The sequence below is a fragment of the Brassica rapa genome, chromosome A10 (assembly GCF_000309985.2).
Source record: "Brassica rapa cultivar Chiifu-401-42 chromosome A10, CAAS_Brap_v3.01, whole genome shotgun sequence".
NCBI lineage: Eukaryota > Viridiplantae > Streptophyta > Magnoliopsida > Brassicales > Brassicaceae > Brassica > Brassica rapa.
The window spans coordinates 13,823,615-13,881,140 of NC_024804.2; the positions used below are offsets into that span (position 1 = coordinate 13,823,615).

A 57,526-nucleotide genomic window follows, 5' to 3' on the forward strand; every position below is an offset into this window, starting at 1 on the left:
TACGAGAAGATTGTGGTCTATCTACAGGAAAAGAATTCCCAACAGTCATGTATGAGGATAATGCTGCATGTATCGCTCAACTCAAAGATGGTTACATCAAAGGAGACAGGACAAAGCACATTCTACCGAAATTCTTTTTCACCCATGATCTACAGAAGAATGGCGATGTTCGTGTCGTTCAAGTTCGTTCAAGTGACAACTTAGCTGACTTATTCACCAAGGCGCTACCCACTTCTACTTTCAAGAAGTTGGTTCATCTTATTGGATTACGTCGTCTCAAGGATCTTGACGTTAGTATACATGAGGGGAAGTAATTGCGTGCTGCACTCTTTTTCCCTTAACCATGGTTTTTCCCACTGGGTTTTCCTGGTAAGGTTTTTAACGAGGCAGTATCATACGCGCATAATAGACATCAAGGGGAAGTGTTATATTTATTGTGATGTCAATTATAGAAAGTCTTGTTCACCAAGATTTACTTGTACTTGGTCTCCAAGCTAAACCCTCATATTGTATCCCTATATAAAGAGTTCATTATTCATGGAATAAGACACACCAATTCCTCTCTTCTCTTGTCTTCTCTTCTTTATTCAAAACACATTCCGTTTTTTAAGTCATTTTAGAATTATGCACATATATAAAAAAAAATATTAATTTTTTATATTTTTTTAAATAAACCAACATTAATTATTTATCTAACCACAAATCAGTCATAATAAAATAGAAGGTATATTATCACTGGTCATATAATATTAAGTGTTGATAAATTTTACATAAAAAACCAAAAACGTCATATAATTTGAAATATAAAAATTTATCTAAAACGATTTATATTAAAAAATGGATGGAGTATATACATAGAAATTTCAACCGAAACGTTATTAATCAACCGTTTTTGTCACCGGTCCAGTCACTTTAATATCCAAGATAAAGCTGAATTCTCATCCATGTGGTTGTGAAGGTAGATTTTGTTTGCGCCGTTACAATGGCAAGATTCAAAACTTTGTATTGTGAATTCACTTAACCAATCACGTTATTTACGCATAAGTTATTTTAGACAACATCACGTCGATAAATTTGGCCACTGAGACCAGGAATAGAAGCAAAAGATAATTATTTGTTTTATCAAGTGGCCATTATTGTTTATGCCTAAAGAGAGAAAAAGATTTCGAGCTTTCACCGTCTCAGGCTTCGTCCGTGTTCTTAACCACTTTTCTTACGTCTTAACCACTTGTCTTCTTCGCAACAAAACTGATTGGTGTGATGATTAATTGACCACTAATGAAAATATGATTAATCAGTAATCCTTCCGTTTCCCCATCTTAGACCATCTCCAATGGTACACATAAAATTACTCTATATTTCACTTTAAAATAGAGTAACTCTATTATAATGTTGAATTTGCTCCAATAGTTCACTCTATAATAGAGGTACTCTATTTTAATGTAAAATATAGAGGAAATTTTTGTGTCTCATTGGAGATGCTCTTAGTAAAGCGTTTTCATACGTATACGTCGTATATCATTCAAAGTAATTTGTTACTCCACTGAAAGGGAATAACAAAGAGTATACAAAAATTTCACTGCATGTATGTATGGCCATACTGAACATTCTGATAATAAGCATACAATTTCGATTTTCCATAGGCTGTAAAAAAAGCGAATCAATACAACCTTACAAAGAAAATGGATTGTTTGTTGTCTGTAAATATATTGCACATCTGCACTCATTCTCCCCACACCCAGTGGCCAGTGGGGCAAGTGCTCTTGTAAGCTTTTTAGATACCCTTTGCGCTTCTTTTCAAGCCCCATACTATAATGTATAAAATGTAGAGTATTTGCACTCCCTACCAAAGCTTTTTAGTGTATTTAGTTATATACCCTAAAATACTGTGTGGCACTGTTTGATAAATGTTTTGGACTCTTCTACCCCTATGTTATTATGCTACCAAAATACTAATAATCTTTGTAATTTTTTATAGCTTTAGCAAAAATTTATTTTCACAACATATCTCGAACGAAATCATTTTTCTTATTCCAATGTCAAAGATATTAATTACTTTTTGTATTACACTCACCTCTTTCCTCTACTAAACTTGTTTTAATACCCTCTATCTCTGCAAATTCGTACTCTCTCTTCCTTATACCCAGCTTGATACTTTGTAATTGTTGTGTCATATTACTGATTTTCAAAAGGTTTAATGGATTTTTCTGAATAAGAAACCCCCACCTTCTCCCTCCTCTTCGTCGAGCTCGCGGTGGCGCGTGTATTCACGCTCCTCAATCTCTGCCCCAACGTGCATGCTCGACTCCATTTGTTGACCGAGAAGCTCGTAGGGAGGAAGAAGCGTGAAGAGATGGTAGAAGAATAAGCATCATGGAGGCAAGAGAGAAAGACCAACAATTTTTATCTTGAAGATTGGTAATGTCCACTGAAAAGAACGCTATGGATTGTATTCTTTTTTGCCTAGTCTTTAATTTTTTTTTGGTCAAAACCCACTCTTTAATTTTTTTCCAACTATTTTCTTTGATTGCTCTGTGTTTTCGTACTTGATTGTTTTCTTGCTTTAGTAGATTTTCGATGAAAGTTTTGATGTAGTGGTGTGGTGTCTATCGTTCCAATAAATGTTTTTTTCTTTGTTATATCAATTGGTATCTGCCCCTTGATATTAACTCAAGCTGACCCGCCAACTGTATCGGATGCTGATTCTACAACAGAGAAACATGATGAGGAATTCAAAATTCTATAAGCCTCAATCTTAGTTTCCCATTCTTCTGTTGGCAAAGATTTTTTTTATTATGTTGGTAATCTTTTCAGTCTCCTCTAACAGATAACTCAAAACTTAACCATCTAATTAACCTATTTTCAAGAACGATCTATAGTTATTTTGTCTAGTGACTATGGCTTGTGTTGTGATGCGTTTTTCGGGATCTGATGTAGTCTATTCTCAGCCAAATGAAAATGGTCAAGCATGTGCTACGATTTTTGGAAGGTTTAATTTTTTAGCTTTTGTTCATGCAAGTTCATTGTTTGACATTCTACCACATCTCACACTGGTTCATTTTTGCAGGCAAGTTCAGTGATTGGTTTGATAGTGTTTGCTCTTGTTGGATAGACATTTACATTTTTTCGAGACAATACAAATTTTAGCCGGATATTATTTTATATGCCAAGACCAGTTGACAAAACTGATACATATATGGTTTCATTTATACGGATTATAAATAAAGAGATTGTAATGTAAATTGAGTTAGCCGGCTACAATAATTTTTTGGTGTGTCGTAACAAACCATAAATAACAAACAGTAATAAATATTTGAATTAGATGCTAAGATTAAATGTTACACGGCTAAAATATCTAATAAAATATAGCAATATATTTATCCAACATATCTAAATATACATAATAATTTATCTTTTGAATTATTGATATCTTGCATATTTGCATTGTTTTATCCATTCATCCATTAGCATTTTCATCATATAGATTAGGATTTAGCCATGTCTAGGTTGCATTTTGCATTCATTGTCCTCATTAGGTGTTGGAGTGCCACATGGAGTTCTTGGGGACATTTGGATGCATTTGGAGCTTAAAGGACGTGAAACAGGTGATCATTGGACGAGCAGAGCATGGGAGCGAGGTTCCGCAGCGACGTCATGAGGTCGCTCCAAAGCACCTCTCAGAGCGACCTAGCTAGAGCGACCCCGTGAAGTCGCTCGCCATATTCATCCCGTAGGAAGCTAGAGCGACTTGCCCAGAGCGACGCACCGAGGTCGCTCGCATCTCACACCCTTCTCGGAGCGACCTCCCAAAGCGACACCCCGAGGTCGCTCGCGTCTCTATGGCGAGACGACACGAAGCGAAGCCTGGAGCGACCTCTCAGAGCGACCTACCAAGGTCGCTCCCGATCCAGAGCGACCCGTTGGAGCGACACACCAAAGTCGCTCGCGACCTCTCGCCCGGACACACCAAAAATCGGCCCTGGAGCGACTTCCCGGAGCGACACCTGCAAGTCGCTCCGCGTTATTTTGCTGCCGAAAATCATGATTTCTTAAGGCCCTTTTTGCAATTTATTTTGGACGTTTTGCACTTGGAAAAACCTATGTTTTAAACATCTTTTGTAGCCACCAGTGGCAGATTATCTTTTATCTTTTGATCTATTGAGAAAGACACAAGAACTCTCTTGAGAAGTTCATCTCTTGGATTTTGATTGTTATGTTCTTGTGTTCTTGTTGATTTCTTATCTATTTCTTTACATGATTAATCTGAAATCCAATATGGGTTTAAGAGGAATCATGGAGATTAGTGAGTAATCACCTTTTGAATTCATGGGTTAGGGAGATTAAGGGTGATTAGGTTAGAGCTAGGATGTTTTAGTGTAGATCATTCATATTTCCTTGCTAGTAGAGTAATCATAATGCATCTTCTGAGTTGGCCACTCAGTTGTTGATCCTTAGGCATTTCTCACCCGAAAGGTGTTCGATGAAATGCCCGAGACAACTCTCATAGGCTTTTAGTATACTTTGCCAAAGACATTTGTTGTTAAAGGTACTAAGATAGCTAATAGACTTGTTAGTAATGATTGCTTTCATATTATTCAACCAAAGACATTTGATGTTTGAGATATGTTAGCAAATGAGCATTCATCTAGACATAGAGCTTGCTTAGAATTGTGTCTAGGCTTAAGGTTGATAGTTTGATTGATCATCTGCCATCCTTAGTTCGATACTTGATCACCCAAGGTCTAATCCCTATACCCATGAGTTCTCTTTTCCTTTAGTCAAGAAAGTATCATTCTGTTATTGCTTTCTAGTTTTAGTCATAGTTTAAAACCCTTCTAAATCATTGGTTGCACTTAGATTAAGTGAGTACTTGCATTCTCAGTGCTTTGATATCCCTCAGAACTGGTTCGACAATCATTTATACTACAACATTTGTCTTAGGAGCCTTGAAAACTCCTAACATCAATTATTCATTCAAATTCATTGGTAGACAACTAATATATTTATTGTTAGCCGGCTAACATATCTAATTATGTATAACAATTAAGTTATCCGTCAAATCTAGTGCAAAATATTGTAAAACTAAATATTTATATATAATCTATTATTTAACTTTTAATAAATTATTTTAGCCAGCTAATTATTATAATATCAGGACATTGCATTTTGATATAGAAATAGAAGTGGTTGTAACTCTCAAGCACATTTCAAAACCGTATTATAAGATTAGTTCACTTCGAATAAAACAAACGCAAGACAACTAATATGAGCTACAATTATTCTGCATTTCAAATGAACAAAAAACTATTATACGAACATTATATCTCATGTCCAACAAACAAAAGTCACGAAACATTTAATAAAGTATAACAATTTATTAAAATTGCTAACATATTTAATACCACAAACACCTATTGTTAAACGGCTAACAATTTTGTTTTCTCTCGATTCAGTATCACTTGGTCCGCCAAAAAGATATCCAAGAAAAATCCTTTTCCGGGGACAGCAAGAAGTTTAGTAGATGGCTTCTTCTGTTCTAATCATCATCCAATCAACCAACACAATCAACCAACAACAACAACACACAATTATTTATGTTTCATAAGGTTTGAAGCTTTTGTCTTTTGCTAGAACCAGTAGGTCGTCCTCTCATCTTCTTAACAGTAGGCAAGGTTCCCCTCCGCCGGAGCCACGATTGTCTCTACTAGATTGACTAACAGTGAAAAAAGGAGGTTCAGGAACAAAACACAGTGATGTCGTTCTTGTTCATCGTTCTTCTCCCACTTACCACGATACAGCCAGACTATTCAAAGACAAAAACAAAAACACAAAGGCACCACAATTTGGTCGGGATTCTGTAAAAAAAAAAAAGAAACAGAGGAGGAAGATAAAGAAGAAGATAAGGACCATGAGAGAGAAAAATGAAATTTTTGTTTAATCGTAATCTTACCAAAATTTTATAATATTTTTAAACTTACGGGGCACCTAATGTGACTTACAAACTCAATATATCAAAGGGCTCTAAATGTAATTTTACATACACTTTATCTACAGTAACTGCCATACTTTTACTGTATTAGGTATATTCCTAATTTCCCACTTCTTTATGGGTTTTGAGCTAATTGACTCAAAATAATATGATATATCATTTTTATTTCCTATTTTGTTGTTTTTAAAAAAATCCTATTTTGTTTGATTTATTAAATTTCACGTACATGTTATAGCTTTTAGTGTAACCGAGTATATACGGATATGCGCATTTTTATAAGCATATGTACAGGTGCAGGTCTAATATAAATTCACATAGAACAGTATGAAAATTTATCAATTCATATAATAAAAACTATCTCATTTTAGTTCTAGAAAACAATGCGCCACCTTTTAGCTTCATCCATTCGTTAGCCCAAACGTAACAAAAGCTGGTCAAAGGGGCGCCGACGGTTTAGAAACAACGATTGCTCAAAGAAACTGTTACGTTGTTAAATCTTTTTTCATTTTTTGTTAATTTAACATTTGACCAATTTTTTTTTGTTGAGAAGAAACAAAAAACAGATAGAGAAAACCAAATCTTCAGCGAAACAAATAAAAGCAAAGTTGATATGAAAAGTTTTGAGAACAGATCATTCCCTTTCATAACTTATACTTATCATCATCCTCATGAACGAATCTCTAGCACTAACTCCTGCGCCTTGGCCAGCGCTTAGCAACGTCGAAGTTTGTAACCGAGCTTTCTTCAACATCTCTTCTTACGGAATCTTGGAAAACTATGAAGCTCCGAGTGTCATCTTCGGATACGCATTGCCTCTTCTTGAGTTGCAGATCCTTATCATCTTCGTTTTAATCGTGTTATCTCATATGTTCCTTAGATTTATTGGCGTACCACAGTTCGTTTCTTACATGTTTGTAAGTGACAACACACCAATTCTTGATTTCAAAAGTTATAATCTCGTCATTTCTTGTGTTGCAAGTAACATGTTTTTGGTGTTTTTAATCAGACGGGGTTGCTTCTGGGACGTCACCTATTTGATCTTCAGGACTTTTCTTCCCACCGTTTATCGTTAGACGTGGCGTTAGATGGTAACATAGCGTTAGAAGGTGTGGCCAACTTGGGTTTAATAATGTTCACGTTCTTGATGGGCGTGAAGACCAATAAAAGAGCCATGTTTCATATCGGTAAAGGCACGGTTGCGATCGCGGTTTTGTCCTTTGTGGTGACTATGACCGCCGGATTAGCCTTTAGAAACTTTCAGCTAGACAAGGCCGACCCTCTCTATATGCCTCTGAAACTGGCTCCAACAGAACGCACCGTGATTGTATCAGTTCAAGCGTTAACGCTGTTACCCGTAATAACGCACCTGGTATATGAGCTTAAGATTCCAAACTCGGAGCTCGGCCGCCTCGCCATATCTATTGCAACGATTAATGATCTCCTAGGATTTATCACTCTGCAATGCGTTTCATATGTAGCATCATACAGGTATGCAAGACATCCTCGATTTTTTTATTTTTATTTTGCTAAGAGACATCCTCGATTTAGGGTTTAATTGTTGCATTTCTCATCACTTTTTCATATCAGGTTAAAAAAAAATTAGATATATATATATTCATGATTTTTATTTTTACCTCCTAAAAATAGGTTGTAGGTGAAGTCTAAGATTTTGGTTTTCTTCCCGAAGATTCTAAGGGGAATATAAGAAACCCGCCCCAAAAAACTCTGGATAATGATGTTCTAATTTTGTTAATTGAAGACTTTTGACATACATGCTATTTTTTCATTGGCTAATAATTTTGAGAAACTCTTTTGAATTTCTTAGCGTGTGCATGCTCTAAAGTGATATAACTTGCTCAACAATTGAAAACATTCATCATATTTTCTATTTCATCGATTCGAGAGATAATCATAAAGTTCTTTCTGCTATAAAGTTATAAGAACAATATCTTTTTTAATCAATTAACATTAATTCAAAACAAAAATTGCTCAAAAGATTAACCATATTTTTTTACTATCTGGCCGATGTCATGGTATAATTTTCTTTTAGAAGATATGGTTTTTGAACACATTACAATAGTTTAAAACCGTGATGCAGGTATGTATCGCCTAGAATAGCCAACCGCGATGCATTGGCAATGACCATCTTAATCCTTGTGATCCTATTCATCATCAAGCCTACGGCTCAATGGATAGTCGACACAAGTCCAGAAGGCAAACCCGTACGGGAACTCTATGTATACGGAACAATTATGAGCGCAATCGCTGCGAGTATTTGCACAACTTATTTCCACCAAGTCCACGTTTTAGGAGCTATATTGGTCGGGATGGCCATCCCAGACGGTCCACCTCTTGGGTCTGCGTTAGAAGCCAAGTTTGAGGGATTGGTTACAAACATATTTTTACCGATTTCAATAGTGGTAATGACCATGAAAGCTGACATTTCAAAGGTATTGTACGCGTTCGATGACATAGCCATTAACATATTTTTGGTGGGTTTCACATTGGTCGTCAAATGGACTGCTACTTTTGGGTCTTGCTTGATCTTCAAGTTACCTACTAACGAATCTATTATCCTCGCCATTATGATGAACTATAAGGGTTTTGTCGACTTATGCTTCTTTGAAGGAGCCGCGAATCATCGGGTAATATAACTTTATATTAAAAACCTGAACACACTTTACATGCATGCATATATATATATATATCATTATTTCGAATTAATGGGTTTATTTTATTTTTATTTTGTAATGTAGAATCTATCGCAAGCCACTCACACGTTCATGATAATATACGTTCTTTTGATCGCGGGAGTTTTACCTACTACTGTGAAAGCACTGTACGATCCAAAGAGGAAGTATATAGGATACGTCAAGAGAGACATCATGCATCTGAAACCAAACTCAGATCTCAAGATCCTAACATGTTTGCATAAACCGGACAACATCTCTGGCGTGCTCTCGCTGCTACAACTGCTCTCTTTCACTCCTGACGGCGAGAGTAATAAAGACAGAGGAGTCATCGCTGTCACAGCATTACACCTCGTGAAACTCGCTGGAAGTTCGTTTCCAATCTTGATACCACACGACAAGCGGACAAAACCACAGTTGCATCAAAACTCTTACATTCAAACAATGATGCTCGTGTTCTCCGAGTTCCAACAAGAGAATTGGGCATCTACGGCTGTTAGCTTCTTCACAGCTTACTCTCAAGAGGATCTAATGGATCATGACATTTGCAATCTTGCTCTAGACCACCACACATCGATGATCATCGTCCCTTCTGGACGAAAATGGTCACCTGATGGATTATATGAATCGGATGATAATGTGATCAGAAGTGTGAACGCTTCTCTCCTCGACCGCGCTCCCTGTTCTGTAGGTGTACTCAATGACCGAAGCTACCGTACCAAGAAAAAGAGTAACGGTACCGTTAACATCGGTGTGATCTTCATTGGAGGTAAAGATGATCGCGAGGCCATCTCGCTTGCGAAATGGATGAGACAGAATCCGAGAGTGAGTCTCACAGTGATTCGGTTTTTATCTGGTCAAGAACCAGACAAGAATAAGAATTGGGATTACCTTGTTGATAATGGGGTCTTAAACGATTTGAAAGAAACATATGCATCCTCTGGGAATTTCGTTTATGCGGAGAAGATAGTCAACGGTGGTCCCGCGATGGCCACCGCCGTAAGATTGGCGGCGGAAGATTATGACTTGATGATTGTAGGGAGAGGTCGCGACGATGATTTGCTGGATGTCTCGGGTTTGGCGGAATGGATGGAGCTTCCGGAGTTAGGAGTCATAGGAGATTTGCTTGCATGTAAAGATCTAAAAACTAGGGTTTCTGTTTTAGTAGTTCAACAACAGCAGCAACATGAGTGAGTGTAGTTGTGTAACCTGTCAATGATATGCTTGGATGTAAAGATCTAAATTACATGAACAAATTCATTTCTTCTCATCTTGTTTTGAATTAGAAGTCCATGATTCCTAACTAAAAGTTATAGTATACGTACTAATAACAACAAAACTGTAATTTTCACCATAATAATTTGCGCAAATGATTTCTCCCACTCCGATAAAGACTTAGTGACCACTGCGAATAATTTTTACCTGTCACTGCCAGAGTCATTGCTTCTCTTTCGTCTTTACCGCTACGTAAGATCATACAGATTGCAGACTTTGTAGGATAACAAATTTAAAACCGTACGGTTCTTGCTACTCATTGTTTTTTTTTTAACTCTTGAAATTCATAAATAAGTGACTGTACGAACACATAAGAGATGGTTTGGGATGTTGTGGACAAAAACAAGTATGATGAAAAGTAGAAACTCTCCTTTCATGTACATGAGAAAAGGGGAAATTTTAAAGTGTGACATTACAGACCATTATGAATATATTTTTTCTATGTTTTCAAATATGTTGAAACCATCAATCCATAGTTCGAGATAGACATTTATGCTTTATGATGCAAATACCTCATAAACTGGATTGAAAGTGCTTTTATGTCTATACATCCGAAGGATGCTCAATTTCCTTCATTTGAGTGTTTTTATGTCATCTCATAGCATTTGATGTGCTTCAAATTGATACAGCCTTCTAAGCCTATCTACAAATGGCAAATACACATACATTTATTGTAATACCCAAACTTTCCAAAATAAAATAATAAATAATAATCGTGAAATCTATATTTATTAATCCTCATAAATCGTCTGCAAATATCATAAATCCGACAAATAGTCATAAATCCAAATAATGGAATAAATCTAGAAAATACGATAAAACCATAAAACCCGCAAGTCTGAAATGAAAAGAAGTAAACGCCCAAAAGCACCAATCCGATAGCAATCACTCATGCTCGACAGTCTCACCTGAAAGGGGGAGAAAAGAGGGGTGAGCAACAGGGGAGTTACTCAGTGAGGTATGGGATGTTAAACCGCAAACCACTGACTCAGTACATAGCACTACGACTATGTAGGCGTAGCTCTAGCATGAACAAACACGACACCTATTGTGCCACACATAACAACCAATGCGTTTATAGTACATAGCTATTCTTTGCACCCTGCATTCTCCTTGTACGGATATAAATATATAAATATTCATGTATACCAAAAGTATGTGTAGTACAGAAGTACTTCCCTATACTCCCACATTCTCCTCATACACAATGCTACGTAGTATAGAAGTGCTTCCCTATACTCCCGCAGCTCATACGTGGTACAGAAGTGCTTCCCTGTACGCCCCGCAATCTCAACTCAAACAATTAGCACGTAGTACAGAAGTGCTTCCCTGTACTCCCGCAGCTCATACGTGGTACAGAAGTGCTTCCCTGTACGCCCCGTAATCTCCACACAAACAGGCCAATACAGAAGTACTTCCCTGTATCCGGCTAACCAATCCATACTATATGTATACTTATATATAACTGTCTTAACATCAAACAAATCAATCAACAGTTGAATCATCTAATTTCCTATCTCCGGTTTAGACAAAGAATAAAATAAAAACAAGCAAGACTCCAGTTAGACTCGATTCACAGAGACGGAACATGTTTCGAAACTAAACTTTCCATAATGGTAGTACTAAACTAGCACGGGATTAAACGGAATAACCCTCACCTTAGCCACTGGATGAAATGGACAACGGAGGATACAGTCAACTGCAACACGAGAATTAATGGCTTAGGTCCATAAGAAACTTTCCTATAAAAATAGATTTAGGGTTTCCAAATTAGAAGACTAGGTTTATGATTTTCGGATTTGAACTGAGTTGATACACGAAATTAAAATGGGCATAACTTCCTAACTGTACCTCGGTTTGCCAATGATCTGGAAAGCTGACAACGAGACCTTTCCAACAGTATCTCGCTCGTTTTCTAAGTCAGTCGGAATAAACAGGAAAACGCTTATGAAGTTGGCTGTTCGTGGACTCGCTCTGCAGACATCAGTCCCAAATAAACAACCATAACATTTAAACCGAAATTCCAAATGATGATCCGCTTTCTGCTATAGGTAGATCTGTGAGCTTAGAATTTACCATGAAAATTTGACGTCAAAATTCTATGATTTGATAATCCGTTCCTGCTTTTCTTCAATACTGGTCTCAGATGTGTTATGCAGAAATATCCCTTGGTAAAACACACATAACTTTTAGAATACAAATCCGATTGGAGATCCGCTTTCTGTAACACGTAGAGAAAGGAGTTGGCTACTTACTCCCAGAAGATGACGGTCAATGATGGTCGTTGAGCCAACTAATGGAGGAAGAAACGTGGAGATGGCTTGAGGTGGCTAATGAAGAAGATGATGGTGATGAAAGATGGCTGCGGTACAGTTCACGTTTTAGGTTTTAAGAATAAAGAAATACTTATAATTAATATATAAGCATGTCTGGTTTACTAAACCATTAAAGAGAAATTATTTTTCAGATTGGTTTAGTTTAAATAAATAATCAAACCAAATTTTAATTATGGTTTGTTAAAACCGGGTCGTTACAATTCTTCCCTACTTAAATAGAATTCGTCCCGAATTCAGATCTTGACTTCGCTTCTCTGTGTTGACGGTAAGAATATGATTAACCGTTGGCTCATAAAAACCTTAGGATAACTACCACTTGACCAAACTCAAACTCACAAAGCAATAAATAATCTTAGTACCAACTAGGACGAAAGTTGTCATGAACCAAAACCGATTAATACGAATTTAGTAATTAAGAAAGATTTGTTATAGAAAAACAACGTATTAAACCACAAGAATTAAAAATAACAAAAGGTACATAGTGGATCCCGGCTCAACCTCCTCTTAATCTCGTGTAGCAAAAAGTCATGGATCGATGGCTTGGCGCTTAGGCGGGGGTGAATCCTCTGCATGTTCCCTCCTCGGACAATCCCTGAAAATATGACCTGGCTGGCCACAGTTAAAGCAATCCATAGTAGCCGCTCTAGGTTCAACAATCTGTCTAACTGAATCTGCATTCAATGGTTTAAACCGGCAGTTTCTCGCCATGTGGCCTGTCCGTCCACATGAATGACACCTAATGCACTCTCCATAATGATTGCGCTTGCAACTGGTGCAGCTAGGTGGTTCTAACTCGTCCAGTGTTCTCTTTTGTGACTCTAAAGTCTTCCCAACTTTAGGCTGAGTTGATTTAAAGAGTTTCTGCTCCTCTGCCAAACCTGCTTCCTGCTCAGCAGCTTTCTCCACCAAATCCCCCAATCTGTAGTAAGTGACGACACGACATCTGTTCCGAATTTCGACTCGCATCCCACTCAAAAACTTTCTAATCAGGTCTTCTTCAGTAATACCACCTCCTGCAAACCTGCGAAGTCGGTTGAACTCAAGCTCATACTCCCTGATTGTCATGTCACCCTGGCTCACATGCTCGAAGTCACTCTTCTTCTTATCCATAGCTTCTTTTGGAAAATACTTCCTATCAAACTCCCGGATAAAATCTGCAAAGGTAAGCCTGTCAGGCCCAGGGTGGCCCAATCGCACTCCCTCCCACCACACAAGTGCATCTCCACGTAGATACTGCATAGCCAACCTAAGCGAAGCCTCTGGTGGACACTCAATAATCTCCAATTTCCGTTGCAGACTAAGCTTCCAATCATGTGCAACTGTAGCATCCACTGTTCCCCCAAAATGCTCCATATCCATGTTTCGCATCTGACTCGTGAGTCTGTAAAACCTCTCATCATAAGCACGGTAAACCGGTAAAGGTTGCTGTAAACCCTGAGGGAGCTGCTGTCCTGGAACCCCCTGCACAGGAACCTGAGGAATATGCATCTGCGGCGGTGGATCCTGTTGTGGTGGGATCTGCTGCGGTGGAATCTCCTGCGGTGGAATCTGTTGACCAGCAGCCAACTGACGGGCAACTTCCTGTGCTGCTACACGAGTAGCTTCTTGTGCAGCTACACGAGCAGCTTCCTGGGTAACCTGTTGAATAGCAGTCTGAGCAGCCTGGGTAGCTGCCTGCTGAACCATCTGCATGAGCGCAGCCTGGTCGAACTGTGGGGATGCATGCTGCACACCCTCTGCCTGAACACCCCCTGCAGCACCCTGCTCATCCACAACTTCACGAGCATCAGCTCTGACCCTAACGGTGCGAGTACGCTTACCTCCTCTTTTTGGCGGCATCTGAATAGAGAATGGACGACACTATTAATTTATGTTAAATCGGAACACTATCGATTACTGAAAAATAACCAAACAGAAAGGTGCTATATTTTTATTTTTCTTGTAAAATTGCCAACCCCATAAATATTTCAAAATCGTCCAAAAACCGATTAAAACAAAATCCCACAAATCGCCATCCCGGGTCGGAGCCGGGACAGAATCCCGCTCTGATACCAAATTGTAATACCCAAACTTTCCAAAATAAAATAATAAATAATAATCGTGAAATCTATATTTATTAATCCTCATAAATCGTCTGCAAATATCATAAATCCGACAAATAGTCATAAATCCAAATAATGGAATAAATCTAGAAAATACGATAAAACCATAAAACCCGCAAGTCTGAAATGAAAAGAAGTAAACGCCCAAAAGCACCAATCCGATAGCAATCACTCATGCTCGACAGTCTCACCTGAAAGGGGGAGAAAAGAGGGGTGAGCAACAGGGGAGTTACTCAGTGAGGTATGGGATGTTAAACCGCAAACCACTGACTCAGTACATAGCACTACGACTATGTAGGCGTAGCTCTAGCATGAACAAACACGACACCTATTGTGCCACACATAACAACCAATGCGTTTATAGTACATAGCTATTCTTTGCACCCTGCATTCTCCTTGTACGGATATAAATATATAAATATTCATGTATACCAAAAGTATGTGTAGTACAGAAGTACTTCCCTATACTCCCACATTCTCCTCATACACAATGCTACGTAGTATAGAAGTGCTTCCCTATACTCCCGCAGCTCATACGTGGTACAGAAGTGCTTCCCTGTACGCCCCGCAATCTCAACTCAAACAATTAGCACGTAGTACAGAAGTGCTTCCCTGTACTCCCGCAGCTCATACGTGGTACAGAAGTGCTTCCCTGTACGCCCCGTAATCTCCACACAAACAGGCCAATACAGAAGTACTTCCCTGTATCCGGCTAACCAATCCATACTATATGTATACTTATATATAACTGTCTTAACATCAAACAAATCAATCAACAGTTGAATCATCTAATTTCCTATCTCCGGTTTAGACAAAGAATAAAATAAAAACAAGCAAGACTCCAGTTAGACTCGATTCACAGAGACGGAACATGTTTCGAAACTAAACTTTCCATAATGGTAGTACTAAACTAGCACGGGATTAAACGGAATAACCCTCACCTTAGCCACTGGATGAAATGGACAACGGAGGATACAGTCAACTGCAACACGAGAATTAATGGCTTAGGTCCATAAGAAACTTTCCTATAAAAATAGATTTAGGGTTTCCAAATTAGAAGACTAGGTTTATGATTTTCGGATTTGAACTGAGTTGATACACGAAATTAAAATGGGCATAACTTCCTAACTGTACCTCGGTTTGCCAATGATCTGGAAAGCTGACAACGAGACCTTTCCAACAGTATCTCGCTCGTTTTCTAAGTCAGTCGGAATAAACAGGAAAACGCTTATGAAGTTGGCTGTTCGTGGACTCGCTCTGCAGACATCAGTCCCAAATAAACAACCATAACATTTAAACCGAAATTCCAAATGATGATCCGCTTTCTGCTATAGGTAGATCTGTGAGCTTAGAATTTACCATGAAAATTTGACGTCAAAATTCTATGATTTGATAATCCGTTCCTGCTTTTCTTCAATACTGGTCTCAGATGTGTTATGCAGAAATATCCCTTGGTAAAACACACATAACTTTTAGAATACAAATCCGATTGGAGATCCGCTTTCTGTAACACGTAGAGAAAGGAGTTGGCTACTTACTCCCAGAAGATGACGGTCAATGATGGTCGTTGAGCCAACTAATGGAGGAAGAAACGTGGAGATGGCTTGAGGTGGCTAATGAAGAAGATGATGGTGATGAAAGATGGCTGCGGTACAGTTCACGTTTTAGGTTTTAAGAATAAAGAAATACTTATAATTAATATATAAGCATGTCTGGTTTACTAAACCATTAAAGAGAAATTATTTTTCAGATTGGTTTAGTTTAAATAAATAATCAAACCAAATTTTAATTATGGTTTGTTAAAACCGGGTCGTTACATTTATATGGAAGCCGAATTCTTCCAATCTTAAACCATGGTTAATTTGCCACAAAATTGACATGCCAAGTAATGCATATGTACGTCAATCATCTGAAATGGCAAACCTAAACTGAAAATAAGTTTATCTACTTCGTAGTAAGAAGTTGGACACATATTATCTTTGGACAGATAATCTTTCACAAATCAGCAATTACATCCACACAATCTTCTGCCCACTTAAAATTTGATTTTATAGTTGTCATCCTAGTTGTAATCGATTAAGGAGAATGATCTTTTCTGAACTCTCGTATACATCCAACATATCAAAAAATCTTCTCGTTTCTAAATCTGGTTCCTCAACTTTATTTATGTCTTCAATTTCAAGAAACACATCATTTACCATTTGCACTATATCACTAGATTGTACTATCATTCTAGGTTCCTCTAAACTAACCAACATATATTCACTAGTACTACTTATATCAACTTTCTCATGAAAATACCAGATTTTATAATTAGGCGTGAATTCATGTATATTATACAAGTGACTACATACCCTTTATATAGGGATGATTCTACTATTATTGCAACAATACAAGAACAAAACATCTTATCTTCTCTTAAAGTAATATCTTAATTTTCGGCAAATAGCATATTCTTTAAGCCTTTATGTAATTTTTTTTGAAATTTGTCCATTTGAATCCCATTGATTGTACATCCATTTACGAAAATAAAAATATGTGAAGACATTTCTAGTGTGATGTTTTCTTGACTTTTGAATGTGTTTTTACAAATGAATCAAATGAATTATACAGATTACATACGGCTAGTTTTCAACCGAAAGAAAATCAGATATTTTGACCAGTTTCTGACCACTGTTCTGACGATTTTAAAGTGATTAAAAATTGGTCACGAATTACTGAGTACCTTTTAATCAGTTTTGTTTGTCCGTGATTTCCGACCACCTTTTGTCCACTTATTTTTATTTTCATTACATTAAATGGTCATTTATGGTCAGAAATATTTTTGACCTGGTCAGAAATTTGATTAGAATTTGCTATGCTTTTGTTGTAGTGCGTGTTCGATCCTAGAAGAAGCATAGCGTCTTTTTCTTTTTGGGGCAACAAATTGTTCTTCTATATTTTCACATGATCTCAAATAGAGAGACAAATCTCGTCCGTCAGGCTTTTATAACACGTTGATTACTAAACTAGTTTAGTGTTTTTTATGTAGGCTAAAGAAACTATTAAATAAACTAAAGTTGTAAGGGCATTTCGACCGTTCAAAAACTCCAAATTCATAAATCATAACAACAAAAATTAAAACTAAGAATGGTTCATGACGATTGGAGTATGATCAACATCATTACACCCCTAGTGATGGGCTAATCTGACTAGATCAGCTCTAAATTTATAAGTTGTGCCACGTATTTTTGCGTCACTGCAGTTTTCTAGCGTAGACGAAACAATTAAGAAGAGTAATTACATCCGTTAAATAGGCATGATTGATAACCAAAACAGTATAGTTGTAATGACTTTGCACTTAGCAGTCATATTTTTTTTTAAAATACAATAGCGATAATTTACGCGACGTTCTTCATGAATAATTTACTAAATCTAACCCAAAAACACCATTAATCATCCATCCACTTTCTGTTAACGTTGTTATTTTCGAAATATAAAATGAATACGCTTGAGCTGGATGGATATTATTTTATCAAAATTGCAACTCGCATGTTAGAGGAATGCATGTAGAAGCAAATGGATTGGTTACACATTATACAACATAAGATAGAGCATGTAAGCTTCACGCCTTGACCGCTATGTCGACATCACCCGTTATATGAATGTATATCAAATAATACCCGAAGATTAATGCATGACAAACACTGAAACTTGACTTAGATTAGTTTTTTTTTTATAATAAAACTAGGATTGGCATTCTTCGTTTTTTTAAGCCAATGTCCGAAAAATATTGTAGGTTTATGTGAGGACGGTTTAAGTGGGATATCACTTATTCGCTTTCTATACGCTAGTTGACTTCCTAGTTAATCACATCACACATCCTTATCAATCCCATTGTTAACCTAATGTAAACAATGATAATTGCATTTTGAAGGGTAAAAAACAGATCATGCATGACTTCCATCTAACACGTTGTGTAATTGTATTATGTCAATAATACTCTCAAAAAATTATACACAACATAACTGTAAATATCCTTAACTCTTTAATTAGTGGATTGTGACATCTACAAGCACTAGACGACAATCTGAAACATTTTTTTTCTTCGAAAATAGCCAATATACCAGAATTAAACGCTTAAATTAAATCCGATTAATTGAAACAAAATGTACTATGACTTGATCATAGCCAATATGCCAGTATTATCTTATGCATGCTTCTATCGATCATTGTATGTCTATTTGATTCTGAAATCACTGATGAAATGCAACGCTCTAGGGTTCAATAGATTGTCTAGACCTCACACCGTCGCATATTAATTGCCGATTTCTCGTTTGTATTTTGTTATAGTGTTTTAGTTCTCTTAGAATAAAGACAGTCTAACGGCCAATTCAATGGTTCATGTGTCAGAATTTGTTTTTGCAACTGGTATACATAGTAGTATAATAGTGGCTGTTTTTTTTTTTTTTAATCTTGCGTAATCTTTTGTGTGTGAATGTATATATGCCACAATTAACAAGTATTTTACAAGGTAGGGTGTATTCTTTAATCCATTTCTCTAGAACGGCTGAGCATATATAAAAGAAAGGCACCACAAAGAGTTTAAAGAGCCAACAAACTCGAAAGACAGAACAAAACAAAAACTCAAGTTAATTATTTTCTTCTTATACATTAGATGAATCAAGAAGAGCATATGAATCAAGGACGGTATATTATGAGTCAAGTAGAAGGCTCAATGTCTTGCTTCTCCGAGACGAACTCTAGTTCCACAATCTACATGAATCCCATGATGGCCGCGACGAGATCATCGGGAGAAGACAACGGCATTCAACTCTCTCTTCTTCTGAATCTATCTACCATACAAGACAAAGTCCATGAGATCCAATCACTGGTCAACTTTTTCATGATCTCCCCTAATAACAATAACCAATCCTCCGAGTCAACGTCGTCTTTAGCTGCGGCTAACGTCGAAAGTTTGGTTCAAGACATCATCACGGCTGCTTCTTCAATGATGCTTACTTGCCAACAACTCCAAAGCTCAACTAACAGCAACAGTAATATTGATACCAATCAAACCGCAGATGCAATGGTTATGGAGTTCTCGCAAGACTTCGACCCGGATCGTGATTTCATGGGAGAGTCGTCAATTAACATTCTTGATGTCCAAGAAAGAAGGCATGTTTCGTTTCTCGACCAGACTACGCAGAATCTTGACTGGTACGGCACCGAAACCACAAACCCTAAAAAAGATATTCATCGTTCTAAATCAAGATTAGGGAACTACGAGATAGTGGAGCTAAGCGTGGAGGATCTACTAGCGAAATACACACATTACTGCCAAATCTGCGGGAAAGGGTTTAAAAGAGACGCCAATCTAAGGATGCATATGAGAGCGCACGGAGATGAGTACAAGACACGTGAAGCCTTGATCAGCCCAACAAGCCGTGACAAGAACGTCGAGTACTCGTCAATGAGGTATTACTACTCGTGCCCTCATCAAGGGTGTAGATGGAACCAAAGGCACGAGAAGTTTCAGCCGTTGAAATCTGTGATTTGCGCCAAAAATCATTACAAGAGAAGTCACTGTCCTAAAATATATATGTGCACACGATGCAACGTGAAGCATTTCTCGGTTCTGTCTGATCTAAGGACGCACGAGAAGCATTGTGGGGATATCAAGTGGGTTTGCTCTTGTGGAACTAGGTTCTCTAGGAAAGACAAGCTTATGAGCCATGTTTCTTTGTTCTCGGGCCACTCACCGGCCCATGAGCCGTCGCAGCAGCAACCTCCGATGATCACCCCCTAAAGTAATACCACGGCCGGAATTGAGTTCTAAAAGCAGCATTATTGTTTAGTACCCTCTTGAATATCTCATGATTTTTTTTTGTTGTAACAACTATCTCATGATTATATCTATTATTTTAAAAGAGAAATACATATAAATTAAAATTTGTTTCATGTATGATTTACACAAAATTCCACTAAATTTAGTTTTATTTTTATAGTATTCATTAATGATGTTTTAGTTTTTTAAATAACTGTCACATTCATGGGCATAATTTAGGTGTCATATACGATTGGTTATAATGCATGTAAACCGAGAGTTCATACAACTGTACCGATCACTATATAAAATTAAAACCCAAAACAGTTTTGTATTCAAACAAAATTATTACTCAAATACGTTTGCACCACAACAAAAATATGTCATACTAATTATGCTTGGGTCAGTGTTTAATCAAATACCGTTTTAGACGTTTGATGGTACAATGACTAGGACATGGCCTTTGGATACAAGTTCGGATATAAACTGAGTATTTTGGACTTTCAGGAATCTATCTATCTATCTATATTATTAAAAGAAAAGTACAAAATAAAAATTTCTCTTAGCTTTCAACTTATTTTTTTGTCATTAAAACTTAACTTGGGGTCGAAGCCAACATAATTCGACCAAACTGGTCAGAGAAATAGCAAGCAGGAAGAGAAAAACTAAGACGACATCAATAGATGCCGGTTGAAAACCCATATAAAGGCCAAACAGAGGACCTGCAGCACTCAAAAGCAAGGAAGACCAGTGAGATTAACAACCTCTAATTGCTTCATCTGTAGCATTCAAAGCCACTAGCTTCCCTGAGAATCAGGGTCTTAAGCCATGCAGGACCCCAGCAACATACGACTGAAGACGAGTGTCCAGAGTGAAGACGAGTTTTCAACTTATTTACACTAGAATACCACTAAGTAATTATGAACTTATATTTATGTATATAAGCTTTGTCTTTTTCTAATTTAATAAATCATTTTTTAAATTGATCATAAACTAAAACAACTTCCTAATTAGATTTTAATGCACTAAAAACTACCTAATTCTAACATTTAGCATTTTTTAAATCTTTTTATCAAATTAAACAACCATAAAACATACATAAATTTTAAAAGAATCATTTATATAATATATAAATAAAATATAGACTAATACATAAATATATTATTTTATGTATATTTTTATATGAATAATAGCCCACTGTAAATTGATAAATGCTGAAGAGTATAAAATATATAGCACAAGATTTTGAATTTTATATAAAACAATTTTATTATACGTTATCATAAAATTTTGATCCATAAAACAGAAAAATACATTTGTGTGAATGCATGGGTCATATTCTAAAAATGTGGGTAATACATTGACTGTTTACAAGACAAAGTAAAATTACTCAATATAAACTATAAATGATTGTGTTTATGAATGTCATATTAAACAATTTTTGAATACAGATGAATTATAAATTATACGTATTAGTACTTATACAAATAAATATTTGTTTATTAAAAATAAAATAATTATGTGTGGGTGTACGGTCAAGATCTAGTTTTAGTTTATGTTTCTATTACCTATTTTGGTATTTTTCTTATTCACTTCGGTCAGGTTCGGTAAATTTTGGGTTCATGTATTTTCAGATACAACCAAAATATCCAACTTGTATTAAATATTCAAAATATATAATATTGACATTTTTGCCATCTAAACTTATATTTAATAATTTAGAAATACTATCAAAATAATTTGTAAAGTAATCTACGCAAGCTTATATAAAATTCTGAAAACAAATCTTCAACTTTTTAATATAATTTTTTTGGTCAAAGAACTTTTTAATATTTTTTTTTTCTATTTGATTACATCAAAACAATTTGTATCAAATATTGTAAAAATGGCTTGATATTCATTAACTAGTTATGACAAAATACATAACTATTTATGAAAAATACATAACGTATAAAACATAAATATTGTATCTTAAATTTTTGAAAAACAATAAACATAAACAACAGTTGACCAAATTTAGTTACAAATTATTTATTATACAAACCAAAATTTTAACCTATACAAAAAAAATTATTCAGGTCAAACTCTAGTTTATTATTAATTAATTATATATTTAAAATTTATATGATAAAAAAAAGTGAACCAAGGGTAGAGTAACATCATTGTCATGTATTACAATATGTCTCAGAAATGGGCAACAATACAATAAGCTCGACTGTAATGGAGAGCAACAAGCTTGCTTGGCTAGCAGGTCAGTACCGTTGGAGAGGAATTTGACACTCCCTCACAAGGCCCATCGTACAACAGGATTTGGCCCGTTAACCTCAATGACTCAGTCATTGACCGGCTTGCTGTCTGATCGATCGGCTAGAACAATCAATCGATCGGCTTGACCCATTAGTCTACCGAGTCATTTGTTCAACGACAGCTCGATCAACCTTTGTTCGGCTCAAAAGCCCACCTCATATGGAATTGGGCCAGGCTTCTACGGCGAACTAACTTTAGGGCGAACGAAGGAAAGACGAACCGCGGCTATAAAAGGATAACACAAGGGAAAGAGAAGGGGATCCGAAATAGACACTAAAACACTGACGGTAAGTTTAGGGTTTTGCAACTGATCGAGCCTCTTTGTATTCTCGTCGATACCTTCAACGAAGCTCCGACCTTGTCTCTTTTCCTTAAAACTCCTTGTAATCCTTTCGTTATCTCATATCGTTCAATGAAACGTCTTTGAAGAACCCACAACTCGAGTTTAGTTTCATTTCATTCGACCTAACCAAACTCGGATCCAACAAGTACATTCGTTAGAAGAACGTTCTTATGAGTGAACCGACATGAAGAAAACATTTGTTCCCAACATCGCGCGTGCTGCGGAGATGAAGTGTTGCAATCTATGATTAGTTGTTGTATTGTTGAGTGCACCATTGATCGTCAGATTATCTCCTTGGAAGATAACATTAATATATTCTAGAGCCCATGTTGCTTGCTTGCATAGCCGAAAGGAGAGCAGAGAATTATCTGTTTCCTCAACTGTGTGCCACATTCTAGGAAGTATTTATCCTTGACTATTACGGATTATTCAACTTAATCCTGAACTAGCTTTAAAAGCTGCATTATAGTTGAATTGATCCATATCCTGTCGGCTGTCGGTGGTCTTGATCAGTTCGGTGTCTGAGATTTGCTTTCACTGCCACGGCGCGCGAGACATTACTCTCCAGAGAAAGTGTTTCAACTTTGGAGCCGTATCTGAATGCCATATTGATCGTGCAATATCCGGTGCATGCATTAGCCAAAGCTGGTGCAGGATGTGCTTCGGAGTCTTGAGTAGTGAGGCTCAGACGATATCCTATCTATTTGTTATATAACATTTAAATTTTCGTAAGGCCTGAAATATTTGTAGTTCATTAATACAAGAAGTTACTTCTTTCAAAATAGAACGAATACGCATGGCCAAGATTAATTATCTTACCAAAATTGCAACTCATGCCGATTTCCACATTGTTAGTGTTCCCTGTAAGATCCATCCTATGAGCACGCGTTTACTGTTTACATGTGCGCATGTAAAAGCAGGTAAGAGGAAGGCATGTAGAGGCAGTTTTTTAAAATGATTGGTTATACATGTGACATAAGATGGTATGTAAGCTTCTCCGTTTTATGCCAACTTCACCCGTTTAAGAATGTTTATTCAATTACTACGTGAAGAAAGAGGCATGAGAAACACTAATGCTTGACTTAGGTTAAGTTTAATTAATTAGGGATTGACATATTCTTCGTTTATTTTAAGATATATAGCTGACAAAATATTCGTAGGTTTATGCGAGGAAGGTCTTAAGTGGGGATGGTCCTTATTTGCTTTCTCTACTCCAATTGACTACCTAGTTAATCACATCGAGATCTGTCAACTTTTGATAATAATTCATATATATATATATAACCGTTGTGTTTTCAAGGGGGAAAAGCATCATTCATGACTTCATCATTATGTAATTGTTTTGTCGCAATTGAAAATCTTGTATTTCTCTTCAGTCCTTGACCTTACTCGCTGATCAGAGCCGTGCTCACCTTATCAATTTTGGAGCATTGGCCCCAAGTCCCCTATCACATTAGTACATTTTGAGACCTTTATATTCATAAATCATATAATCAATATATGATAATATGATAAAACTATAATTATTTCTTAATACTTTTCAATAATATGACCATTTTTGCTTAGTTGTTGTGAATATTAATTTCATTGTATATGTTTTATTTTGAATGTCGAAAACATTTTCCTACATATAATTTGAGTTTGTATATACAATTTTCAGTTATAACCAAAATATAACTTTTGCCATTAATTTTTATAAGATTAATTTTTCTTAAAAATAATTTTAAAATATAAAATTAAAAAAATAATTTATTTTTTTGGTTCGTATTAAAAAAAATTAATATACATATTTAATATAAAATAAATTATTTTTGCCCTAGGCCTCTAATAACCTTCGCACGGCACTGTCGAATGATTCACATCGTATTTAAAGTACACAAAATGGTTACAACGTTTCGTAATTGTATGCCTATGAAATCTTAAAAAATCTTGACCGAGCATATATTTCTGACGCATATTCCGTATTCGTTCAACAATTACGGTCCTCATAACATAATTGTAACTATTCTTATGTCTTAACCTAACTAGTGAATTGGTATGTTCAAAAACTTATAGACGACAATCTGAAACATTTTACCAGAAAATCATCATATATAGACAAGATTTAAACGCCTAAAGTATCACTATTTAAATAAAATGCAGTATGACTGGACCTCTGTTATACTGTACATGTTCCATTGATCAATGTATGTCTATCTGATCTTGAAATCACTAATGAAATTCAAGGCGTTAAAGATCGTCAGGTTCAACAGACTGTATAGACCTACATGGCTTAGTCGCATATTAATTGCCATTCTTTTCTATTTTTGTTAGTGTTTTAGTTCGTTTAAATTAAATACCGTCTCGTGAAATAAATCTCTCAGAATTAGGTTTTCAACTGTTATACTTATACCCCATAGATCAAATAAAAGCAGGCCTGACACGTACTCGTTTGTGTGTTTGAATGTATATATGTCAAGTATTTTATACAACAGATGCCCTCCTATAGGGTAGGCTGTCTTTTTCATTCTATAGCTCTAGAACGGCTGCCATATATATATACAAAGATATCACAAAGCACCAACAAAATCAAAAGAATAAATAAGAACAAAAACTTAAGTTAGTTATATTCTTCTTATGCAAAGATGAATCAAAGAGGCCTTATGATGAATACTGGAGAATGGTCCATGTCTTGTTGCTCCGAGACCAACTCTAGTTCCACAATCTACACTAACTCCATGGCGGCCGCGACTAGATCATCGGGCGACGACATTTCACTCTCTCTTCTTTTCAATCTCTCTACCATACAAGACAAAGTCCATGAGATCCAATCTCTGGTCAACTTTTTCATGATCTCCCCTAGTAACAATAACCAATCCTGGGAGTCAACTTCGTCTTTAGCCGCGGCTAACGTCGAAAGTTTGGTTCAAGACATCATCACGGCTGCTTCTTCAATGATGCTCACTTGCCAAAGCCTCCAAATCTCAACTGGCGACAACAGCAACATCGATACAAGTCAAACCACAGATGGAACGTTCATGGAGTTCTCCCAGGACTTCGACCCGGGTCATGATTTCGTCCAAGAGTCTTCGACCAACCTTCTTGGTGTCCGAGACTTCGACCCGGATCATGATTTCCTCCAAGAATCGTCATCGAACCTTCTTGGTGTCCAGGAAAGAGAGCATGTTTCGCTTATAGACCAGAGTCTTGACTGGCACAGCATCCAAACCTCAAACCCTAAAACAGATCACCATTATTTTAAATCAAGAACCGGGAACTATGAGATAGTGGAGCTAAGTGTGGAGGATCTACTAGCGAAATACACACATTACTGCCAAATCTGCGGGAAAGGGTTTAAGAGAGACGCCAATCTAAGGATGCATATGAGAGCACACGGAGACGAGTACAAGACACGTGAAGCCTTGATTAATCCAACAAGCCGTGACAAGAATGTCGAATACTCGTCACTCACGAGGCATTACTACTCGTGCCCTCAACATGGGTGTAGGTGGAACCAAAGGCACGATAAGTTTCAGCCTTTGAAATCTGTGATTTGCGCCAAGAATCATTACAAGAGAAGTCATTGTCCGAAAATATATATGTGCAGAAGATGCAACGTGAAGCATTTCTCGGTTCTGTCTGATCTTAGGACGCACGAGAAGCATTGTGGAGATATCAAGTGGGTTTGCTCATGTGGAACTAGGTTTTCTAGGAAAGACAAGCTTACGAGCCATGTTTCTTTGTTCTCGGGTCACTCACCGGCCCATGAGCCGCCGCCGCAGCCTCCGATGATCTCACTCTAAAATATGACCACGGCCGAAGTTAAGTTATAAGACGTATCTCAAATAACTTGTGTATTAACATGATGACTTCTATTTTAATAGATAAGATGTTACAAAAGATTTTTGTTGTGATGGGTGAATGCAATGTTGAATTAGCTTTTAATTATCCCTGATTCTTCTAATTAAGTTCATGGGTGAGAATTTTTGTTGATCTATACATTCTCTGATTTTATCTCATTCCATTAAATTATATACTTGTTCTGTTTCATAATATATGATATATTGTGCATATCATATATAATAAGAAATTTACATTTTCTAAAGAGTATAATTAAATTATAATTTAAAATTAATTTGTTTGATTATAAATATAAATAGTAAAAAAGATAACTGCATAAAGTTAAGTTATTTAAATTTACGAAAACATTTATATTTTGAAACAACGAATATCTCCTAAACCATACTTTATATATAAAGATATATATATTATTATTATTTTTTTTTTTTGATACGTGGTATAGCACTGAAAGTGGTGGTGTTGTTTAACAGGCAAGTCGTCTGATACACATGAATACCAATGATTAAATGATGATGAAAAAACTATAATTGACTAATGATAATAAGAAATTTAGATAAAAGAATGATGTAAAACCAAAATTCTTGCAACACCATGTTTTTAAAAGTCAAAAGGCCTCAAACTTGCATCGCAATAAATCCATGTAATCGTAGCCGTACATTGTTGGATTGATCGAGCATAGCCACGTCAGCCATCCACGCCAAATCTCTGCGGCGGAAATGGGTTATGTTGGCGGGGAAACAAAAAGGGGAAACGAAATATTTTGAATTTCGATTTTTGGATCCCCATGGCTTTACTGCAAAAAGATCTGATCCATCCATCATAACGCCTTCCACATCGAACAGCTAAACTACCGCCACGTCACAGATCCGCGTTTTAGAATCCTAACCAATAAGATCTCTTTTACCATTCCTATATAAATAAAGAGGATCCCTGAATCATTCAACAAATCATCACAGCAAAAATCTCACTGCCTTAAAACAATAAACGTCGCAATGGCAAAGGCTGACAAGAAACCAGCAGAGAAGAAGCCGGCGGAAACCACCACCGCGGCGGCAGCAGAGAAGAAGCCAAAAGCCGGGAAGAAGCTACCGAAGGACCCCGCCGTGGCCGGAGACAAGAAGAAGAAGCGGACCAAGAAGAGCGTGGAGACCTACAAGATCTACATCTTCAAGGTGCTGAAGCAGGTTCACCCGGACATCGGGATCTCGAGCAAAGCCATGGGGATCATGAACAGCTTCATCAACGACATCTTCGAGAAGCTCGCCGGCGAGTCTTCCAAGCTTGCGAGGTACAACAAGAAGCCCACGATCACTTCGAGGGAGATTCAGACGGCGGTGAGGCTCGTGTTGCCTGGAGAGTTGGCGAAGCATGCTGTCTCTGAGGGTACCAAGGCGGTGACCAAGTTCACGAGTTCTTAGATCTCGAGAGAGATTTGTAATGGTTTTAACTAGTAGTCTGTTGTTTTTAAGCTTTTGGTTATTTCATTAGTCTTTGTACTTTGGAAAATTAGTTATTCTTGTATTGGAAGAAATATATGAAGTTCTATTGCCTGAAAAATGCTTCGTAATAGATAAAAGGTGGCTTGTTCGAACTTCAATAACATAATACAAAATAACGTATTCAAGCAAACTCAAAATCGCAATGATGAAAATGGTTTATGGTGACATTATACTATATTCAAATCCTCGAGCTATTAATCAAAACCATCTCAATGGCTAGACTGGACTTCTTGTGTTTAAGGGACCCAATGAAAACTCATGATTACAGTTTGTGTGTCTTGACTCGATGAGGATTATTTCTTTGGGTAGGTTCGATGGTCAGGACCAACATCGCGAGAACCAGTGTTGATGTAAGGTCCTCTAAAAGTTGCTTGAGGAGGTAGCGGTTTTGTTGGATCAATCACTGGTTTCTTTGACGATCTGAGCCACCAAGGAATAAAAGAAGAAGTAAATGTCAGAGACCAACAAAGATGAGAAAAGAATCGAACAGAACATTAGAGAGTAGAGAAGAGATTTTCTTACGCCATGTAAAAGGGGAAAGCTAAGCCTGCAGATGCGAAAACAACCAGACCCGTGGCTACAATGACGTTACGTGATGGTGCCATTCCAAAACTAGCGTCTTTCGTTTTTATGTTGACAATAAGAAACATAAAGAGTAAAGACAACAAAACAAGGATTAAGACCAAAGCTAAAACATTATATCTAGACAAGTTCCGCAACAACTAGTTCAAAAACACGATCAATCATCCTCAGTTGCTAAAATTTAAGACATTATCTGTTCTACACATACGGGATGTTCAAAATCTATCTGAAGATCAAATCGAGATTCAAGTTTCCTCAACACATACAAGCATCTGATATTCAACAATGATATCAACCCAATTTGAACTCAAATTGTTCAGTTGCGATGCTCATAAATCAAAACTGAAAGGCATATATCTAATTTCCGAATCTAACAAATGATTTTCAATTCGGACAAAACAATAAACTGAATTAGAACATATTGCAAAAGATCAAAATCACGAGCAGATACGGAGAAGAAGATCTCACTTGGGATGTGAGGCGGTCGAGTTGACTCAGTTAAGCATTTGGGTATTCAGGATTGGGGATTGATACACCCGAGTCGCGGAGGTCTATGAAACCGGCGATTTGCTCTTTGGGAAATTGATATTGGGCTAGAGATAAGCTTTATTGGGCCTACTGCTTAAACTTGATTTCTAATTCTTTTTGTTATTGGGCCACGTTCATTATCCGAGAAGAGAGACTTGTCGGCAAGAAGAAAACAGACGGGTTGTCAAAATTTTCATTAGTTTAAAAAGTAAAAATCTGTTAAAACTTCAAAGGAAAATGATTATTGATTACGAGTAGGTTTATGGGTTAATGATGACTAGCCAAAAGTGAACGAACATAAATTTATGGTTTTAACATAAAGAGAGTTCTTTATGAATTTATGGGCTTTGAAGTAATATAAAAGGCATTCTTATGGAATGTGACACCACACCTTCATAACTTAGCCACAAAGGAAAACAAAGGTATGCTTTTATTTTTATGTTTTTTTTTTTTTTGATAAATCTTTTATTTTTATGTTACACTATAACCTTTTATTTGAATGAAGTGATACAATTTAAAGCTCATTTACCCCAACCAAAATCATATAAAAGATTTTGTTCTTAAAATTCCTATTGTCATGAAACTAAGGAAACATTGAAAATACAAGTTGAGTATGTGCATATACAATTGGATTACTATTTGAACTGCCTTTTTAAAAATCTCTCTTTATTTAATTCTGTTATGTCAGGTTCTAGAGCTTGATGAAAACGTAGGATCTGTTCTTCAAACAATGAACATTACGGAATTTCTCATCTTCTGATTACAAATTAATCAGTTTTAATTTTGTTTTGCTTCAAAGTAAAACCATATGTTTTTCTTTTGTTCAAGGACAGTATAGAGAAAAAAGCTGTCGACAAATGATCAAAAAGAAAAAGAAACGTTAAAGCAAATGAAATAAGGGCAAATCTCCAAAATATCACATTTCTAAGTTTATATCACAAAAATAGCACTCAGAAACTAAAATGATCAAAATAGCATTTTATCTTTTGAAAAATTTAAAATTTTTTATTTTTCAAAATTTGAAATATTATCCCAAAACCTCACTTCTCAACTCTAAACCCTAAAACCTAAACTCTAAACCCTAAACCCTAAATTCTAAACCGTAAACCCCACCCTTTGAGTGCTATTTTTGTGACTTTTGGCCTTGAGTGCTAGTTTGAGAACAAAAATTTGATTTAGTGCTATTTTGGTCTTTTTTTTATGAAATAATTGCAGTGTGGGTTCTATAGAGTACCATCCGTAAGAAAAGAAGAAGAGAAATTGCCATGATTTGAGTTGTTTCCTAAAGACATATAACCATTGGCCAGTTTTTACCATTATAAATAGTCAACGTCAATTATGTAAAATAAGCATCTTCTATTCTCTTCCATTTATATGAGGAGGGTAGTACTTTAGCCATGTACGACTAGTTCAAATAGGAAACCCATCATGATGCTAAGAAACACGAGAATAAGTAGTATTGCAAATGTGAATATGAGTAATATGTTTGAACATTTAAACCAAATAATCAATCGAATTGTGGATCGTTAATTAGCAAATTCACCAACTTGTTGAAATAGTCAATGTTTCAATGCTACGTAAAAAGTATAACTTGCTTTTTTTGTTCTCTCATGGAATATTAGTTTCAACATATACATCATCATGTATATAAGTGCACGATTCTGTATAAATACATAAAGCAAGATTTTTTTTTTTTGATCAAACAAATACATAAAGCAAGATATGCGTCAAAATTACGCAGTATGTGGTTTAGGTAACCAGGAAAAAAGAAGAAGAAAGAAGACAAAGCAGAATGAGATGATGCCAAGAGAGGCAAGAACCTCCCATTGACTGGTCTTCCTTTTTGTCTTAAAAAACCCTAATCCTTGCTCTACTTTTTTTTGTATATGATAAATAGTTACTTGTTTGCTAAGTAACTTTTACCATGTCTGTTCACTATTTTAAATGTATCACTTTAGCTCTAGTGGAAAATGTGTAGTTCTAATATATATTGAGAAAAAGACCAAAATAGCACTAAATCAAGTTTTTGTTCTCAAACTAGCACTCAAGGTCAAAAGTCACAAAAATAGCACTCAAGAGATGGGGTTTAGGGTTTAGAATTTAGGGTTTAGGGTTTAGAGTTTAGGTTTTAGGGTTTAGAGTTGAGAAGTGAGGTTTTGGGGATAAGATTTCAAATTTTGAAAAATAAGAAAATTTAAATTTTTCAAAAGATAAAATGCTATTTTGGTCATTTTAGTTTTTGAGTGCTATTTTTGTGATATAAACTTAGAAATGTGCTATTTTGGAGATTTGCCCATATATATTTGATATATTTGTCTTTATAATATTAAAGAAAAAAGCGATTGCTAATTCCATTTTGAACTCTGAATGAAACCAAACATAAATTATACTTATACGAAGAAACATGTATTTATCTCTTTTTCATCACAAAATTTTCTTAATATAAACAGCTAGTCAGTGAATACGTAACTATATAAACTTTTTCTTTCTTCTTCTAACCAAAATTTTATGCTTCTTCTTAACACGAAATTCTGACAATATTCTTACTTTTTAATATAACAAATAAATAAAGCATCCTCAAATTCATTTTTTTTCATGTATTTATTTTACTATAAATGAACTGGTTTGTAAGAAAAAAATGGATAAAAAAGGAAAGTGAAATAAATGGAATGAAAACACACGTGATTTTGGAGTAATCTGCACTGAAACATCTTCTGTTTATCGGACCATTGTTGTCTCTCTCTCTCTCTCTCTCTCTCTCTCTCTCTCTCTCTCTCTCTCTCCTTGCCAGAAGAAGAAGCGAAACGACTACAAAACAAATCTGCAAATCTTCTGGTTTTTCATGAGAATTAGAGACTGACGACGATTAGTTCCCCACCCTATGCCTCGCGCCCAGAAAGGAACAAAAAGAAATGATCTTTTTTGATTTCTGACGAGATAACAGAGATCTTGTTAAGCTGTTAACACTTCAAATCAGAACCCAACTCGGTTCAGCTATGTCGGCTGTCCGGTTAACGGCGGCTATCCTGGTTTATTTACTACCGTTGACGGTTCTGTCCTACGGGTTTCCGGCGGCTCTGAAACTAGAAAGAGCGGTTCCGGCGAATCACGAGATGGAGATCAGCCAACTCAAGGCTCGCGACAGAGCAAGACACGGCAGATTGTTGCAGTCTCTCGGCGGCGTTATTGATTTCCCCGTCGACGGAACTTTTGATCCTTTCGTCGTTGGGTAACACTAAAGTTTCCATCTTTATTCTTCTCAACACATTATTTTGATTGCACACAAGGTGTTTGAGTCATTGTCTCCTCAATCAAAAACAGGTTATACTACACGAAACTGCGGTTGGGATCTCCTCCAAGAGATTTTTATGTACAGATTGACACAGGAAGTGATGTTCTGTGGGTTAGTTGTGCTTCTTGCAATGGCTGCCCTCAGACCAGTGGACTCCAAGTAAACCTTCTCTCATGTCTTCTTGGTGATGTTTTTGAATTTTTCTGATATTGAGATTAGTGAGGTGCTTCCTTTTTTGCAGATTCAGTTGAATTACTTTGATCCAGGGAGCTCAGTGACAGCCACGCCAATCTCATGTTCTGACCAAAGATGCAGCTGGGGTATTCAGTCCTCTGATTCAGGCTGTTCTGTTCAGAACAACCTTTGCGCTTACACGTTTCAGTATGGAGATGGAAGTGGCACCTCGGGGTTCTACGTCTCTGATGTCTTGCAGTTTGACATGATTGTTGGTAGCTCTCTCGTCCCTAACTCAACGGCTCAGGTTGTGTTCGGGTGAGTTATTCTATGTTCAAATAGTCATCAGTATGAGACACAACACTTGACTTAGTTGGCTCTTATCTGGAACAGATGCAGCACCTCGCAGACGGGTGATTTAGTGAAGTCGGATCGAGCGGTTGACGGAATCTTCGGGTTTGGGCAACAAGGGATGTCTGTGATCTCTCAGCTTGCTTCGCAAGGAGTAGCTCCGAGAGTGTTCTCACACTGTTTGAAAGGAGAGAATGGAGGCGGAGGGATATTGGTTCTTGGAGAGATTGTTGCGCCAAACCTTGTCTTTACTCCTCTTGTTCCCTCACAGTTAGTTCTCTTTATCCCTCTTAAAACTATTTTGTTTCTGATGTTCTTTAGAGAATGATTGGTAAGCATTGAAAATTGCAGGCCTCATTACAACGTGAATCTGCTGAGCATCTCAGTGAATGGCCAAGCTTTGCCTATCAATCCATCCGTCTTCTCCACATCAAACGGCCAGGGAACAATCATTGACACTGGCACAACACTGGCATACCTTTCTGAAGAAGCCTATGTTCCTTTCGTCGAAGCTGTAAGTCATAAAAACCTCCCCATCTCTAGTATGCAATTTTGTTCTTGATATCTTAAATGTTTTTCTTAAATTTCAGATTACAAAGGCTGTTTCGCAGTCTGTGAGACCTGTTGTGTCGAAAGGGAACCAGTGTTACGTCATAGCCTCCAGGTTCATCCTTCTTTTACCATATCTAACCATGTCTTCTTATTGATATCATTATGGTGGAGAGTGCTGAACATTTCTTTTATAATACTTTAATGATCAGTGTTGCTGAGGTATTTCCTCCAGTTAGCTTGAACTTTGCTGGTGGAGCATCCATGTTCTTGAATCCTCAGGATTACCTCATACAGCAGAACAACGTCGTAAGTACTCATACCAAATCCTTTCACAGAGATCTGTTTGTTATGTTCTTACATTAGTCTCTGCACTCTGCTTTATAGGGAGGTACTTCAGTATGGTGCATCGGTTTCCAGAGGATACAGAATCAGGGGATAACGATTCTTGGAGGTAACACGAAAAGCTTAAGCCTTTATTTATTTGAATTCTACGTTCTTTAACACATTATGTTTTCATCTGTTTTGCTCTGCAGATTTAGTTCTTAAAGACAAGATCTTTGTCTATGATCTGGTCGGTCAGAGAATCGGATGGGCAAACTACGACTGTAAATTCTCATCCCTTTAAAATCCAATAGCAATATTATCACATTCCAACACTTGCAAATCTCTGAAACTTCGATTTTTCTTTCAGGTTCAATGTCGGTAAATGTCTCTGCGACTAGCAGCAGCGGAAGAAGCGAATATGTGAACGCAGGACAGTTTAGTGACAATGCAGCGCCGCAGAAGCCGTCTTTAAACATGGTCGGAAAGACTCTGATGCTGCTGTTAATGGTAATAAACATGTTCTTATAGCACACAGCGCTTTTACAGAGTTGCCTTGATGTAGTTTCTGTACACTCTTTTATATGGTCGCGGCAGTGTTATTTGTGGTCGCTGGAGAGTAATTATCTCCCGACCGGCGAAGCCACGCAGAAGAAATGTTTAACTTCTTTGTTGTTTGTTTGTTTTTCCTCTTCTTTTTATTACATTGTTATAGTTTTGGATGTAAATAATATTTTTTCTTACTTAGTGGTGTGTGTGTGTCGTTATTCTGATCAAAGTTTTCTCCCCCTCACTATTTTGATATTTTTAATAATAGTATTAAGCGTCAGCATCCCGCCGAAAGGCAAATAAATCATTTGATAACTATACATGTAGTACAGATAATGGAATTGCACATGAACACGTATTTTACACCATTTAAATAATTTCATATAAGAATTTTTTTGAATGAAATTAAAATAAATGATTTTGTCATCAAGTCTTAAAAAAATAAAACTATACTTTTATGTGAGAAGCCAACGAAATTGTATGCTGTATTTGTAAGTTATCCCCTAATTATTACGTGCATTAGGAATAAAATCTCATAATTGTCCAATTAATTATTGTACTTGAATACACACTTCTGTCTCAGAAAGAGTCAACGAAAGCCCTAATTTGTTTTTTGGACAGAGACACAACAACACTACCTCCTCCTGTCTTCTTCCTTTCTTCTGTCATCATAATTCGTGTTCCATTCCCACACTTATGGTCGGTTCCCAAAAATTGTATATCTGCATTTAATTTTGATGCTCTAAACCTCTGTCTTCTTAAAGTCTCCAACTTTTAGGGTTTTAAAGGGATTTTCACAGATCTCGAAATCTCTCCTCGTCTTTAATCTCTTGACTATCTATCGAGATTTGCAATTTCTCGATTCGGGTCTCTCATCTCCGTAAAAAATCGTCTTTTTCTTCCTGGGTTTAGCTTAATTCAAGCGATGGCGGATGAGAGAGACGGAGGACGCCTGAGTGACGCTAGCGATTATTCTTCAGAGGATGAAGGAACAGAGGATTACAGGAGAGGAGGGTACCATGCGGTGCGAGTGGGCGATACTTTCAAGAATGGATCTTATGTGATTCAGAGTAAGCTTGGTTGGGGTCACTTCTCCACTGTTTGGCTCGCTTGGGACACTCTCAAATCCGTAAGCCCACCTTTCTCTGCTAGAGAGTTCGTTTTTCTCAGAATCGGTTTTAGGGTTCTAGAAAAGAGCTACCTTTGTTGGATTCGTGTAGAATAAGCTTCTCCTCGTTAGAAATTTACATGCTTTATGTTTGAATTCTCTGGTTATTACCCTTTGTCTGATGATACTTGTGGATGTTGATTTGAATCTGTGATTCAGTTTAGGGTTTTAGAAAAGGAAGTTGCTTTGTTGGGATTAGTTAGAAATTTACAATCTTTATGTTTTGGATTCTCTGGTTAGTACCTCTTTGAGGTTGTTGTATGTGTTTCTAGTGAACTTACTTATGAATGTTGATCTTCAATACACTGTTTTGCAGCGTTATGTAGCTTTGAAAATCCAGAAGAGCGCACAGCACTACACTGAGGCAGCCATGGACGAGATCAAAATCTTGAAACAGATCGCGGAAGGAGACGCCGAAGACAAGAAATGTGTTGTGAAGCTTCTTGATCATTTTAAGCACGCGGGTCCTAACGGGCAGCATGTGTGCATGGTCTTTGAGTATTTGGGAGATAACCTCTTGTCTGTTATCAAGTACAGCGACTACCGTGGTGTCCCTCTCAACATGGTTAAAGAGCTTTGTTTCCATATTCTTGTTGGTTTGGATTATCTTCACCGCGAGCTTTCGATTATCCATACCGATATCAAACCGGAGAATATTCTCCTCTGTTCCACCATCAACCCTGAGGCAGATGCTAGGAGAACCGGTGCTCCTCTTGTTCTTCCAACCGCTAAGGACAAGGCTGTTGCTGAGAAAGAGAAACCGAAGAGTTACACGTACAGTGCAGATATGACTAAGAATCAGAAGAAGAAGATCCGTAAGAAAGCTAATAAGAAGGTAGTGGTTGAAGAGGAAGGTTCAGAGGAAAGTGAGAGAGTTTCTAACTCCGAGGCGAAACCAAACGGAAACTTAACTGTGGAGGGTTCAGAAGGGAGTTCCGAAAGAGCGAAAGAAGCAGAGAATGTCGGCGAAAAGAGTCGGGGGAATAGGAGAGGAAGTAGAGCTACTAGGCAGAAGTTGCTTGCGGATGTTGATAGGAAATGCAAGCTGGTTGATTTTGGGAATGCTTGTTGGACTTATAAGCAGTTCACGAGCGATATTCAGACAAGGCAGTATCGTTGTCCTGAGGTTATTCTTGGCTCAAAGTACTCAACCTCTGCGGATATGTGGTCTTTTGCTTGTATTTGCTTCGAGCTTGCTACTGGAGATGTTCTGTTTGATCCTCACAGCGGTGAAAACTATGAGAGGGATGAGGTATATACATCTCTCTTTCTCAAATCTTTTCATTCGTTAGGAATCAATACTAACACATTTTGGTTTACAGGATCACTTAGCATTGATGATGGAGCTTCTTGGTGTGATGCCACGAAAGGTAAAGGCTGAGAAACAAAGTGTTTTGAACTGTGATATGATTAAGGAGCTCTTGTAACGGGATCTTTTGATGCAGATTGCATTAGGAGGACGCTACTCGCGTGATTACTTCAACAGACAGGGTGAACTAAGGCACATTAGGCGGTTGCGGTTCTGGCCACTGAGCAAGGTTTTAATGGAGAAGTATGAGTTCAGCGAGGAAGACGCGGTTGCTATGCAAGATTTCATCACTCCCATTCTTGAATTTGCACCTGAGAAGAGACCAACAGCTGCTCAGTGCCTAACGCACCCATGGTTGAATCCTGTCCCTAGATCACTTAAATCGTTACCGAGTCCACAAAAACCTAAAGAAGAAGATTCTACAGATGAGAATAAAGCCAAGGAGAAGGATGAGAGGGAAGCCATGGAGGTTGGCGTTGGGAATATAGCCATTGATGGCTCAGAGGAAAAGGTCTCAGCAAGAGCAGGTCGTCAATCTGCTCGTGATCTTCGCACTTGAGAAAACAGAGTCCCTGAGAAAAAAAAAGTTTTGTATTTGTCTTTTGGATCTCTTCTCTGAGAACCAAGGATTTTCCGAGTGTCTCGTTTTTTTTTTTTTTCCTACGCTTGTTGGAAACAAAAGATTTGAAATTTCATTCGCTTTCGAAAACAATCCAGATGATTCATTAGTTTAACAAATACCAAATAGTGTCTCATGCAGAGCATAAGCAATGAGAGCATAACTCACAATTCATCTGAGTTCAATGGAGGCCACCAGAGTAATATATATATCTGACATTTTATGAAATCATCTCTCTCTAAGTAACTTACTAGCAAGGGGGCCTAATGCCACATTGTGTAATGAAAGTCTCTTTCTTCACGGATGTTCACCTGTAACATATACGTTTGTTTTGAGCTCCCTTCATCAGTCTTAAAAGTAAAGAGGGAAAGATGGGGTTTACCTCTTCTTTCACCATTGAAGGTTCAAAAGATTTTGCGTTTACGGAGATAGGAATACATGAGGAAGAAGCCTACTGCAGCTCCTAAGATGATTCCGCCCGTTGTTAGCCAGAATGCAAACTGCGAGTACGATAGAGACTCTAATGAGTTAAGTGATTGTTGTTGCTTCATGAAGTTTTATGACTTACAGGTTGTTCTTCAAGATAGGACTTCAAGTTCATTCCAAATATGCCTGCGTGCACCCCCAAACAAAAGGGGTATAATAATAAGCCCTTTACAATGAACATGGAAAATATAGGAATGGTCGGCCTTGACATTTTGTTGACGGAGCAACGATTTTTTGTCGTTAAATTCAAGATATGGAAGTCGAAAGGAAGGAGCAAGCCTCTATCACAAGTTTAAAGGTTTCTAGAGAAAATGGAAGCAAATCATAAACAGTTAGTGAATGTACCTGCGACGAGAGCACCAGCTGCAACGCAAAACGTTCCGACCTGAAGAAGTAGTTCGAATCTGCTGACCTCAAGTCTCCGAGAACTGAGGATAAGATACAAGTATAACAGTAAGTGCCTAGTAATTTAGGAGGAAAAGAGTGTTGTGTTATCTTCAAAACCTTAGATTGACAGCAATTGAGTCTTCCATTTCCTTTGCAGAATCCAGAAGCCTTTCTGCTTGACCATGGCATGACTCGCATCTGCACATACCAATCCATAGAGTTTCACTACGTACCATATTCATATGCTTCAAGACTAAAAGTTTGTGGCGTGGAATGAAAAGCAAGACCTTTGCAGATAGTTCTCCAAGAGCATTTCAATTTCCTCCTCTTCTTCTGCAATGAAGGCAAAGAATATCAATATCGATACACTCACCTAACTTTGGTGGAAACGTTTGCGGTCTTACCTTCAGCAATCTGCTTATCTAAGGGCAATGAACACTCCATGTCGTCATTTCCTCTTCTAAGTGTGCAGTTTCTTCCCATGATGCATATGCGGCGTATTTCATGTGGATCCTCTAAGAGATCAAGTAGCATTTGTCTAAGAGCTCCAGCTCTCGACCCCAATTCAACCTTTTTCAAATATACAATACAAGGGAACGAACATTGAGTTCCCTGAAGCGAACAGCCACATACATAAACAACTAAATGAAGTGTACCAGTCTTTGTTTGCTAATACGAAGTTCCTCCAATATATCAGCAGTTAAGCGGTTGGGCAAAACCTCAAGAAGAACTTGGACCTGAGTCAAATGGCAGAAAATAAAGATTTAGAGGAAAGGGAGTGGTCTTGAAAAAGGCATAAGTCAATGTTTGGACAAAACTACAGTGTCTCATGTGATGTTTACAGAACTCAAACTTATATATAACAAGGAAAATGCATTGTCCGTCTACAAATGGACGTGTCGTTTTTCCATATCAAAACTCAGTCCAATTTGGAGACATAGAAGCATCCAAATTGTAGAGAATTCACAGTCCAGCAGCTGAAGTGAAGAAGATCTAACTGAAATATACTCACTAGTATGCATACTCACTCGGGGTTCTATATCCATAAGCCTTTGCTCTAACCGCTGTATCCTTGAGATTAGCGCCGATTCCACAACCTTTTAGAAAGCAACCAAGATGATAGAAATCATTATGAACTCATGTTATGTAGGGATGAAAATATATATTCAGTTAATCCAATGACAATGGGGTGGGATCTATATATCATGATCATCATATTTTATTTTAGTTCCAAAATCTAAGATTCTTTTTTCTCCACAAACTAACAGGAAAGTAAAGTATTATCCCATAAAGTTAATTTGCATGAGCTAAAGCTAACCTCGAGTTCAAAAGGCATAGAGGGACCTCCATTCATACTTCTTGGGTTGATCCGAGGCATCAATGTATCAACAAAAGCCCTTCCTCCTCTCCTGAAAATAATCTTGGATTAACGCCAGTAAATGATCTGAAGAACAAGAAGTATTATAATATTACCGGTTATAATCAAAAATAAGGACACGGTCACGCATTGCTATCGCTCGCAGAGAGCCCAAATTAAGCAGAATTGCATGTTCACGGACCTAATTAAGAACAGGTAAGAAAAAGGTTTCACCATTTCTCACATAGAGACAAATATACAGGGCGGTTCTCCAACTCCTTTTAGGAGGGTTCGTTACTGTAGAAAGCAAAATGTACATGACAGACTATAGAGACGTGCTTGTTTAAAGCCCTACTACTAACCAACAGAGATGGCATGGAGTTTGTCATAAACAATGAAGGATCAACACTTCGGATATCTCTTGGCCGAAGACCTGATAGTTAAAAAAAAAGAGAAAGTAGACTTTATCACAGAGCTAATAAAGTTACAAACTTTTAGCAACATGAAGATCAAATGTCATTTGATTCCACAAATGTAAATGTAGAAGAAGAAAAAAAAGGCTTTCACTAACCACTGGACTTGAGAAGCTGTCGTCTGCTAATCTTCCTTGTAGATATTGCTCCCGTCGCCTTCACTTCAACAACCTTTTTTATTATTACACACAGACACAAGGTAAGAAACTTCGTTGAGATACGAAGAAGTTACAGCTTCTAAACCTAAGCCCAAAGCTATTCAGAGGTTTCACACACTAAGAGCATATGTTTAATGGAGGTTTTTAGCGTGGGATTCTTAACGGAATATAAAAACCCCGTTTTTAACTTTTAACTAAAAATGCTAAAAACCGATTCTTATATTCCGCTAAGAACCCTACCTAAGAACCTCCACTAAACATGTTCTAAGCATGGTCGCGGTTAATATTAACAAAAATATTTACATATATCTAAGTACGTATCTATATGTTTTTTTTACTGTATGTTCTTTTGCACATTACCATTCGGAGCCTAAGTAAGAAGTGAAACCATATCTCTGAGAATTGTAGACATGCAATGATCAGATAAAAAGAAGAATTCATAAAACCTCATAAACCGGCTCACGAATCCCCAGAGAGGTAGAATCACTCGAGGAAGATACAGTAGACGAAGAAGAAGAAGAATCGATCTTCTTTGCATCCTCTCTTCCTCCATCACCGCCGCTACTACCATCGTCGTCGTCCTCGTCGCCGCTAACGTTAAGAGAATCGTAATCACCGACGAAATCCTCGGCGGTTGTTGGAGATTTGGCAAAACACTTGGATCTCGAGAGAACCTTGAGTGTTTCGAAGCAGATCATGGATCTGTTCAGCGCGGATAAGTGGAGAGAAAAGGAAGAGGGAGGAGAGGATAATGATCCAGGAGGAGGAAGAAGAAAGTGAAGAGAGGGAGAGGAAGGATGATGATGATCGGAGGAGATGTTTACACGAGAAGTGAGTGTGGATGGAGGTGGAGTTAACGCCATTGTTGGAGAGATTCTTCGTCTTCGCTAAGCTTAGAAGATGAGAAGAAGCATAAAACAATATCCAACTTTTAATTTTTTTTTTCTTTTTAATTATTTGTCACTTTCGAAATGTTTCCGAACCATCTACAGTCTAATAATCTCTGCTTTTGTGGCATTTCTACAAATTCGATGAATTATACTAAAAATTACAATCGGTATTTTTCATAATTGATTCAAAAGAATAAGAATCTCTCGTATTTACGGCACAAGTATGGTTTATTTTATTTCGCTAAACCAACCAGGTTTTTGTTTAACTAATCAATAAAATAATTAATTGGTCGTTAGCCGTTAATTTTGTGGCGGAGGATTAGTTTGAGAAAAATGGTTCACGCGTGATGTCTGAATAATATTTTTGATGCCACCTGTCCGGTGTTCGTTTCCCTTGAAGAGTTGATTTTTTCGTTTGTTTGAAAGGGGTGTAATCGGAAATAGATCTGGAAAATTGTCATTTAAATAATCAACTTTCAAATTTGATTAAAAAATAATGAAATTTCTCTAAGTTATTTAAAGTACCAACTTAACTTGAATAATCATTTTAAACTTTAATTTAATTTGACTAAACCAAATTAAAAACAATTTTGTTAAGTCTAAATGACGTCGTTTTAATATTTAAAAAAAAAATTATATTTGAAAGGAATCAAATCCATCACCCAAAAAAATTGTATTTGAACCATGTTGAAGATTTCTTGTAAACATTTCTTCTGTAGTCTGCATTAATAAATCGTTTTCTCCGGGACTTGAAACCATGATTTCCTGTAATCTGCAAGAAATTGCATAGTCTGAGGTTCGAATCCAATATCTGGGTGTAGAATCCTTTAAACTTTAACCAGTAGGCTACGGTGCTTACACAATGAATTTATGGTTAGATTAATAAAAAACTTATTATATATTTAGATGGATCAATCTATTTTTTTTTTTAAATTCTAAAAATCATCATAGTGATAACACTAGGATACAAAAAATATTGTAATGCTTCTCGATTAATATATAGGAGATATCAAAATTAAGAACACTTACAACTAATAGATTTCACATGATATCTAAGATTAAAAATAAATGAAAAGCAGAAAAATTATGAGAGAGATAGAGGCGTAAGCTTTAAGCTAGGATATTCTTAGAGCATGATAATGAGGGGTTCTTAAAGCGGGATTCTTAGCGGAAAATAAAAAAAATATTTCTTAACTTTTAATCAACAAAACTTAAGAACCGGTTCTTAAAACTATTTAAGAGCTTTTAAAAACCGGTTCTTAGTTTTTTTAGTTAAAAGTTAAAAGACAGTTTCTTATTTTCCGCTACAAATCCTATCTTAAGAACCCCTTCATTAACCATACTCTTAGAAACTCTATTACTTAGCTGTCAAACTATAAGCGGTTGTAATTTTTAAAAATAAATAAAATTAAATATTTAATAAAACATAATAAAATAGTATTTTTTTTTCTATCAGAGAAACTTAATTTGAGAACCTAATTGATAAGGTTGGTCTTAAATATGTGACAAAAATAAGAAAGCTGTCATTATTTAATAAATATTTGGACAAAGAATAGAAATATATATATGATGACTAGTTTAGTCTATTAAAATTAAACAATTTTGAATCAAAAGAAACAAATATCTAAGTATGTTAGAATAAAGTAATTTTCTAATAAAAGATATATATTAAACGACATAGTTTTAATTCAAGTGGCATGTCATTGTAATTATCGAGGAAAACTCAGGATTAAATACAAAATGTACTCTTGTTTTAATAGTTTAGAAGTGCCTTATGGTAAAATCGTATTTTTATGAGATGGATTTCATAGTAATAACGTTCTTTTAAGTTCTTTTGATTACAAAAGATTTATAATTTAAATTCAATAAGCATCAAAAATAAATCAGTAATGAGAAAAACAAGAGATTTTTTTTTTTTTTGTTGATCAAACAAACAAGAGATATTTTTTTATGGAAATAGAAAGTAGTTTATATTTGTTGACAAAAAAAGTTTTCTTCTAAAAGTAGTTTCTATTACACAAGCGGCTTTTGTGTGTTCTAGGGTTCTAAACATGGCCGCCATGGAACCGTCACCAACACGTGACCTAGCTCACGACCAAAACTCTCCAAAAAACATTCCATTTGACCTAACTTTTGAGATACTCTCGAGACTTCCTGCCAAATCCATCATCAGGTTCCAATCTGTATCCAAGCTTTGGTCCTCTATCATCCGCAGCAAAGATCTCGCAGACTCGTTCCTGATTCACTCAAAGACTCGACCACGTCTACTTTTCACCTTCAAGCACTTCGATTCCAGGCAACGTTTCATCTTCTCTGCTCCAGAACACGACACCGAAGAAAACTCATCCACAGCCAGACACGACATGACAATCTCGGACCTCGTCAGCTACTACATCAAATCTCGCCCTGTGAACGGTCTGATATGTTGCACGCGTGGTTCATCGATAGCAGTTTGTAATCCCACCACCAGACAAATCTTGAAACTGCCAGATGTTACACTCAACGGAAGAGACATGTACGCACGTCTCGGTTACGATCCTGTCCAAGACCAGTACAAAGTCTTGTGTGTGATGATGCATGACGGGTTTGACAGCCGCACAAAAGACAATATAGAGCAGGAGCATTTCGTTTTCACATTGGGATGTCAACAACAAGAGTGGAGAAAGATTGAGTTCATCGACGTCGGAGATCCTTACACGGATGTCAAAGGAGGGGTTTGCATCAGTGGTGGTATATATTATGTAATTGGACATAAAAAGATAGCTAGGTTCGATGTTAGATCCGAGAAGGTGGAGCTTATTAACGCACCACAAGAAGATATGTTAAACGAAGAGGATATCAAAAAAGTAATCGTTTACCATAGCTCAGACGATATCTCAACAATAAACGCTCACTGTTGGACTCTTGTAAACCACCAAGGTAAGTTAGGAGGAACTGATTATCAGGAATTCCATCTTATGCGTTTGTGGATTCAAGAAGAGGAAGATGAATCATGGAACATCATGACTTGCGATGTGCCTACTGACTGGGGAGATTTGTTTAGAGACAAAGGACTGTCTTCTCCGGGAGAGATTCATACAGGAGAAGTTATGTTGGTGTCTGATACGTTGGAGTCGTCTAAGCCTTTCACTGTTTACTATTACGACATGATCAGAGAGAGTTTCAGAAGTGCAACAGTGGAAGGTATCGCGGATAGTGAGTTTAGACGTGGTATCCACGGTTTTGGTAAGCGTAATCGTGATATGTTGTGTTTTCCAGGTCACATTGAGAATATCATGTTCTTCTAACTCTAGTACTCTTGGTTGTTCATGAGCTAGCTTCTCATTTCTTTTATTGGTCATTTGCTTCTAGTTTCAAGGTTGGTCCTAAGATTTTGAGGCCATAAATATTTTAATAAACATTTTAATAAAGCTTCTTTTTTTTTTTTGACAATTTGAGACATGTTCATATATCAACTCAGAAAATATTAGGAACTCAAGGTTAATGTTTCACTTGGCTATGTCGAGAAACGATTATGTCTCTTTTCTTTGGATTGTGCTTTGTTATAGAACTCTAAAGATACAGTTTGAAAGAAGTGTTATAAATAATACATGCAAAACAAATCATTATTAAGCATAAAAGATAAGATTAGGATCCTTGTAATCATTCTGTTATTGCACTTCTTCATCATTCATCACCGCAATTGTGAAACACAACATAAGATACATGTTGTATTTTGTAGTAATCTTCACCACCTTGGGTTAACTTATCCTTGAATGCATTTTCCATCCATCCAACTCTTACCTCCTCTAAACCAGTTATGTATCTTAACCCATCAGGAAGACTCTTCAGCTTTCTACAGTCATTGATCTCCAAATGACAAAGATATGGCATGGACTCTTCTTCTACCATCCATTCCTCTAAGTTTGTCGAGTATCGAAAACTCTAGAGTATGCAGTTTAGGGAACCCGGCTTTCGAGCAGACGATTTTCCTCCCTGTGAATGCATTCAGTTCTAGACTAACAATCTTTAAGCTGTGTAGCTTCTCAAGAACTGGCATTGGATCCTCGGATAAGCCACACGAGGATAGTGAAAGAGAGGTGATCCGGGAAGGGAACTGAAGTTCATTGGGTAACTTGTCAATCCTTATATCTAACCTTAACTGGTTAAGTCTTTGGAAACCGGAAACAAGGGCTCCTGCATTGATCTTAGCGTGTTGGACTTGGCTGTTTCTTTTATTGTATAACATTAACTCCTCCAAGTGTTTCAATGATGCACCGAGAGACAAAGGTAAAACTCCTTCAGCAAGGTTTTGAGAGGCACAACAGATCCACCCAGAGCTTCTGCAGTCCAAATGCAACCACTGCGTCTGCCATTAATGCTCCCTACCTCACAAACGATTGATTCTCCTTTTTCTACAAAAATAATGAGTTCTTGTTTTTTGAACAACCAAAAATAATGAGTTCAAATTGAAAAAGAATTGAATTTTCTCATGAATCTACCTCAAAAATATCAACAAAGCTCACGCTTTTCAGCTTCCCACCGAGAGAGATTTGATTCCAGAGCTCAAAGATGAGGAGGACGATGAAACGGTTTATCTTTCGTCAAAGTCGATGTTGCAATCTGGTAAGCAAAAGTCAGCATTTCTATAGTTGACTTTTAGGTGGCCTTCTAAAGTCTAAAGCCAACTAAAATTCATATCTTTGAAGTAACTGCGAAACTGTGTTTTTGTTATCTTGTGTTCGTTAAAGTAGTAACGTATTTTTTAGACACAAGTAAATGATGATTTGATTAATGGTGTAACACGAGTTCATAGGTTATTCATATTCTACTTACCTTAAAATGGACGGTGGTGTTATATAAATGGTTTATAAGAAAATTAGTTTGTTTTTAGATGGTTTATCAGAAGGATTTGATGAATTGGTGGAGACAGAGTAGTATCAAAAGGCGTTGATATGTCAAATATTTCAGGCGATCAGTATATTTCAAGTGAAGACTGAGGCTCCGAATGGTGAATACGGTTTGAGTGGTGCGGGACAAGCGGTTCAACTGTGGTACGGTTTTAATAGTTATAAAAATGTATAAATATATAATATATGTAGAGATTTTTGTTACTGTTAATTGAGGGACAAGACAGGACAATGGTCACACTATTCGAAGCCTGAAAAAGTATATTTTCGCTTTTGTCTGACTTTTATCGATCGAGCGGAGGCTTGCCAATACCGTGTCGCCACTTGTAAAGTTTTCTTCATACACCGCAAAAAAATCCTTTAAACCTTACACACTAACTGATTGATTGATTAGCCAAACATAAGCAACAACAAACCGAACCGAATCAGAACAAACCATATTATATATATAACTCAACCAGTTTACTCAACCTAATGGTTCAGTTCGGTGTGGCAGATGATAAACAAAATACTCCCTCTGTTTCATAATATTTGATGTTTTGTAGTAGTGCACAAAGTTTAAGAATATTACATTTCTCTAGAAAAATATTTTAAAGATATAATTTTAAAATCAGTTAACCAATTATAAAAAAGACTGTAAAATCTAATTGGTTGAACAGTTTCCAATAAAGTTAAAGTTAACTTTAAAATTTCAAAACTTCCTTAAAATCTCAAAACTTCATGTAAATTGAAACAAAACAAACCTTCTAAAACATCATCTATATTGAAACAGAGGGAGTATCAAATATTGCAAGAACTAAATTTCATTTTCCTTTTTTTACTGAACTCTCATTTTTTAATATGACATAAGTATTATACAGTTATATTTTTTCTTTTTTTTCAAAGTATTACAGTTATATTTGTTTCTTAATTTTAGCATTACACCTATTCAATTACAAATAAAATCTAAAGATATGTTTCTAACTTGCACATTTTGCTAGTTTGGTTAATGAATATATATATATTTTAGTTGGAAACATATTTCATATGCTTTTAGTTTTTCATTAGATTATTGTCAAACAAACTAATATCAATACTATTAAAAGGGAAGGAGTTTTAATAAATCTACTTAAAAAGGTTGTTCGGACCCTTTTATTAATTAATAATATTTTGGTCTTACCTTAAATTTCAACTAATAATTAGTTACCTTATATTTCTTTAACAATCATTCAGTCAATATTTTTATGTATTAGACCCATATCTTTTTGTTCACGATTTGATTATACCACATATATACTTTATTTATTAGACCGCATCATTTGGTACACGAAAATATTATACCACATGATACACTTCATTTTATTAAAACACACTTCTTATCAATACATCACTTATTAATCCCAACCACGGGTTGTAGCAATATTAAAGGTTTAACGTTCAAATATGGATTCATTACAACATTAAATGAAACTAACATGTATTGTAAGTCAATTTCTATACTTTTATTAAAAGAGAAACTGGTTTTTGCTCATTAACAATAGTATAGGTATTGGAAACAATAGAAAATATATTGGAAACGTTTCATTCAAATAAATACTGAAATTTTGGTTGTTAAAATCAATGCTGATATTGCGTAGATTGTAACAATCAGTTTGAAAAACAAAAGAGAATATATTATCGATATGCTAATTATATTCATTTACTTGATTAACACTTTTATTGATTTTGAATTCATTTTAAAGAAAGTCGATTGTTAGAATATATTTTCAGAATATATTGTACTTTATTGGGAATATATTATATATACAATTTATAAATAAATTACTGAAACAATTCTTTTTTTATTTAGAATTTTAATCCACATAATATTGGTTTCAAAGATAAAGAATCTGCTTGATGAAATTCATTTTAATGTTAGTTTCGTTTTTTCAGTTTGGTATGATTCATTCTTCAATAAATGTTATCAGATCAATGCTTTATCTTATTTAAAAATTCATTAAATTTTATTTAATTTCATAAACAAAAAGCGCGGATCAAAATCTAGTAAAATCGGTAAATCACTTTAAAACTAAACTAAGTTAATCTTGAACCGAACTAAACCTAAACCATACCAAAAATTAGTTGGGGTGAGTTTGGTTAGAGTTTTACCAAAACCAAACTGAACCAAACTCAGACAAAACCCGAAATTAAACCCTAAGACATAAACATAACTCCGCCTTCTTCCTCTTTCCAGTTTACGGACAAAAAAGAATCAGATTTTTGAAAAGCTGCGAAAGATCAAACCTTTTTGGTTCGTACGCACTCGAGAGCATCGGTGCAAATGTCTCTGACCCTAAAAATCTCTCACATTTCAAACCTCTCCAGCGATGTGTTCAACACTACTGTAGAGCCGCGAATTCAATGCAGAGCCGGTCAAGCGTCGGTTTGCTTCCGCCGCAGCCCTGGTTTCGTATCCGCACGGATCCATTGGAGCTCGGAGCTGTCTTCTCGGAGCTTTAGAGCTCGATGCGTTGGATCGGACGTGGTCACGAGGGAAATCTCCGGCAGATCGAAAGATGAGACCTTTAGCGAGTTGGAGCCGGAACTCGACGGCGGTGACGGCGGAGGCGGAGGAGATGACGGTGGGATTAACGGAGGAAACGGGGGTGGTGGTGATGGAGGCGGAGAGGGAGGTGATGATGGAGGGGAGGATGAAGCTGAGGAGAAGGAGTTTGGTCCGATACTGAAGTTCGATGAAGTTATGAAGGAGACAGAGCGTAGAGGGATTGCACTACCTGAGGATATGTTGGAGGCTGCCAAGTCTGTTGGGATTAGGAAGCTCTTCCTTCTCCGTTATCTCGATCTACAGGTTTGGTTCTTTTTTAGAAGATAAAGATGTTCCGTAAGATTATGATGAGTTATATTATGTCTGAGGGTAATGATGATTTTGCAGGGATCTGTTTGGCCGCTTGGTTTTCTGATGAGGACATGCACGATGCTTCGAAACAGAATGCTCGCAGATCCTTCCTTTCTCTTCAAAGTTGGAACCGAGGTTTGTTTTTTAATATGAATCCTTGGACTTGTCACTTGTGGAGTTACTGAAAAGATATTGGTTTTGCGGATTTGAATGCAGATAGCGATAGACTCTTGCTGTGCAACGTTTGCGGAAGTGCAGAAGAGAGGGGAAGATTTCTGGTCAGAGTTTGAGTTGTATGCGGCTGATCTTTTGGTTGGTCTTGTGGTTGATGTTGCTTTGGTTGGGCTTTTGGCTCCCTATGCACGTATCGGGAAGACATCTTTGCCATCATCAACTGGTTTATTTAGCGGCCTTAAGCGATCTTGTGCAGCTCTTCCCAGCAGGTAAAGACTGTCACTGTCTCACTTTGTGCTCCATGTTTTGGACTTGACTGTATATTCGAACTTATATGTACTTATTATTGTGTGGTTATGAAGTGTTTTTGAAGCGGAAAGACCGGGTTGTAAATTCTCGGTTAACCAGCGGGTTGCAACTTTCTTCTACAAGGTATGAAGAAGAAAGCTGCTTTAATGTTCTTTGTGGTTTGTTCTTCCTTCCATGCCTTTGGTTTAACTAACCGGTGTGGTTATCTAGGGTGTCTTGTATGGGTCTGTTGGATTCGGCTGCGGTCTTATCGGGCAGGGGATTGCAAATCTCATCATGACGGCAAAGCGGTATTCTATCTTACTACTTCTCACTTCTCATTCATGATAATCTTAAACTGTTCACTAAGGGTTGCTATGTCAATATAGGAGTATAAAGAAGTCAGAAGAAGACGTCCCTGTTCCACCTCTATTCGAAAGTGCTGCTCTCTGGGGTAAGTCATCCTAACTTAGTTGTAGAACTCAAGAGACAAGTGCCAAGATTTATCTGTGAAACGTTGAATTGAACACACTCTTTTATGTTGTGTTCCCTCACCAGGTGTGTTCCTGGGGTTATCTTCCAACGCACGTTACCAAATCATCAACGGGCTGGAACGGGTAGTGGAAGGTTCTACAGCAGCCAAACGCATCCCTGTTGTTGCGATGGCGTTTACGGTTGGAGTCCGGTTCGCTAACAATGTATATGGCGGTATGCAGTTTGTTGATTGGGCTAAGTTATCCGGCGTCCAGTAGTCTAACCGGCTCGGTTTTGTTTAGTCTGATGGAGCTATTGGTTATTGAACGTCGTTAGTGGTTAGGTTAGTTACCGAGAGTTATAGAAAGAGTCTGGTTCTTGATATGAACCGAATTCTTCTAACCGGGTTACTCGATACAACACTTTCGATTTCGTTTTGCTATCGTAGTTCTCCAGTTTCCTTTATACTAGTATGCAATAATGACATTTTCATATCATTGAATAAGAAAAATAGAATGTTTCCATTGTTAAATTTTATGTAGAAAGGAAAATTTCCATTCATCTCATCTACATAATCTTTATTATATATTGGCTTTTATAGTTTTTGGTGAAGTAAAGATTTGAGGTTTAAGGTTTTCATCAACCAACAACAATGACGAAGGTTTCACTGCTTACTCTTATCTTTCGCGACAAGCTACAAACTGTCCACAAAAACTCAGATGTTGTCGAGAAAAAACCTTTAGATCCACCGTCCAATGACAACCGCGATCAACTGACCAAAGAAGTTGATTCTTGGTCATCGTTTCAAATGCCTGTTCACTACCCAAAATTCACAAAGGAACAGTACGAGAGTAACTTGATCGGCTTCTCAAACTATATGGTCTGCCTACAAATATCGGTGACTTGTCTTGCAAGAAACAATTTGCAATGGGTGCATTCTTGTGGGAGAAGGTGATAGAGTCATCTCCAGCTAAGCATGAATAAGTAGATCCCTAATTCGTCAATCGGTGATTTTGGGTGAGAGCTGTTTGATGGGATTGATGAAGCCTTTCAAATATATGGTTCACTATTAGCAGATAAAGACCTAACTTTGTTTGTTCCTAAAGTTTTGTTTCTGGTTGTTTTGTCTGGATATTATCGATCTTTTTTTTTTTCATTTTAATAGATATAATATATATTTAGTGTATCTGATAAAATGATTTTTTTTTATGCTAAGTAAAAATATTAGTGAGAGAATATATATTTCGATTAGTTTAGATATGGAAACAAATCTATAAATATTAAGGAAAATATAGATTTTTCTCTATAAACTAATCCGTTATATATTCCTTCACTCAAATTAAAACCTCGGAACCCTAGTCGTCACCTTCGCTAGAGACCATCTCCAAATGGCGATGGAAACACAACAAACCCATCTCTTGGAGGTGATGCAGACCGAGATTCTAGCGAGACTGCCCTTGAAAACCATCTCCAGATTCAAATCAGTGAGCAAGAAATGGAAATCAACACTCGAGTCACCTTATTTCCGCCGTCTCTTTCTGTCTCTGCACCGAGACTCCTCTTCTTCATCATCGTGGTCGCTCTTGCACGGAGCAGACGAACTCATAGGCTTCCACGGATGCAAAACATGGGATCTTCCCAAATCTCCAGCTTCACTCATCCCACACTCTTTCAAACGTTATCTTTGCGGTGACTGCGACTATGTCGACTCTTCGGGTGGTTTGGTTCTGCTCACAGACGGCGCTGATAAATCTTACTGCTACGTCGGCAACCCAGTTTCTCAGCAATGGGTCGAAATCCCTCCACCTCCATCTGATCCGACAGGTGGTAATACTTATGTGTTTGGTTTGGTGACTCGCTTAGAAGAGGACGGTGTCGTTTTAACCTTTAAAGTGGTTAGGATAGCTTCTTACCAAACGACAAATGATCATCTCTCCAGTGTCTTGAGTGTGTTTGTGTATTCCTCTGAGACAGGGATCTCGACTTCTAAAGTAATTCACTCTCCTCATCAAATCGGCAACATGTCTAAAATCAACCTGAATGGTACGATGTACTTTGGTTGTCTCGGTGTGCCTGGAATACTCTTAGCTCATGATTTCTATTCTGAATCCGATCAGTTCCGGGTTGTGCAATTACCGGACTACCCTGATTACAACAAGGACTACAAACGAACGTTAACACCATCAGGAGGCTTTGTCGTGTATGTCAGAACACTAGCAAAACATGACGAAACTGTTTTGAAGATTTGGAGGCTGAATAATGATGATGATACTTGGCAAATTTTGTGGGAAGTCGGCTTCCCAATTATCGGTAATTATGCACCAATGGCAATGCATCCATTTGATATGGGTACGGTCTATCTATGGAGTCAACGGGATTACCATTGGGTATCGTGTAACTTGAGGAAACGAGACTACACAATCCTTGGTGATGCATCTGATGATGGTTGTTTCATTGACGTTTCTGTTTGTAAGAAGAGTGTGGATGAGATATGGGATCCAAGATCACTTACAGATTTAGACGAAGAAGACTTAGACTTTAGAGTTTGTATCTGGTTTTGCCCATTCGTGATCCCACGGTGGATGGCATCGGTGCCTCGTCCTCCCCAAACTGAGATGATAGATACGACTTCACTACTTTCCTACGCTACTGCAACACATGAAGCAAGGATGGAGGATATGAGAAATGACGAGTACTTTTGGATGGAGGTCGAGAGTGGTCGGATCTGAGATTTTGGGAGCTGAAAACATTTTTTTAGATGGAGTGATACTAGTATGGTTTTTATGTGATGTTTTTTGTTATTTGTTTTATAACGTTTCGAACTATGCTCTGTTTTTGGAACAGTCTCTGTGTTTTCGGTAATAAAGTAATACCAGTGGTAAAATCAAAACAAAACAAAAAGATGTTTTAGGGCTTTTATTTGGCTTTTTTCTTTTCAGATTTCTATACAAAACTTTTAGTGATTATAATCCTACCAGCTAGTTGAGGGCAAATATGAAATATATTCAAAACCCACAATAGAGTCAGTCTTTTATTGTCAATAATATTATCTAAGAAGTATTTGAAGTTAAAACATGGTTTAATTTTATTATTAATCATCAATGAATCGATTTCCTTTTGGATCCATCATCCATTCCATTTTTTTCTTTTGGATCCATGAAGGAGGTGGACTTCCAAGGTAGTTCACTGTGCTTGTCAAATCACTAACTTGTTTCATATCAGCCTGAATTAGAAGATTCACTTTACTAGCTGTATCCGGAGTATTTGTAGCTCATGATTTCTATTCTAAATCCGATCATTTTCGGGTTGTGCAATTGCCGGAATATTCTGGTCACAACAAAGACAATATCAAAAGAATCTTGACTACATTCCGGGGTTTTGTCATGTATGTCTGAGAGCTCCGAACTTTTAGAGATGTGGTGTTTGAATTATGATGATTGTTGGAAACTTTTCTAAAAAACCGACTTCCCGATTATCGGTAATTTTGCATCCAAGGTAATGCATCCATTTGATTATCGATCTTTAGTGTCATGTAATATGGAGACAAGAGACTACACAATCTTCAGGGATGAAATCTAATGATAGTCATCAATATTGTTTCTGTATGAGAAGAGTGTGGATCAGATATGTATCCAAGATCATCTTATGATTTAGACTTGGACTTTAGAGTTCGATTCTGGTTATTTCCTATTTGTTTCGAGGGATAGATCAAATCTGTCTCGTCCTCCTCAAAACTGAGATGAGATACAACTTCACTATCTCTTTACATTATTTCACTCACATCTATATTTTTTTGGTTTTGCCATTATTCATCTCTATTTTCGTTTTTGTCCCCGTATCTGTTTTGGTGCAACATAGATGGTTGGTGATTCTTTAACCAAGAAAAAGTTCCACATAAATGGAATGCAAGGAGCCTCTTATGATCTAGAGAGGCTCTATAGAGGAAACCATGTACATTATATGTATGATTTTGGAAGCAGAGAGAATAGTTTGATGTGGCTAAAGAGGTGCCGTAGACCAAGTGCTACTAATGCCACAAGATATCTTAGTTTCGGATGATCGCTTTTTCATTTCGAAAATATATATAGCTTAAATGTAAAAAGGTCGTATTGTATGATAAAAAATGGTATTTGGCAGATTATGGTAGACGTCATTTTTTGCCTTTCTGACGTTTGCGTAGATCCATACATGGAACATATATTTTTTGTCATCAAAGTATCCTAAGAACATATCTTATGGAACATATATTTTTTGTCATCATATCTTATGGAACATATGTTCACCCCCTTTTTCACCTGGGAAGAAAAGAAGAGTAGATTTTTTGACCGAAGAAAAGGAGAATAGTTTGGTAGGTGGATATATTTAAAACAATAAATATTTAAAAGCAAATATAAGCATAAAATAAATAAAATATTTTGGACATGTTTACAAGAAAATATAATAAAAAGGAATCAAAATATTCTTAGGATACTTTGATGGCAGCATCATCTGATAGAGAGTATCTTCTCAGTAACAGCTTGGCCACCCCTGTCATCCAACTGCTACATCTATATCTTTTGTTTCTTTGTTCCTGTTTTATACCTCCTATAATCAAATTTTTCTTCCTCCAAAATTTCATTGATGTTGATACACTGATCCAACAAATTCTGTTTTTGAGTTATCAGGCTCAGCTCATTAGGAAACCACTACTTAGAAGCTTTAAAAACAACTATGAGAATATACTCAAATGTGATAAGTTTTTGGGTGGATGGATCTTATTGGAATAGTTGGTGGTAAGAGTTAATAATGTGTTGTCAATACTGTCAATGGAGCTCGTAATGAATATGTACCCTTTTTTTTGGTAAAAATGAATGAGTATGTACTTTAAATTTCTTGGTGAAAATTTACTCCTTATTTTCCTATCATAACTTTTTGTTTGTATTTCTTACTTATAATTTTTAAAGTTTCTAAAAATAATTTTAAGAGATTGTATCTTTTAAGAAAATTTATATTGTAAATTGAACATTCAAAAAATATTTAGACTGGTTAGATGTATTTTCACAACTTATTGCTCTGGAGTTATTATATATTAAATTTCTACAGTTTTATATTTATAATTATTTTATATTTTTTCAAAAGTTGTTTTCAAAGTTAAATCTTCTCATTTTGTACTTTTAACCATATAAAATATAGTTTTTTAGAAGGGGAAATCACCTGTAAATATTATTATTATTTTCTATTGAAAATTTCCACATATAATTATTTTGATACCTATAATAATAATTTTTTATATATATTAAATTCTAAAATTTATATTCATAATTATTTTTTATTATTCAAAATTAGTTTTCAAAGTTAAATCTTCTCATTTCTTACCCTACGTTTTGTACTTTTAACCATATAAGCTATAGTTTTTTAAAAGTGGAAATCACCTGTATATATTATTATTTTTCTATTCAAATTTTCCACATATAATTATTTTTATAATTTCCCTATATATAAATCAAAACCTAGTATCTATACTATACTAAAAGGCAAATATAAGCCATGGAGAAGGTGTCCACGTAGGATAGAAAAATCAACCAATCAGAGAGTCCGAAATTGCCACGTCATTTTATTTATTTTTTCGTAAAAAATGAAAAACAATGCGAAGGAAAGGATCGAACCCGGGTTATTATGACATTAATATAGGACAGTTACCACTAAGCCATTGAAACTTTCTTGAACACATATACAAGAATCACTGAGTATGTAATCACAAACTCTTATGTACAATTACAATAATATGAGTTCAACTTTCAAGACTCTGATACTTTGTTTTGTAAAAAAAAATAAGTAAGTGACTAAGCTAATATATTCTTTGAAAGTGTGAGAATATTGAAAAATATGAAAAATCATAGATTTTTGTTTTCGTGACAAAGTTAAGAATTTTGTAAAAGTAAATTTAACATATAAATTTCCGTGACAAATATGAAAAGCATAGATTTTTGTGACATTATGAAAAACAATGCGAAGGAAAGGATCGAACCCGGGTTATTATGACATTAATATAGAACAGTTACCACTAAGCCATTGAAACTTTCTTGAACACATATACAAGAATCACTGAGTATGTAATCACAAACTCTTATGTACAATTACAATAATATGAGTTCAACTTTCAAGACTCTGATACTTTGTTTTGTAAAAAAAAATAAGTAAGTGACTAAGCTAATATATTCTTTGAAAGTGTGAGAATATTGAAAAATATGAAAAATCATAGATTTTTGTTTTCGTGACAAAGTTAAGAATTTTGTAAAAGTAAATTTAACATATAAATTTCCGTGACAAATATGAAAAGCATAGATTTTTGTACAATTTTGACAAAACAACTCAAAACATAGTTCTCCAATGTCTTAATAAAATATTATTTAAGGGTGCAATAATTAAATATATCAATTCAATAAATTTTGTAATTTATAGACAAAACAATAACACAACAAATTTTGAAACATTTCAAATTTTGAAACATTTGTTTAACCTATCGATTTCTTTTCATGAGAATCCAACTGAACAAGATAAAAAAAAACAATTAGATTTACAAATATTTAATTACCATTTTATTCAATTTTGATTAATTTCAAGTTGTAATAATGTATCTTTTTGAAGTTACAAAAAATAATGTTCTTTCTTTATTACACTAGCATTATATATAGATTCTATATACACAAATAAATATAATATAACAACATAAGATTGCTTTCTCCGATTCATATGAAATTTTTTTAAGTTATCCACCAAAGCAAATTAATTAAATCAATCAAATTGTTAGAATACAACAAATTAATATATAATTTTATTTTAAATTAAATTATTTAAAGGTGTATTTTCATTAAAAACAAAATAATAAATAAGTAAAAATGATTTGATGGTAATTTTATGACATATATATATATCAATTCAGTGAAAGAAATAGAAGCTTAATATGGAAAAAATCTTAAATACAAAAAACTCTAAAAATTGACAAAAAAAACTAATAAAAATTAAACTATGATATCACTTGAAAGCTTCTTAGACAATATTAATAAAATATTTTAGCGATAATTAGACAAATTTGATTTTTTTTGCCAGCCAAAATTTTATTATTAATTAGCATCAATTATTTCAAGATGTTTAAGAATGGATGGACCAAAAAAAATAGGATGGACATAAATGATATATCAACTATGAATAGTACTTTGTAAAACTGACTTAGATAACACATATGCACATCCATTTTCAGTCCTTTTTGATGCCTAAATTCAATTACTTTAGAGTAGTTATTCCACAAAGAGATCGTATGAGATATTGTTTTGATATTCAGATTTGTTTCTTGACTTTTAAGAAGATTGATAACTGTAAAATGCCTTCTTCGAATATAATATGTCTATAACCGAGTCCCCAACATGAGACAAGGTTGTTTAAAAAGTAAATAATTTTATTTTT

At 36.2% G+C, this 57,526-nt stretch overlaps 12 protein-coding genes and 1 long non-coding RNA gene across 21 annotated transcripts; 9 read left to right on the top strand and 4 right to left on the bottom strand.

The window, feature by feature from the left end:
- Positions 1–4,820: 4,820 nt before the first annotated feature.
- On the top strand, positions 4,821–11,444 carry LOC103845503 (cation/H(+) antiporter 9). The gene is made up of 4 exons (XM_009122375.2): positions 4,821–6,903; positions 6,996–7,477; positions 8,088–8,634; positions 8,746–11,444. Exons 1-4 carry the CDS (start codon positions 6,658–6,660, stop codon positions 9,871–9,873), a joined length of 2,403 nt encoding a protein of 800 aa, XP_009120623.1. The 5' UTR covers positions 4,821–6,657; the 3' UTR covers positions 9,874–11,444.
- Positions 10,665–15,842, bottom strand: LOC103845505. Of its 7 annotated transcripts, none has more exons than XM_033282141.1 (8): positions 15,752–15,842; positions 15,527–15,649; positions 14,584–15,417; positions 12,210–14,129; positions 12,031–12,121; positions 11,806–11,928; positions 11,613–11,653; positions 10,665–10,862 (listed from the first exon to the last, which is right to left on the bottom strand). In XM_033282141.1, the coding sequence occupies exon 4, from the start codon at positions 14,127–14,129 to the stop codon at positions 12,816–12,818; it is 1,314 nt and encodes a 437-aa protein (XP_033138032.1). In that variant the 5' UTR covers positions 14,584–15,417; positions 15,527–15,649; positions 15,752–15,842; the 3' UTR covers positions 10,665–10,862; positions 11,613–11,653; positions 11,806–11,928; positions 12,031–12,121; positions 12,210–12,815. The 7 variants fall into 7 exon arrangements, with proteins under 7 accessions (XP_033138032.1, XP_033138027.1, XP_033138031.1 ...); XM_033282136.1 differs by having other exon boundaries at positions 11,613–11,696; XM_033282140.1 differs by having other exon boundaries at positions 10,665–11,696; positions 15,334–15,374.
- Positions 15,843–19,003: 3,161 nt separating this feature from the next.
- Positions 19,004–21,433, top strand: LOC103845508 (protein SENSITIVE TO PROTON RHIZOTOXICITY 2). Its single transcript, XM_009122376.3, has one exon. It carries the CDS (start codon positions 19,050–19,052, stop codon positions 20,178–20,180), a length of 1,131 nt encoding a protein of 376 aa, XP_009120624.1. The 5' UTR covers positions 19,004–19,049; the 3' UTR covers positions 20,181–21,433.
- LOC103845510 (protein SENSITIVE TO PROTON RHIZOTOXICITY 2-like) lies at positions 20,263–26,824 on the top strand. Its single transcript, XM_033282142.1, has one exon. The coding sequence runs from the start codon at positions 25,473–25,475 to the stop codon at positions 26,628–26,630; it is 1,158 nt and encodes a 385-aa protein (XP_033138033.1). The 5' UTR covers positions 20,263–25,472; the 3' UTR covers positions 26,631–26,824.
- Positions 26,825–27,615: 791 nt separating this feature from the next.
- Positions 27,616–28,245, top strand: LOC103845511 (histone H2B.10). The gene has a single exon (XM_009122378.3). It carries the CDS (start codon positions 27,681–27,683, stop codon positions 28,104–28,106), a length of 426 nt encoding a protein of 141 aa, XP_009120626.1. The 5' UTR covers positions 27,616–27,680; the 3' UTR covers positions 28,107–28,245.
- On the bottom strand, positions 28,234–29,789 carry LOC103845512. 2 transcript variants are annotated; one of them, XM_009122379.3, is made up of 3 exons: positions 29,238–29,393; positions 28,710–28,806; positions 28,234–28,607 (listed from the first exon to the last, which is right to left on the bottom strand). In XM_009122379.3, the coding sequence occupies exons 2-3, from the start codon at positions 28,790–28,792 to the stop codon at positions 28,481–28,483; spliced, it is 210 nt and encodes a 69-aa protein (XP_009120627.1). In that variant the 5' UTR covers positions 28,793–28,806; positions 29,238–29,393; the 3' UTR covers positions 28,234–28,480. The 2 variants fall into 2 exon arrangements, with proteins under 2 accessions (XP_009120627.1, XP_009120628.1); XM_009122380.3 differs by having other exon boundaries at positions 28,256–28,607; positions 28,710–28,812; positions 29,238–29,789.
- Positions 29,790–31,970: 2,181 nt separating this feature from the next.
- On the top strand, positions 31,971–34,851 carry LOC103845515 (aspartic proteinase-like protein 2). Of its 2 annotated transcripts, XM_009122382.3 has the most exons (11): positions 31,971–32,526; positions 32,619–32,748; positions 32,831–33,081; positions 33,157–33,384; positions 33,466–33,628; positions 33,705–33,778; positions 33,876–33,972; positions 34,051–34,117; positions 34,200–34,271; positions 34,358–34,497; positions 34,553–34,851. In XM_009122382.3, exons 1-11 carry the CDS (start codon positions 32,294–32,296, stop codon positions 34,649–34,651), a joined length of 1,554 nt encoding a protein of 517 aa, XP_009120630.1. In that variant the 5' UTR covers positions 31,971–32,293; the 3' UTR covers positions 34,652–34,851. The 2 variants fall into 2 exon arrangements, with proteins under 2 accessions (XP_009120630.1, XP_009120629.1); XM_009122381.3 differs by having other exon boundaries at positions 31,984–32,526; positions 34,358–34,783.
- Positions 34,852–35,130: 279 nt separating this feature from the next.
- Positions 35,131–37,725, top strand: LOC103845517 (serine/threonine-protein kinase SRPK). The gene is made up of 4 exons (XM_009122385.3): positions 35,131–35,665; positions 36,021–36,956; positions 37,027–37,074; positions 37,150–37,725. The coding sequence occupies exons 1-4, from the start codon at positions 35,462–35,464 to the stop codon at positions 37,570–37,572; spliced, it is 1,611 nt and encodes a 536-aa protein (XP_009120633.1). The 5' UTR covers positions 35,131–35,461; the 3' UTR covers positions 37,573–37,725.
- Positions 37,709–41,413, bottom strand: LOC103845516 (magnesium transporter MRS2-11, chloroplastic). The gene is made up of 14 exons (XM_009122383.3): positions 40,940–41,413; positions 40,434–40,506; positions 40,225–40,295; positions 39,979–40,064; positions 39,824–39,914; positions 39,534–39,602; positions 39,162–39,242; positions 38,910–39,075; positions 38,793–38,838; positions 38,623–38,703; positions 38,464–38,546; positions 38,201–38,244; positions 38,015–38,132; positions 37,709–37,943 (listed from the first exon to the last, which is right to left on the bottom strand). The coding sequence occupies exons 1-13, from the start codon at positions 41,354–41,356 to the stop codon at positions 38,037–38,039; spliced, it is 1,404 nt and encodes a 467-aa protein (XP_009120631.1). The 5' UTR covers positions 41,357–41,413; the 3' UTR covers positions 37,709–37,943; positions 38,015–38,036.
- A 282-nt stretch (positions 41,414–41,695) lies between these two features.
- Positions 41,696–44,670, top strand: LOC103845518 (F-box protein At1g30790). The gene has a single exon (XM_009122386.3). It carries the CDS (start codon positions 43,435–43,437, stop codon positions 44,668–44,670), a length of 1,236 nt encoding a protein of 411 aa, XP_009120634.1. The 5' UTR covers positions 41,696–43,434.
- Positions 44,671–44,711: 41 nt separating this feature from the next.
- LOC117128934 lies at positions 44,712–46,388 on the bottom strand. The gene is made up of 2 exons (XR_004452377.1): positions 45,865–46,388; positions 44,712–45,777 (listed from the first exon to the last, which is right to left on the bottom strand). It is a non-coding gene; the product is annotated as an uncharacterized LOC117128934 (long non-coding RNA).
- Positions 46,389–48,571: 2,183 nt separating this feature from the next.
- LOC103845531 (protein RETICULATA-RELATED 1, chloroplastic) lies at positions 48,572–50,615 on the top strand. The gene is made up of 7 exons (XM_009122399.3): positions 48,572–49,099; positions 49,184–49,282; positions 49,364–49,590; positions 49,684–49,753; positions 49,841–49,920; positions 49,999–50,063; positions 50,168–50,615. The coding sequence occupies exons 1-7, from the start codon at positions 48,572–48,574 to the stop codon at positions 50,359–50,361; spliced, it is 1,263 nt and encodes a 420-aa protein (XP_009120647.1). The 3' UTR covers positions 50,362–50,615.
- An 856-nt stretch (positions 50,616–51,471) lies between these two features.
- On the top strand, positions 51,472–52,812 carry LOC103845529 (F-box protein At3g26010). The gene has a single exon (XM_009122398.3). It carries the CDS (start codon positions 51,472–51,474, stop codon positions 52,810–52,812), a length of 1,341 nt encoding a protein of 446 aa, XP_009120646.1.
- The last annotated feature ends 4,714 nt before the right edge of the window (positions 52,813–57,526 follow it).

Bases quoted from the DNA above. Each gene is read 5' to 3' on its own strand.
- LOC103845503 (XM_009122375.2), top strand. From the start codon at position 6,658: ATGAACGAATCTCTAGCACTAACTCCTGCGCCTTGGCCAGCGCTTAGC. The intron at 7,478-8,087 runs GTATGCAAGACA...ACCGTGATGCAG, and splicing joins TCATATGTAGCATCATACAG to GTATGTATCGCCTAGAATAG. The intron at 8,635-8,745 runs GTAATATAACTT...TTTGTAATGTAG, and splicing joins AAGGAGCCGCGAATCATCGG to AATCTATCGCAAGCCACTCA.
- LOC103845505 (XM_033282140.1), bottom strand. From the start codon at position 14,129: ATGCCGCCAAAAAGAGGAGGTAAGCGTACTCGCACCGTTAGGGTCAGA.
- LOC103845508 (XM_009122376.3), top strand. From the start codon at position 19,050: ATGAATCAAGAAGAGCATATGAATCAAGGACGGTATATTATGAGTCAA.
- LOC103845510 (XM_033282142.1), top strand. From the start codon at position 25,473: ATGAATCAAAGAGGCCTTATGATGAATACTGGAGAATGGTCCATGTCT.
- LOC103845511 (XM_009122378.3), top strand. From the start codon at position 27,681: ATGGCAAAGGCTGACAAGAAACCAGCAGAGAAGAAGCCGGCGGAAACC.
- LOC103845512 (XM_009122379.3), bottom strand. From the start codon at position 28,792: ATGGCACCATCACGTAACGTCATTGTAGCCACGGGTCTGGTTGTTTTC. The intron at 28,608-28,709 runs GTAAGAAAATCT...TTGGTGGCTCAG, and splicing joins GCTTTCCCCTTTTACATGGC to ATCGTCAAAGAAACCAGTGA.
- LOC103845515 (XM_009122382.3), top strand. From the start codon at position 32,294: ATGTCGGCTGTCCGGTTAACGGCGGCTATCCTGGTTTATTTACTACCG. The intron at 32,749-32,830 runs GTAAACCTTCTC...CCTTTTTTGCAG, and splicing joins CTCAGACCAGTGGACTCCAA to ATTCAGTTGAATTACTTTGA. The intron at 33,973-34,050 runs GTAAGTACTCAT...TCTGCTTTATAG, and splicing joins TCATACAGCAGAACAACGTC to GGAGGTACTTCAGTATGGTG.
- LOC103845517 (XM_009122385.3), top strand. From the start codon at position 35,462: ATGGCGGATGAGAGAGACGGAGGACGCCTGAGTGACGCTAGCGATTAT. The intron at 36,957-37,026 runs GTATATACATCT...TTTGGTTTACAG, and splicing joins AAAACTATGAGAGGGATGAG to GATCACTTAGCATTGATGAT. The intron at 37,075-37,149 runs GTAAAGGCTGAG...CTTTTGATGCAG, and splicing joins TTGGTGTGATGCCACGAAAG to ATTGCATTAGGAGGACGCTA.
- LOC103845516 (XM_009122383.3), bottom strand. From the start codon at position 41,356: ATGGCGTTAACTCCACCTCCATCCACACTCACTTCTCGTGTAAACATC. The intron at 40,507-40,939 runs GTTTTATGAATT...ATAATAAAAAAG, and splicing joins TTCGTGAGCCGGTTTATGAG to GTTGTTGAAGTGAAGGCGAC. The intron at 38,704-38,792 runs GTCTTGCTTTTC...TGGTATGTGCAG, and splicing joins TTGGAGAACTATCTGCAAAG to ATGCGAGTCATGCCATGGTC.
- LOC103845518 (XM_009122386.3), top strand. From the start codon at position 43,435: ATGGCCGCCATGGAACCGTCACCAACACGTGACCTAGCTCACGACCAA.
- LOC103845531 (XM_009122399.3), top strand. From the start codon at position 48,572: ATGTCTCTGACCCTAAAAATCTCTCACATTTCAAACCTCTCCAGCGAT. The intron at 49,921-49,998 runs GTATTCTATCTT...ATGTCAATATAG, and splicing joins CTCATCATGACGGCAAAGCG to GAGTATAAAGAAGTCAGAAG. The intron at 50,064-50,167 runs GTAAGTCATCCT...TTCCCTCACCAG, and splicing joins CGAAAGTGCTGCTCTCTGGG to GTGTGTTCCTGGGGTTATCT.
- LOC103845529 (XM_009122398.3), top strand. From the start codon at position 51,472: ATGGCGATGGAAACACAACAAACCCATCTCTTGGAGGTGATGCAGACC.